Here is a 72,089-nt window from a genome sequence, read left to right as displayed (position 1 = left end):
TCACTGCTCTCTCTTTTTAATGATTTTGATAATAACATTACTACCATCGAGGACTGAAGAATCAGAAGCCAGATGCCCTCTTCAGGCAGTTTGAACCATCAGACCTAGTCACTCTCCCAGGACCCATACCCCAAAGGTCCCCACTGGTGGTGCCATCATCACCAGGAGATCATCGTCAAGAGAAAACAACAGCAAGAGGCAGACCCAGGTAATGGCCTATCTAGTTGCCTTTTTGTTCCTGACTCTGTTGTTTCAGATGTGTTACAGTGGGGACACAGCATATATCAAGGTATTGCTCGAATGATGGTGTTCATCAAGAGTCGGCTCTCGTGGCTGGCCGTGGATGGGAATGTCAAATCATATGTGGCAGCCTGTCACTTCTGTGCGCAGAATGAGGAATCCAGATCACGTACATGGTGGCTGCGGTGCCCACTACCATCCCTTCCCAATCCTAGACTCATATCTTTTGGGCTCAAACAGAGTGATCCCTGAGGAACACAGAGAAAGAAAGGCATGATTGGCCTTGTGATTTCATTGAGCTGACAAAAGTGGTGAAGAATGTTGAGTAGGATACAAAGAGTGGTGGGGGAAAAGTTGAGGATCAAGAGAAGTGTATTGGTGTTTTACAGTTCTGAGAGGACATTGTTCATCACAGACATGTGGGAAATGGCAGAAATATGTGTGAGTGCTCCATCAACTATGGTAAAGGGGAAGCAACACTTTCAGATGAAGGAAAACATTTCAGAAGCTCTGGAGCAGAAGGCCTTATCATGAGAACAGATGTGGCAGAGAAGGAGAAATTGAGAAAAGGGAATGGCATCCTAATTAGTGGCAGGAGCAGGTCTATATTCGAGGAAATGGCTCTGGAAGAAGGTGAATTTATAAAAGATTTCAGTGACAGTGTGTCACCTGAGATGGTGTCAGAGAGATCAAAAAAGAAAGAGTCAGATGGTACAGGAGAATCTGAGGGCTGGGGTAGTAGTTTTGGCAAAGCTTGTGAAATTAAGTTCTGGTCAAGTGCTGGAAGCAGCTCTTTTGCGATATGAATGTAGCAGAGAAAATGTAAAGGGGGTGTATCCCAGAACAGGCTGGATAAAAGACTATTCTGCATAGCCAACAAAATGACTGTCATGATTAGGGCCTTTGCAAATCAAAAGAAAAGTTGTTGAGGGCAAGAGCAAGTTGAGCCAAGTGAATGAGCATGTTAATGAAGGGGAACTGTTTAGGTCCTTTAGAAAGAAATGGAGGACATTAAGATTTCCCATTAGGAATGGAGGTTTATAGGGATTGGAAATCGAATCAGCATTATCTTGCCATGAAAAAGTGCAAAGGATTGCATCCATATGCAAGACTAGCATAACTGGAATCAAGTCGAATGGATTTTTTTTTCAGTTGACAGAGGACAAGATCCTGTATTCTCCAGCTAAAATACTGGAGATGATATGTTTTGCGTTGTGAAATAATTTGTTTCAAATGGCAGTTACAAGGAGATAGAGCTTAAGATTGGCTAGAAAATAATGGACCATATTCAGCTCATCACCAAATAATGTGGCAACAGTTGTCTGTGATTGGCTGCTTGAAAGGTAGAGAAAACAAAATAGCTGCTGAGTGTCAATGGCCTAGAAATTCTAGTGCATTGTACGGTGTAGATTAGACTGGCCCAGCTGCAGTGTATCAATGACTATTTTGATCATAAGTTTCCCTGCAGAAAATCTAAGATAGCAAGCACTCCTGGAATCAAAATATGTTTGAAGCTCAGTGCTGCAAATGGAAATTGATGTCAGATCAATTCTTAATTATAGAATTGAGATTTATAAGGAGGTAATGGGAGGTAAGTAGCAAAGGCACTTATATGAAGTTAATTCACAGACCAAAGCAGCAAAGCAAACTCAAGTGTTAAATAATCTACTTCTGTTTTGACATTTACGGATATACACTGATCCAACAATGTGCTCAAGCTGAAGCATATGTTTCACTGATTTCTGTTATTAGAGGATTAGGACTATTTACTGAGAGGAAAAAAAAATTGCTCTTTATCAACTTCATCTTCCAAAGAAAAATTGTAGAGTGAGAGGTATCTTTTGGTTTCCATTACACATCTCATCTCAGATTCCTGGCCTCTTTCAGTGTCATATTTCTAGCTAAGTGGCTTATCTCTACAAAACAGAATATTTAATGATGAAAACTAAGCTGCCAGTATGTGTAAGAACAATGAAATTCATCTGTATCCATTCTGCCAGGTTGCACAAATGTTCAATGGGGAACAACATTTTAAGAGCCAACTCCTTTCAGCGTTAATTTCAGCCTTAACAAACTACTTTAAAAAAGTAAGAGAGGCACAACAGTTGAGATTCTTATGAAAGGATTATAAAACTGTCTTTGACAGTTCAAAGTAAATATATTATCAAGTACATATAGGTCACCCTATTCAACCATGAGATTCATTTTCTTGCAGGCATGTTCAATAAATCCATTATAGAATAGTAACCAGAATAGAATCAATGAAAGAGCGCACCAACTTGGACATTCAACCAGTGTGCAAAAGACAGCAAACGGTGCAAATAGAAAAAAAAGTAATAATGAATAAATGAGCAATAAATATTGAGAACATGAGATGAAGATTCCTTAAAAATGAGACAATAGGTTTCGGGAACATATCAATGATGGGGCAAGTGAAGATGAGTTGAGTTATCCTCTTTGGTTCAAGAGCCTATTGGGTGAGGGGTAATAATTGTTCCTGAACCTGGTTGTATGAATCCTTAGGCTCCTGTATCATGTTCCTGATGGGGGCAGCAAGTAGAGAGCATGTCCTGGGTGGTAGGGGTCCCTGATGATGGATATAATGCTTCATGTAGGTGTGCTCAGTGGTGGGGAGGGCTTTACCTGCAATGGACTGGACTGTATCTACTACCTTTTGTAGGACTTTTCTTTCAAGGGCACTGGTGCTTCTGTACTGTGCTGTGAGGCAGCAGTCAATAAACTCTCCACTACAAAGTTTTAAATGTTATGCCAAAACTTCACAAACTCTTAAGAAAGTAGAGGCACTGCCACGCTTTCTTCATAATTGCACAATTGCACATATGTGCTGGGCCCAGGTCATGTCTTCAGAAATAATAACTTCGAGGAATTTAAAGTTGCTAACCGTCAGTACCTCTGAATAGGACTAGATCATGAACTTCTAGTTTCCTCCTCCTGAAGTCAATAATCAGCTCCTTGGTCCTGCCGACATTGAGTAAGAGGTTGTTGTTCTGGCACCACTCAACCAGATTTTCAATCTTCCTCCTAAATGCCGATTCATCAACACTTTTGATTCGGCCTATGACTTGAATATGGCAATGGAGCTGTGCTTAGCCACGCAGTCGTGCATAAAGCAAGTAGAGCAGGGGTCTAAGCACACGGCTTTGTGGTGCACCTGTGCTGATGGACATCATGGAGAAGATGTTTTTGCCAATCTGAACAGATTAGAGTCTGCTGTTAAAGAAATAGAAGATCCAGTTGCCCAAGGATATTTTCAGGCTTTTCAGATACTGAGATCAAAGGATCATCAGGAGATGTAAGGGTTTGTGATGATTTGTCTATGTTCTGATGCTCAAAGTGAGCATAGAAGCCATTATGCCTATCTGGAAGCAAAGTCCTGCCATCTCCCATGTCGTTTGATTTAACTTCATAGGAGATGACAGCATTCAAGCCCTGCCACAGCTGCTGAGTATCCCACATTGTTTCAGGTTTGGTCCAGAATCTCCACTTTACCCATGAGGTGGCTTTCTGGAGATCATGCATATATGTCTTGTAGCATTCTTGTTTCCATACTTGAATGCCCCTGATCTGTACCTCAGCTGATTTTAGATCTCATGGTTCATCCAGGGCTTCTTGTTGGGAAAGACCCTGTATGATTTGGTGAGGACACACTCAACTACAACTGTTGAAAACATGGCTACCAGTGATAGATTGGGGGACTTGAAAGGCCAGGGTTGGTGAAGGGGAAAATAGTCCTAAAGGGCTGCAGTGTTGGAAGTAATGATATTGTCAAGGAAAGGGAAGAACTGGAGGAAATTGCAGGGACATGGAACATGAAACCAGGAGGTATTTGAAATTGAGGAAACAACTTTGCTGAAGCAAAACTGATGTTGGATAACAATCACAAATATGATTGGAAATGGAACCAGGTATGAATTGGAAATCCAGCAGATTTCTGTTCAGCTTCAAGATTCCCAAAAGTTGGGCAGTGGGAGACTCAGCAGGATTTTGGTGGGACGTTCTTTATGGAGTTATTTTTTGGTTGTTCTGAATCTAATATGAACTGATTGTTTTCTTCACAGTTTAAATGTGGAGCAATAGCATAGAGCCCTCCAAGAGGACCACAACCTTGTCATAGCATTTGGAAGCTCGCATGCTGGAGAGCAATGTGGGCAGGATTCATTTGCTTCTTGCTAGGGTCACTCATGCCAAATGGGTCAAAGTGTAGAGGCCAGATTAAGAACCATACTACACTACAGCACAGTACAGGCCCTTCAGCCCTCCATGTTGTGCCCACCCATATAATCCTTTAAAAAAAAGTACAAAACCCACATTACCCCATAACCCTCCATTTTTCTTTCATCCATGTGCCTGTCCAAGAGGCTCTTAAATACCCTAATGTTTTAGCCTCCACCACCATCCCTGGCAAGTCATTCCAGGCACTCAACCCTCTGTGTAAAAAATCTTACCCCTGATGTCTCCCCTAAACTTCACTCCCTTAATTTTGTACATATGCCCTCTGGTGTTTGCTATTGGTGCCCTGGGTAACAGGTACTGACTATCCACCCTATCTATGCCTCTCATAATCTTGTAGACCTCTATCAAGTCCCCTCTCATTCTTCTATGCTCCAAAGAGAAAAGTGCCAGCTCTGCTAACCTTGCTTCATATGTCTTGTTCTCCAAACCAAGCAACATCCTGGTAAATCTCCTCTGTACCCTCTCCATAGCTTCCATATCCTTCCTATAATGAGGTGACCAGAATTGAACACAATAAGAGTGATGCACCAGTCCTCCAGGTCCAGGGGTTCAATTCAGGGCTAACAGCCCTGACTGGTCGAAAAGCAATTGTCACTGAAACAGCAATGAAGAAGGCTTCTACATGGTCAGAGATGGAGGACGTTCATTACTGTCTTAAATGCCAGTGGCATAACAGACACTATGTAAGTAATTACAGAGAGAAGGGGCCCAGTGACACATATTGTTAAGCAACTGCCTCAGAGCACCCAAGGCTTAATACTAACCTCCAGCGCTGCCTGCATGGAATTTTCACATTCTTCTTATCATTGTATGGTTTTCAACAGGTCATCCTAAAGAAGTGCATGCTGTTAGATTAACTGGCCACCATAATTGGCCCCAGGCTGTAGACGACTGGCAGGGTGGAAGGAGCTGATGGGAATGTGAAGAGAACAAAATTGGTTTAGTGTTAGATAGTTAGTTGGACCAAAGTGTCTGCTTTCATGTTATATAACTGTGAGTGATACAAAGTATCTACCCTTGAAGTTTCTGAATAACTATTGTTACATTCCACAACAATAGACTTACCTAAATCATTAGCAATTACTAAGCAAACTCCAGCAGGAAGGCTGTGATCAGTAGTGTTTCATAACAATCGGTGCTGGGACTTCTATTGTTTATGATATACCTCAGGGATTTGGATGAAAATGGGTGGATTAGTACATTTGCAGATGGTTCCAAGATTGGAGTTGGACATAGTAAAAAAACTATTAAGGGATAGAGTAGATATAGATCAGTAGATACTGTGGATATGGACACAGATATTAAAGTTAGCATTTTTCCTGGGAAAGTGTGATGTACTGAACTTTGGGAGGTTAAATGAAAGGAGAAATTACACAGTTAATGGAATGCTCCTTAATAGTACTAGAGAACAGAGGGATGTTGGGGTCCAAGTCCACAGCTCACTGAAAGTGCTGTACAAGTGGATAAGGTAGTAAAGAAGATGCATAGAATGGTCAGGGTGTTGAGTGTAAGAGTAAGGAAATCATGCTGCAGCTGTATAGAACTTTAGTCAAGCTGCTATTTGAGTGTTGTGTGCAGTGGTGGTTGTCCCATTTTAGGAACGATATGGAGAAGGTGAAGAAGAGGTTTACTAGATCAGAGAGTATGAACAATTAAGAAAGATTGGACAATCTTGGGTTGTTCTTCCTAGAGTGGCAGAGGCTGAGGGAGTCTAATTTGTTTTTTTTTAATTAGGAGAAGCATAGACAGGGTAGACGTTCAAAATCTTTTACCCAAGGTAGAAAATTCAAGCATCAGATGACAGGTTCATTAGGGTTAAATGAAGTAAGTTTAAAGGTGAAAGGAGAGGCAAACTTTTTGTGTAGCAAGTGGTAGATGCCTAGAATGGGTTACCAAAGGAGTAGTGGAAGCAGGCAGGATAGTGGAGTTTAAGACGCTTCTAGATAGACATATGAATATGAAGAGAATGGAAGGATATAGATGATAGACAGGAAAAGGACATTTAGTATAAACTGGCATCAAGATTGGCACAACATTTTGTGCCAAATAGCCGGTCTGGTGTTGCACTATGTTCTAACAATTAGAAACATGCTTACAAAATGAAATATTTGGAGCATATAATCATGGGCATGATCAAAGATGCAGATTTTAAAAGAAGCATCTTAGAAGAGGTAATAGATGTAAAGAGAATTAGAGATGATTTTGGAAGGGGTTCCTATGTTTGAGTATTGTTATTTAAATGCAGAAAGTGAAGGTTAAATAGTTAATTCTCAAATCTATGGTAGCATCGTTCTATTCTGCTATAAGGTGCCTGCCTATTTAGAGATTTCAATCAACCATCAATTTCGTTGCCAGAACTGGAAGGACACTTACTAATTAAAGTAACTTCAAACATAAAAATATTTTTAATTAAAATTAATTTGCATTTTTAAAGCTCTGTTAAGCATGACTGTAGAATTGATAGCATTTCTGAATCAAAATCAAAATTAGATTCATTATTACTGACATATAATGTGAAATTTGTTGTTTTGCTGCAGATGTACTGTATAAAGACATAAAATCACTATAAATTACAAAATAAATAAGTACTGTAAAAGAAGGAATAATAAATAATTCAGAAATCCGATGGCAAAGGGGAAGAAGCTTTCTCGGAATCCTTTGGTGTGGATCTTCAGGTTCCTGTACATTTTCTGTGTAATGAGCCGAGGGCATGTCCCAGATATAGAGGTGATGCAGTCATAATGCTCTCCACTGTACATCTATAGGAATTTGCAAGAGCCAAAGGTATGCCTTTTTCATGATTGCATCAATTTGTTGAATCTAGAGTAAGTCCTCTGAGATGTAGCCACCTGGAAACATAAAGATGCTTATGCTTTCAATGAAAATAGGCATGTGTTCTCCCATCATTCCCTTCCTCCACACATTCCAGTACCAACGTAGTGTGTCCACAACATTTGGCAGAACACAACAAAAAAAGAATATACCAAGCATAAAAACTACAACAGCAAATCAAGCCCCTTTCCTTCCTTCCACCCACATACACAGTCCTTTAACCTCAGGACTCCAGCCTCCAGTGGACTTGTGGATTCACAAACTCAAGGCACAATTTCCTCAGTGGACTTACAGAGATTCGCAGACCTGGGCTCTGGCCATTGGGCCTCGATTGGACTTCTGATCAACCGTCAGGCTTCAGTCAGCCCTCTGATCAGCCTTCAGCCATCAATCCAGAACTCCAGTCGACCTCTGGGCTTTAATCCAGACCTCTGTTGGAAAAGAGAGAGAGAGAGAGAGAGATACTGCTTCTACCTCTTCCAATGATTCTGAGTGAGGCACAGAGAGATCTGTATCTACTGACAATTATCTTTATTGTTCAAACTAACAAATACGTGAATTCATACACTAAATACCTTGTGCGCACACCTGCTAAGTATCCCTGACTTTCCTGGATAGTCAAAGAATAGCAAAGGTATTACCCAGGCAGAGGAATTTACACTGGCTAGGCGCTCCTTGTTCCTTGTGGTCCCAACTCACTCTCCACGTGCTTCACGCAGGGTTCTTCTCGCTTGTGTCTGCGATGGTTATTCTTCGAAGTTACTGCCACCGGCGCACACAAAGCATCCACTTTTATATCCATTGCTTATCAATTCAAATGTCGAGTTCCCATGTCACTGGCCGTAGGTTATGTGTCTGGCCTTTAACACCTGGTCATTGGCTCTGGTCCAAAACAGCAACCATCTATTGTCCTCTTCCCATCAAGGGACAGTTGCTGACTCATGGCTCTTTGATCTCAGTCAGCAATGAGCTCGAATCACCTCAGGCATTCACAAGTCTGCATGTTATAGCCAACCAAAGAACACCTCACAAACAACTCCTTATTTGGAAATGACCTCCAGTCCAGCAGATTACTTGGTCTTTGTGTCTTCTTTAAAACACTAATCAAGTCCAGCATGTCAAGCTCACAAAATGGAGAATCGAGTGTCTTCACAAAATGGCAGCCTCCATCCTGCAAGCACACGGCAAGAACAAAGACTGTTTCCACTGTCCTTGATTCATTTGAATTCACTGATTTGAAAATTGTCATTCTTTCTGGCCAACACCTCCATTCAACCTTTATGCTTCATCTTTGGTATCGAATCAGGAATCACAGATGATGAGGAATGAGGACCCTGGATGATAGCCCAAACGCCAGGTCTTGAATGTGGGATTCGACAATGAGGAGACCCTGATAACTAGGCCTCGAACTCCAGTCAGCCCACGCTGCTGGGCTTCAAACGTGAAGTGGACTCTTAGACTTAGACTCTGTCCTGTCCTCCAATTCCCCCACATCCCTGTCCCCAAACCTATCTCCCCTCTCTGAACCCAAAACCATCCTTCAAGCATAGCATAAATAAAAACTAAAAAACTAACTAAATCTGAGCTATGACCTTGAAAGAGAATGCAGCTCGGCACCATTTTGAAGGTACAGTATGTACAAATATTTGATATCTGCAAATGGTCTGGAAGTCACAGATTCAGATACAGACCCAGACACACAAACAAATGAGAACATGCACATCAGGACTTGCATATCTCATTACTGTAATAACAATAATCTGAAAATGATTGCTGCCTATTATAAATTGTAAATAATTGTCCAGTACATATACCAATCATCAGTCTTTTATTATGGCAATATTTTGATGCTTGGTTAATGTATCACTGAGCTCATAACGAAGTGCATGGAGTAGATCTCCCTGTACAACTTGCTCCCACTCAATTGTTATTACATTGCTTCAGGTATGGAAATTCTGCTGCATATCTCAACATTCATGTGTACATTTTCAATTTTAAAAAGTTGATTACAGAAGCATCGTGATTATTAGTATATATTTAAGAATTGAGTGTGACAGGTGCAAAGAGATTTTCAAGTTTCTGGGCGTCATCATCTCTGAGGATCTTTCCTGGACCCAAAATATTGATGCAGTTACAAAGAAGGAACAACATCGGCTATATTTCGTTAGGAGTTTGAGGAGATTTGTTATGTCACCAAAGACACTCACAAATTTCTACTGATGTACCGTGGAGAACATTGTAATAGGCTGCATCACCATTTGGTATTGGTGGGGGGGTTGGGCTACTTCACGAGGTGGAAATAAGCTGCAGAGACTTGTAAACTTAGTCAGCTGCATCATGGGAACTAGCCTCTGTAGCATCCAGGACATCTTCAAGGAGAAATGCCTCAAAAACATGGTATCTATCATCAAGGACCCCCATCACCCAGCACATGCCCTGGTCTCATTGCTACCATGAGGAAAGAGATACAGGAGCCTATAGGCACACACTCAACAATTCAGGTATAGCTTCTTCCCCTCTGCCATCTGATATTTGAATGGACATTGAACCCATGAACCTCACTATATTTTTATTTTTATTTTTGCACTACTTAGATAATAACTATTTAATCTATGCTTACTGAAATTCAGTTTTTTGTCCATTATTATGTATTGCATTGTATTGCTGCTGCAAAGACAACAAATTTCATATCATATGCCGGTGGTATTAAACCTGATTCTGAATTTCGTAACCACTTCCGCTGCTGATTGTGGAACTTGCAGTTGTAATTTCCATTTTCAATCTGCTCACCATTTCCTATAAATATACATAACAGAGCTGTATCACCGAGATGCCCTGTATTAAAAACAATCAAACCACAATCAGCAGCAGTCCACAGTTTATTTTTCCGGCTTTCCATGTGTCTAGAATTGGAAAAGATAAATAACAATAGAGTGAGAAATAATATTTTTTTATACAGGAACAGATTAAGAGATAGTACAATTAAATTTAAGATAAATTAATAGTTTATGATCATATATGTATGGAGTATTAAGCAAAATGAGAAGTTATAAGTTATACTGGGCATGTTAGATTATAATGTTATAGAAGAAAAGGAGACCTGTCTAAAATTCGGGGCAGGGTTGGATATCAGGTGCTCAGGAAAGGCAGACAATGAGAGAAAGGAAATGGGATGTCAGTAATGGTTGAGGAGAATATTTTAATGCAGAAAAATGCAGGGCATCTTAGAACAGAACGGAACAGAAAGGAATAGAATCTGTTTAGTTTGAGTAAAAATATATTAAAAACATCTTCACAATACTTGTATTTTTTTGGCTGCCAACTTCTGAGAAAGCAGGAAATTGCAAAATTTGCACAAAAGCTAAAGAAAAGAAAGATCAGGGGATATTTCAAATGTCCGAACACAGAATGAAAGAGACATAATACAAGTGCCTAAAAGAAGGATTTTTTGAAGTGTACTCTGGAAATTTCCTTCACAATATATTTGTAGTCCCATGAGAATGAAGGTACTGCTGCCTTAGTTGTCAATGATGAGACAAGCCATGTCTCAATGGAAAAACATATAGGGAACTACAATCATAATATCATTTGGTTAGAAATGCTATAGTTTTTTTTTTGTTTTTCACACTATTTTCGGTAAACTCCAGAGACTGTTGTGTATGAAAGTCCTAGAGGTCATTTGAATGTGCCATTGCCAAATTCTTTGAAATTGGACTACACGGAATACCTTGAAATAATGTTGTCTTTTTCAGAGCAAAATGGCTATGAATGTTCGTTTGTTATAAAAAAATCAACTTGGAATTGCTTTTTAATCACATTTCACATCTGATAGAGAAAGAGTGTACATCTTTGGAAAGTCAAAGAAGACAAAAACAACAAAACAGAATATAGAATTGTCAGAACTTTTCAATTTTCCTATATCAAATGTGGTGCTATTGCTTTGAAATTTAATTCTAGCCAAATTTAACAGAACCACCAGGAGTATCTCACTTATTTAGAGTATTTATTTAGAGATAGAGTGTGGAACAGGCCCTTCCAGCCCAAGGAGCTGCCACCCAGCAAACCATCTATTTAATCCTAGCCTAATCGCAGGACAATTTACAATGACCAATTAATCTACTAACTTTGGACTATGGGAAGAAACCAGAACATCCAGAGGAAACCCACATGCTCACAAGAAGAACGTACAAACTTCTTACAGAGGACACTGGAATTGAATTCAGAACTCCAACGGCCCAAGCTGTAATAGTGCCTCAGTAACCTCTATGCTTCTGTGGTACCCCTCATATGTCATCCATTCACATTCTAACCCACTGAGTAATGTCTTTAGCAACTGAAGACCTACAGTAAATCTTCCAATTTGTTTACAACGTGATGGGTAAGGTAAGTCTAACAACTAAGGGAGTTGCAATATGGGAGACACTTCTTCAAGGAACGATGCATGTTGGAGGTCCAGAGGATGTGCGCTGATGACGGTTCTGGAGAAAGAAGCTGTTGTGTTCACTGTGTGGGCATCTTTCCTTCTTACAGCTACTCTTTTTAAATTCCAATTTCAGAGCTGTTACGCAAGCTTTTCAGATTTCAGTCCTCTGTTTCTGCTGGTGAGCCTTCCACTGCCTTAGATTTTTGTATTTACATTGTCTACTGTATCATTACTTCAGCACTGCACATGACTGAGAGTATTTATTACAACTCCGTGAAGTAATTCATCAACTTTTCATTTGCTTGATTGTTTTCTCCCTCACATTTCTTCCCTAAATAGATTAACTTGCCTTTATGATCCCATTCGGTCAATATACACAGCTGGAACACAAACTTATCTATGGTGTAAACTGACAATGATCAACCTTCAATAAGTTCCAAGTACATTCAATATTTTTTAAATTATGTTGGGCTACTTGAAAAGGAACAAGTATTTACCTGTATTTTCAAATTAAATTTTAACTTCAAGTTCCTTGGGAAAATATAAAACTATTTAACCAAAGATATGTAAATCATTTCTCTCCTCTTAGGACGTCTACCCTGGAACACTGAGTTAAACAAATATCACATGAAGAATGAATGTGGGGATGGGAATCAGATACAGCAGTCTGCTGATGAGACTTGTTCACTTCTTTAAAGGATATCTTTCCTCAGCTATTAAACATGTCATAAAACAAGCCAACCAGGCTGGAAGCTTAAACTTTCCATTTGTCACTCCAGGGCTCAATAACAAGACAAGAGCATGGTTTCTTGCCTAAATTATGTTCACAGCTGTCTAGTTTCCACTTAAATTACTCAATTCAGAGCAGTCATCGATTTTTCTTCCTTTTACCCCTAGCATAATATTTCAAGAGTTCCCCAGGCTTTGTTTCTGTCACTTTAATTCTCATTAAAAAAAAACTCCCTTCACTCATCAAAACTCACAGTATGTTCAACTGATGCTTTATTCTGAACACTTCAAAATCCTAATGCACATCATGTTTATGTGCTGCATGAATGGAATATTAACGAATACTGATTACTGAGCTCATTCATGCTCTTAACAAGTCAATTACAAAATCCATGATCTCCCTCCTGGATACACACACATAACCAGATGTGCAGTGGTGTCAGAATCGTTTCCGTATGGTTCATTCTTCATTATAAAATTCACGTGTAGACATCTCTTATGTTAAAGATGAACTCTGGACCTGACAATCCACCTCATTGTGGGCTTTACACCTTATTATCTACCTGCACTGCACTTCTTCTGTAACGAAAACACTACATTCTGCATTCTGTTATTGCTTTTGCCTTTGTAGTACCTCAAGGTACTTATGATTTGAAATTATCTGTATGGATGGCATGCAAAGATTTTCACTGTACCTCAGTACATGTGACAATAATAAACTAAATAACAATTACCAGTCTGGGTCCTGAAAATAATACGGGCTACTCGAGTCAAAGCACTGTTTCACCACACAAGAGATTTGCTTTATTATAACTTGGGGGAGAGGGCATGTTCTAACTCAGGAGATCACAGCTTATGGAATCTGGTACTGGGAACAGGCTTGAGAAAAGTGCTCTTAAAATAAAATGATGATGAAGTAATTGTACTCAGGAGTGAGGAACAGGATTTACAGAACATGATTACTATTGGCAGAATCTCAGGTGGTGACAAGAGTGCGTGCAGAAACACAATATACCAGCAACAACCTCGCACTCAAGGTCCGTAAGATCAAGGAAGTGATTGTGGACTTCAGGAAGGTAAGACAAAGGAACACATACCAATCCTCACTGAGGGATCAGAAATGGAGCGTGTGAACAATTTCAAGTTCCTGGGTGTCAATATCTCAGAGGACCTAACCTGGACTCAACATATTGATACAACTATAAAGAAGGCAAGACAGTGGGTATATTTCACTAGGAGTATGAAGAGATTTGGTTTGTCACCAAAAATACTTGTAAATTTCTATAGATGTACCATGCAGAGTATTCTAACTGGCTGCATCACCATCTGGTGGGGTTGGGGGGTGGGGGGAGGAGAGTGGAAGCTACCGCACAGGATTGAAGTAAGCTGCAGAGAGTTGTAAAATTAGCCAGCTCCATCATGGACACTAGCCTCCGTAGAATCCAGGTCATCATCAAGGAATGGTGACTTAGAAAGACAAAGTCCATCATTAAGGACCTCCACCACCCAGAGCAAGCCCTTTTCTCATTGCTACCATCAGGAAGGAGATACAGAAGCCTGAAGGAACACATTCTATAATTCAGGAACAGCTCCTTCCCCTCTGCCATCTGATTTCTGAATGAACATTGAACCTATGAACACTACCTCAGTACTTTTTTAATTTCCTAATTTTTGCACTACTTAATTAATTTAAATTATTATATGTATTTTTACTCTAGTTCATAGTTTTCTTCTTCTATTATCAGCTATTGCTTTGTACTGTTGCTGCAAAGTTTAAAAAAATTCATGACATATACCGATGATACTAAACCTGATTCTGTCTCTGATGACTGGTGCTTTCATTTGCTCAAGTAAACCACATGCAGGCAACCATATATTTAATAAGCCCTTCCTGGATTTTTTTTGGGGTCTGTATTCCTTCACATTGCATCATTTGTAGTTTTTAAATGTCATCTTTCCTATGGTTACAGGGAAACTGCAATAGTTCCTATTGTGTTTACCAACCCAACACTTTCTAGATGAGGGAATTATGTCAGTAAATATCCCACCAAGTATACAAATTGACAGAATTCTATTACATGATGTGCGACATGATGGTTAGCCGCAGTCACTTCCAACTAAACTGCTGGATCCAGTAGGGTTGTTACTGCAGTTGGAATTCCGGACATTTGAGGCAGAAACAGGCATCTAATTCCCACCTTACCAGCTAGGGAACTGAAATTCAATTCATAGAACTGACGTTAAAAACTAGTCTCAATATCACTAACCCTGAAGTTACTAGATTATTATTAAAAACTCATCTGGTTCAGCAACACCTTTTGGGGAAGGAAATCTACCATCCTTAGAGACTGGCCAATGTTCACCTTTTGATTCCTAGTTTCACAGTTCAGGGATGAGTTAGGATGGACAATAAATGGAATTAAGTCCAATCAATTCTGCATCCTATGAATGGAAAATGTTTTTAAAATACATCTTTGTACAATATTCTTGAACCAAATAGTTGCCAGAAATAGCTGTGTCATCCTTGTCACATTCAGATCTGATTAAAAGCTTTCCACTTCATTTGCGGCAAGTCTTAGCTGAACAGCTTAACTGTTATGTTAAAGATCACATGCTTATTCTAGACAGTGATTTCACTCCATTTGTTTTTGCACATCATTGCATAATTATGTCTGGTAAGCATTTTAGCACATGACCAGAAAGTTTTTAGTAAAAAGATTTATGCTTAGCACTTTGAATTAGATTTTTGTGCATAGCTCCTTGGTATGAAGAATGAAATAAGGCGTGAATTTTTGGGACTGGAGGATCATAAACCAAAGACAAATTTATTCAAAGTTGAGTTTGTCCTGAGCATAAATGCATGAACGCATATGTGCAATGAAAGACTACTCAAGCAGTATCACAGAAAAAAAATAGCATTGGAAAAACAGTATTTACAAGAAAAACAAGTCAAACATACACTTTGTGGCCACTTGGTTAGGTACACCTGTTATACCTGCTTGTTAATGCAAATATCTAATCAGCTAATCATGTGGTATGAATTCAAAGCATAAAAGCAAGCAGACATGGTCAAGCGGTTCATTTGTTGTTCAGATCAAACATCAGAATAGGGAAAAACTGTGATCTAAGTGACTTTGACCGTAGAATGATTGCTGGTGCCAGACAAGTTGATTTGAGTATCTCAGAACCTGCTGATCTCTTTGGACTTTCATGCACAACAGTCTCTAGAGTTTACAGAGAATGGCGTGGAAAACAAAATCAATCCAGTGAGCAGCAGTTCTGTGGGCAAAAACACTTTGTTAATGAGAGAAGTCAGCTGAGAATAGTCAGACTGGATCAAGCTGACAGGAAGGCGACAGTAACTCATATAACCACACGTTACATCAGTGGTTTGCAGAAGAGCATCTCTGAATGCACAACACTTCAAGAAACAAAAATACACTGAGTGTATTTTTTATTGGGTCCCTCTATACCTAACAAAGTGGCAACTCAATGTAAATTATATACGGTGTTTACAGGAAATTAGAGCAAAAAAGCAGTACATTTTAGTACAAAGTGATCAAAATGTTCATAATGTTGCTGAACTGCAAGGTTTAAAGCTTTATCAGTTTGTTGAAGAACAAAATGGTTGAAGGGAAATAGATGCTCTTGAACCGGGTTATGTGGGATTTTAAGCTTAGGTACCTCCTGCCTGGTGGTAAATATGAAAAGACGGCATGGCTGAGGTGGTGGGAATCCTTAATGATGGATATTGCCTCCTTTATATACTACCAACGCAGGGAGAAATGTACCCTTTTTGTTTTGGGTAAAGTCCATTACTCTGCAGCTTCTTACATACTTGTGCAGGGGTCAGCAACCTTTACCACTGAAAGAGCCACTTGGACCCGTTTCCCACAGAAAAGAAAACACTGGGAGCCGCAAAACCCGTTTGACATTTAAAATGAAATAACACTGCATACAACGTTTTGTTTTGCCTTTATGCTATGTATAAACAAACTATAACGTGTTGCATTTATGAAATTGATGAACTCCTGCAGAGAAAACGAAATTACATTTCTGCATGCAACAAAAACATTTTGACCTCCGAAATAAAGACGTTGGGTTGAAGGTTACTTTTAAGTAAAATACTCAACGTCTATTTGAGTCCTTCTTGTATTTATGAAAAACACCAAACTTAAATTTGCCGCCAGCAGCAAACCAAAAATAACGTCAGCCAGCTGTCAACCTGAAAAATAAAAGGACTATTTCACTGAACAATGAAAACATGAATATACGTAAAATAATAGGCAATTAAAATATTTATCATACTTGTTCAGGTTGACTCACACCTGACAATGCAGTCATATTCAGTAGGGATGGATCGATGCTTAGGGGAGTGACCGGGAAGGATAATGTGTTTTTTTCCTCTCTGAACTCACAGAAGCGTTTCCCAAACGATGTTTGCATTGCGATGATTGCAGAATGTAAATACTCTGAATTTATCATGTCGTGACCTTGTTTGAACTCTCTCAAATTGGGGAAGTGAGACAATGTGCCTTTCTGTAAATCTCTGGCAAGCAACGTCAACTTGCGCTCGAATGCCAAAACATCCTCCAACATGTGCAGGGCTGGACGTCCTTACCCCGTTGAAGAGCTGTGTTCAGCGTGTTCAGGTGCGCTGTCATGTCTACCATGAAGTGTAGCTTTTCCAGCCACTCTGGCTGTTCCAGCTCAGGAAAGGTGAGCCCTTTGCTGCCCAGGAAAGTTTTCACTTCTTCCAGACACGCGTCAAAGCGTTTCAGCACCTCCCCTCTGGACAGCCAGCGATAAAAACACGTTGTAGCGGTGTGCTACACGCAGTCAGTAAACTGCAGTCAAAGATAGCTTTATTCAAACTAAACAGCCTTGCTTTTAAGCCTCCCTCAACCCGCCCCCCATGGGCGCGGATGCTGCAAAAGACACGTACTCACAAACCCCCGTAGGCTATCTCCCTTAGCCTGAACGCTGGCTAATTGTGAGCCGGTTCGGATGTGTCAGGAAATGGGTCGCCACAACGTCTTATTTAGATTGTACAAGATCACCATAATCTTCAAATTTAGATTTTCATTTCAAAAACTAACAAACTAACATAAAATACATTTTAATTAAATACTGACCATGTAGCGGTGTGCGACACGCAGCGCTAAAATTACGACACGGAGTCGGTAACTGCAGTGGAAGGAAAAAACTTTATTCGAAATCTTCAGCCTCACTTTTAAGCCTCCCTCAACCTGCCCCCCATGGCGCAGAGGCGCCAAAGCTCTGTGCTCGCAAACCCCCGTAGGCTATCTAATTGTGAGCCGGTTCGGATGTGCCAGGAAAAGGGTCGCCACAACCAATTATTTCCCAAAGCAACAGGGAGCCGCAGCACAGACGTAAAAGAGCCACACGTGGCTCCGGAGCCGCGGGTTGCCGACCCCCGTACTTGTGCTTTCAAATTGCCTTTCCAGACCTTGCAACCAGTCAGGATGCATACTTCATCAACCAGTAATGAAGTAGGACCTAATTATTCTTCTGGGAAAAAGTTGTGTCGTCCTTTTTGACTAATTTCTCCTTCCTAATTGTCCAATGCAATGCTGAGGTTTAAGGATAAAAATCCATTACTCTTTCCTATCATTATATCATTTCAGTGGAGGACTTATTTTCCTTCATGTCATTTTAAAAAGATTATTGCAGAAAAATTCATCTGTAAGTTTATAAAATGAACATACTAAGCTGTATGAATTACATTGTAGAGGGACTGAAGTCCCCAAAAGCAAAAAGCTGCCACTTTAAAACATATTCCCTTATTAGATAGTAGGGGGGTATTTCTACCCAATGTGTCTGTGCCAGCTCACAGAGCAGTCCACTTTCCCTTTAACCTTTTCTCCTTTCATTCACATCTTCTCTTCCAGTTTTTTTTTAATCTCACGTACACACTTGAGGGAAGTTAAATGGGACAATCAACCAGCAGATTTTTGGGATGCAGGAGGAAACAGGAATACCCATGGGGAAACCTATGTGGCTGGAGAAACAATATGAAAATTTCATGCGGATGGAACTGAATCCAGGTTGTTGTAGTTGTAGATAACAATTCTACTTGCTTTATCACTATGCCACCATAGAATATGGTTAATTTTTACTCAACAGGACATAATTACTGATGACCATTGACTCTTCAATAGCATATAAGGATCCAGAATGTGACAGTGACAACCTTGATCAAAGAAAGTACCTCGCTGTCCTTCCCAGTAAGTTTGTTGATAACATTATTGAGATAACCTCACTCTTCTAAAGCACTCTTATAAAGTTAACCTCAAAGTTGACTTGAGAGATTTCAGTTTTCAGTAGCTGAGGGAATAAGAAGTTTCAACTCTATTGAGGAAAGGATTGAAAAGGAGAAGTCAGCCAGGGTACTTATTCCTATTCCTGTACATTAGAAGATATGATTCTGTGGATAACCAGTGACAGCAAGGTCAGTCCACATCTTACAACTAAAATCACCAGACAATAGTTAGTGAAAGATCATCTGAGTTTGGTTGTAGTTCAGTATTAGTAACATTCCTTAGTATTTCAGTGTTTCTGTACATGTAACCAAATCCTATGAAAATTAGACTAAAATCCCTTCTCACAGGGATGTGGGATAATCAATCTGGTCATTTCAGATCTTCAGATGGATCATTATCTCAGAATGTACATTTACACCTGTTTTCAAATGATTTAGGGAATCATATGTCAGACAAATCTCAAAAATGAAGGATGTTTTATTGCTTCTTTATGGAAGCACTTATGTACTATTTTGAAGAATCTTTTCTGACTACAGGTGCGTTTGGCAGGAGTGTGATGTCAAATTTCTCAAACATGACCTAGCTTGAACTCACCCATTTCCTATTTTAGCCAAGATGGGAATGGTGGAATGGAGATGAAGATGATTTTTAAAAATATATTTTTTATTAATTTTTTAAGAGAATTACATACAATGAATAGAATAATAAAGTAATGAAAATTAATATTACCCCTCCCCCCTCCCCTTAACCCTTCCCTCTTAACATCCCTGTCTAAAAAAATGAAAAAAGAAAAAAAAAGAAAGAAAGAAGAAAGAAAGAAGAATTGCCTGGATATCGGAGGATCCCCACATGCACCATGTTCAAAATAACTTTAGTATATATCTTTATTCTTTCCCCAAATAACTAATAATTTTATCTTCAAAGGACCTATGTAGTTAATCCTATCTTTTGTAGATAGGGGTGCCAAATTTTCAAAAATATATCATATTCATTTCTTAAATTATAAGTAATTTTTTCAAGTGGAATGCAGCTATATAATTCATTATTCCAATGGTCCATAGTTAAGTATGAATCTAATTTTCAAGTAACTGCAATAGCTTTTTTGGCTACTGCCAATGCAATTTTTATAATTTTTTTCTGATATTTATTCAATTTAGGTTTCGGTATTATCCCTTCAATATCGCCTAATAAAAATAATGTTGGGATATATGAAAGTTGGATTCCAATAATTTGTTCCAGTAAAAGTCTTAGATTTATCCAAAAAGGTTGAATTTTAAAACAAGACAAAGTAGAGTGTAAAAAAGTACCGATTTCTTGATTACATCGGAAACATTGGTCAGATAAATTTGCGTTTAATCTATTTATTTTTTGTGGTGTAATATATAATTGATGTAAGAAATTGTATTGTACTAATGTAAGTCAGATATTTATTGTATTTGTCATACTATCAAGACATATTCTTGACCAATTTTTTCCATCAATTTTAATATTCAAATCAGTTTCCCATTTTTGTCTTGACTTATGAATTTCTGGTTTAATTGTCTGATTTTGAATCAAATTATACATACAAGATGTAATTTTTTTAATTTTTCCTTTTTGAATTAAAGTTTCTATTTCATTAGGTTTTGGCATTAACATTGTTTGACGCAGGTTATCTCTTAAATAGGCCTTTAATTAAAAATAACAGAAAAGATTGTTATTTGATATTTTATATTTATTCTTTAATTGATCAGACGACATCAATATACCTCCTTCAAAACAGTCACCTATATATCTGATCCCTTTTTGAAACCAGTTATATAAAAGTTGATTATCCATTGTAAAAGGAATAAGTCTATTTTGAATTAGGGTTCTCTTTGTTAATAGAGATTTCTTTATCTCATCATCCACATTGACCTTATTCCATAAATCGATCAAATGTTTTAATATAAGAGATTCTTTCTTTTCCCGTATCCATTTGGATTCCCATTTATATATATAAAATCTTCTGGTATATTTTCTCCTATCTTATCTAACTCTATTCTAATCCATGCCGGTCTTTCTTCATCAAAAAAAGATGCAATAAATCTAAGTTGATTTGCTTTATAATAATTCTTAAAATTTGGGAGTTGTAACCCTCCTAGGTCAAATTTACGTGTCAATTTTTCCAACGATATTCTTGACATCTTACCTTTCCAAAGAAACTTCCTCACACATTTATTCAACTCTTGAAAAAACTTCTGGGGCAGTTGTATTGGTAATGTTTGGAATAAATATTGTAATCTGGGAAATATATTCATTTTTACAGCATTAACTCTACCTACTAATGTTATTGGTAAGATCATCCATTTATCTAGATCTTCTTGTATTTTGTTCAATAATGGCAAATAATTTAATTTGTATAAATTCTTTATATCATTATCGACTCTTATACCTAAACATTTTATACCATTTGTCGGCCATCTAAATCAACATTGACTATAATCTCCTTTAGTAAGGGGTAAAATTTCACTTTTATCCCAGTTTACTTTATATCGATTTTCGCATATTCTTCCAATCTGAAAGATAATTTATGCAACAAATGTAATGGGTTTGTTAAGTAAATCAGAACATCATCAACAAATAAATTGATCTTATATTCCTCCTGGTTAACTCTGAAGCCCACAATGTCTGGATCCGTTCTAATTAATTCAGCTAATGATTCTATCGCAAATACAAATAGGGTAGGTGATAATGGACAACCTTCTCTGGTTGACCTTGTTAACTGGAATGATGTTGAAATTTGACCATTTGTCACTACTTTAGCTTTGGGACTAGTATTTAAGGTTTTAGTCCATTTTATAAAAGATTTTCCTAACCCATAATTTTCCAATACCTTAAATAAAAAGTCCCATTCCAATCTATCAAATGCTTTTTCTGCATCCAAAGCAACTGCCGCACTCATTTCCTCCTTCTTTTGTGCCAAATGAATTATGCTAATTAACCGAGTTACATTATCTGCCGATTGTCTATTTTTAATAAAGTCTGTTTGATCCATATGCATTACTTTTGGTAAATAGATAATCTATTAGATAAAATTTTTGCTATTATTTTATAATCCGTATTCAACAAAGAAATAGGCCTATATGATGTTGGTTTTAAAGGATCTCTATCTTTTTTTGGCAATACTATTAGGATCGCTGTTGAAAAAGATTGTGGAAGTTTATGTGTTCTCCCATTTGATATATTATCTCCATAAAGGGAAGGATTAATAAAATTTTAAATTTTTTTATAAAATTCAGGCAGAAGACCATCTTCTCCAGGAGATTTATTACTCTGAAGTGATCCTAAAGCTTCTTCAACCTCTTTTGATGTAAAGGGCATATCTCATCCTTTCTGTTCTTCCGAATTCAATTTTGGAAGAGTTATTTGTGATAAAAAATTTTCTATTTCAGAAACCTCATTTTGTGATTCTGATTGACATAATTCAGAGTAAAATTTTTTCAAAGTTTCATTAATTTCTAAAGGTTTATAAGTAATTTTATTTGCACTTGTTCTAATTGCATTTATTGTTTTGGAAGCCTGCTCTGTTTTCAACTTCCAAGCAAGAATCTTGTATGATCTTTCACCTAATTCGTAATATCTCTGTTTAGTTCCCATAATTACTTTTTCTGTTCAATATGTCTGGAGTGTATTATATTGTAGCTTCTTATTATCAAGTTGTCTTCGTTTTTTTCTGTCATATATCTTTGGGATTCTTTTTCTAATTTTGTAATCTCTTCTTCTAATTGATCTATTTCTACCATATATTCCTTCTTAATTTTAGAAATATAACTTATTATCTGACCCCTCAAATATGCTTTCATCGCTTCCCATAATATAAATTTATCATCAACTGAATATGAGTTTCTATCCAAAAAAATTTGATCTGTTTTTTCATAAAATCACAAAAATCTTGATGTTTTAATAAAATTGAATTAAATCTCCATCTGTATATTAATTCCTCCTTATCCATCATTATCATTTTCATTATCAAGGAGGAATGATCTGACACTATTCTTGTTTTATATTCTACACTTTTCAGTCTATCCTGAATATTCATTGATAATAAGAAAAAATCTATCCTTGAATAAGTTTTATGTCCATTTGAATAAAATGAATAATCTCTTTCTCTTGGTTTAATTCTTCTCCATATATCAATCAAATTTAAGTCTTTCATCAATGATAAAGTTAGCTTTATTACTTTTGATTTTGTAATAGCTTTAGTTGACCTATCTAGAACTGGGTCTAAAAAAATGTTAAAATCGCCACCTATTAATATTTTATCATGTGCGTCGGCCAAATTCAAAAAAACTTCTTGTATGAATTTTGCATCATTTTCATTTGGTGCATAAATGTTCGGAAGAGTCCATAATTCCAAAAAGATTTGACAATGTATAATCACGTATCTCCCCACAGAATCAATTAGTACATTTTGTATTTTAATTGGTAAGGTTTTATTAACCAAAATTGCAACTCCGCTCGACTTTGAATTAAATGAAGCTGCAATAACACTTCCCACCCAATCTCTCTTTAACTTCTGATGTTCTATCTCTGTTAAATGTGTTTCCTGCAAAAAAGCTATATCTCCTTTCATTTTCTTAATATATGTTAAAACTCTTTTTCTTTTCACAGATCCATTAAGCCCATTAACATTAAAACTTTAAAAACTGAGTAAATTAGTCACTCATAATACCTTGGGGAATCTTCAGATGGATCATTATCCCAGAATGTACATTTACACCTGTTTTCAAATGATTCAGGGAATCATATGTCAGCCAGATCTCAAAAATGAAGGATGTTTTATTGCTTCTTTATGGAAGCACTTATGTACTATTTTGAAGAATCTTTTCTGACAACAGGTGCGTTTGGCAGGAGTGTGATGTCAAATTTCTCAAACATGACCTAGCTTGAACTCAGCCATTTCCTATTTTAGCCAAGACGGGAATGGTGGAATGGAGATGAAGATGATTAACTTACATCTATAAAGCAAGCTACAGTCCTCACATTTTATCTTCATTTTTGCTCATCAGTCCTAACAGCAGTTAATGGGATGCAGAGGCTCCTGACTGCAAGAGGTATACTGTCTTCCGAACAGGAGTACTCCTAAATAAGCCAAGCTGTGAAATGTTAATCACAATAAACTAATCCACACTTCATCCAAAGTGCGATTTCTAATTTCAAATCTGAGAATGATAAACTCCTGATAAATAAATAGCTAAAGGATGTAGAAAAGGAGTGAGTAGATATTATAGACCATACCAAGTAATCACAATTCTCTGCAATCAGAACCACACTTAACCTACAATTCACCTTCAACACTACTCACAGCCCTCTTTCCAATCTTCCCCTTCCATGCCATACTCATGTATTTCATTCTTGCTGTAGTCCCTGATCTTACCTCCTCCCTGACTCTAAGCATCCCTTATGTCCAAACAACTCAATTCCCCTCCCCAATTCCAGCCTCAGTTTTCCCTGACATACGCTGTAGCCTTCTCTGCATACAGGCAGGAACTTGCCCTTCTCTGCAATTCCCTCCTAATTACACCCTACTGCCTTAAGCTTTTCTCTTCATTGCCATCCTTCTCCACCCTATTGCCACTCCTGCCTCTGAACTCCAGTTCCCAACTATTCTGACACTTCCTTCCTCACTGTTTTACATGCCCTACAACTCTCAGAACCTGTCTGGGTGCAATGGGGAAAATAGACAACTGCAGATAACACTTACTGCTATTAATTTCAACTGCATCTGAGAACAAACTTTTCTTTTGATTTCCAAAAAGAATATTCATAACTCTACTAATTCCCCTTAATCCCATATAACAGATGTCCTTATTGTGACCCCATAAATATCCAAAGCAATAAATCTATGTAATGTATATACTTCAGCATCAATGTGTTCCTATCTAATGACGTATTGTACACAATACTCTCACTGTCAAATATTTGCCTGCAAATTTACCCACAAATATTAGTATATCACATCAGGTTGAATTTCACAAACCAGATTGTCTTTTGACAACATCAGCCACCCAGAACTTGAATGCAGAGGTCACAGTGAGCTTTACAATTTTCTGGAAGTAACAATGCACAAAAATATCCAGTTATATGAGTAGTGGGTTGTGTCTTTTAACTCTACATCTTATAGTACACATATCAGAAATGCAGGTGCATTGTGCATAAACTTCCTCTCACGTACAGAAAACTGAGCAAATGCACAGATTTCTAACACATCCCCTTAACAAGTGAGGTTCCTTATTTGAAGCAATGGGGCAATATGTTTAATTTTGTTGTCCTTTTATGATTTAATGCAATCAAGTAAGATATATGCAGATATAGGAACACAAAATGTTGGAAACAGTCAACGACTCATTTAAGGAGAGAAGATCATTCTTAAAGCTGTAGAGTAAATGATGGGATTTCATGAGCTAAATTTGTGAGCCCTGAAGTGAGCCCCTTGATTCCCTACAATTCTGGCATAACTTCACACAATTAGCTCTTGGCTGAGATTGCATTCTTGTATCATGTTCCTAAATCATCCTCCAAGTCATCTGTAATAAAGATAATATAGTGTACATGGTTATTGTCCACATTAGGACTTAAATTAAATAATCAAAACTTATTCTCTGCAATTTTCTCTAATGCTCATGTTTTAGGTAAAATTACATTTGTAATTACAATCGAAAATTTCAGATTCAAGCGAGTTATGTTTGGACGAATATAATTCCAAAAGATGTCATTGCATCTGGATATTATAAGGCTTGGCAATAAACCATTAAACACACACACATAGTGTTATTTTGTTTGGGCCCTAGGCTACTCTTAAACCAGCCATCCTGTCAGTATCTCATTTCCTTTACAATAATACACAAGTCATCTGAGTACAGAACACATGCAGGAGGGAGTTTCAATTTCTTTCAGATGTTTGCATGTGTATTTTCTGGCATTTCCTTCTTTCCTTTCCTTTCAACTCCAAAATGATTCCAAATTCATAACCATTTAGTTGAATAACCATGACTTAAACATCAGATCTACCAGACCTCTTCACACTGGGCAAATATCCAGATAACAAACAATAGACTGCTTAACTAAAGAAAGATTCCTTTATTCAGCATGATTCGCTCACAACTCAACAGTTAAATCATAAAATCTTAAGACATTGGAGCAGAATTAGGCCATTTAGCTCATCAAAGTTCTTCCACCATTTCATCATGGTATTCTTATTTTATTATTGTTTTATAGAATAAGATGCTGCCATTACCTTAGAAGGACTGAATGTAGAAACTTTTTCTGTTCTAAAATACAAGTTTACAGATGCAATTATGAACATTCCTTTTTGCTCCTCTGAAGTCAGATAACTAATTATGCTAACTTATTATAATATTTATTATCATTTCTAAGCAGTTCCATTTGGCTAATGGAAACCTGACTGGTAATAACAAAGCTGGTTATTTTGAATGGATAGTGACAGTGCTCTTTCATAACATTTTTAAATACTGTAATTAAACTCAGCCACAGATGAAGATTATATTCTAATTTGTTTCACAGTCTATGGTACTAAGTAGGGATTTATCTTAGTTAAACATAGGAGATAAAATGCAATTGCAGATTAAATATATATAGTCCACATAAACAAGTTACTATTTAGTATATTAACCTGCATTTTAGTGTTGATGAGTAAAGTGTTTTACAATTCATATATTTAGTAAGATTAAAGAACTATGGATACAGTACTAACAAAAATAGTTTTGGAACACTATAACTTTTTTAAAAAATCAATTCTTGTAATAGGTTTCAAAAAAAAAAGATGTAATGCTGAATTTATATAGAATCTTGGCCAGACCACACTTTGACATGATTCTAGAATCCATATCAGAAAAAATCTTATGTGAAGATACTTCACAGGTTGCAAAAAAAATACAAGGATGTAAGAATCTAACATTAAGGATCCATCATTAGTGATTGAATACATCCAATCCCTTCTGCATTAAAAAAGGAAGCTGAATTGATAGGGGTCTGCATTATGAAAAGCTTTTACAGAGGTAGAGGAGATATTTCTCAGTGAAAGGAAGACCAAGCCACAGGGCACAAGTACAAACTGGTTACTAATATGACAGTAAAGCAAGCTGCAGGAATTACTTTGAGTGTGGTATGAAGCAGCAATCAGAGATGAGCAGAAATGTATATACGTGAGAGGGAAAGGTGATAATGATATGCCTGTATCAGGAGAAACATAAAACACACAACATCGAACAGTACAGCACAGGAACAGACCTCTCCGGCCCACAATGCTTTGCCAAACCAATTAAGTTAGTAATTAAATGGCTAACTAAATTATTCTCTTCTACCTACCTAACATACATACCCTTCCATTTTCCCCACATTCACGTGTCTATCTCGACGTCTCTTAAAAGTTCCCAATGTTTCTGCCTGTATCACCACCCTAGACAGAGCATTCTGACACCCACCATTCGTAGTGTAAAAAAAGCTTGCATCTCCTTTGAAATTACCCCTTCTCAACTTATATGCATGCCTTCTGGTATTAGATATTTCAACCTTTGGAGAAGATATTGTTTGTATACTCTTTCTATGCCTCTTATCATCTTATAATGTGATAAATATTCACTTTTATCTCATGTTTGTTAAGCTTGCTTTCTAATCACAAGCAGCTGCCACTTGTAAGATCAAAAACAGATGTAAATACGAGGGCTGATTGATAAATTCATGACCTGAAGTACAAAGTAGAAGGAGTCAATTTTAGAAAACCTAGCACATTTATTTTTCAACATAGTCCCCTCCTACAATTACACACTTAGTCCAGTGTTCATTGAGCATACGGATCTTGGACCTCCAGAAAGTGTCCACAGGATGTGTGATTGATGTTCGTGGCCTGTGGTAGAAGGAGATGAGTTATACAGCTCTCATTAAATGCACATGCAGGTCAACTCTTTGAGTGATTATGCAGAAAGTTTGAAGTTAATAACTCATTTCCTTCTAGCTTAAGCCACAAACTTATCAATCACCCCTGATGAGTTATTAACTTCAAACTTTCTGCATAATCACTCAAAGAGTTGAACTGCATGAACCTGTAATGAGAGCTGTATAACTCATCTCCTTTTACTTTAGGCCACAGATTTATTGATCGCCCCTGCTGTGGACACTTTCTGGAGGTCCAAGATCCGTATGCTCCATGACCACTGGGCTAATTGTGTAAACATAGGAGGGGACTATGTTGAAAAATAAAATGAGCTAGGTTTTCTAAAATTGACTCCTTCTACATTAGGCCATGAACTTATCAATCACCCCTCGTAAACTTTCAGATACCAGTTTGCTTAAGTTCAGGTAATAAATGGAAGCCAGTCTTCTGTTCTTAAAGCATAAATGGAACGCATCTTGATTAATATACATAGTTAATCTCTGCATCTTCTTATAGTGAGACCGCAACAGTCACAGCACTTCAAAACGTTTCCTCAGTGTCACATTTACTACAGAAGTTGTTTCATCTGTCTCAGATACCCCTAAAAATTAATGACTCAGAGAATAGAGGGATCTGAGAGCAATGATATCACTAAATTGCCCTCACCTCTGTCATTTGTGAACTAAAACACTGGAACCCTTGATTCTTGCCTCTGGCAAAATGATTGTCCCTTTCCATGTAAGCATTTACTCTGACTGCATTGCAGATGAAATGAACGTAGATACATGGGAAGGCAAGGAATTACTTGCAGAAGTGATTAATAACACCCAAGCAAAACTGAAAGATTCCAGCCCCGATATTGAAGGTAATTTAATAGAAAAATCCTTTGACATGGATCTGTCTACACTTGAAGAAAAGTACAGACACTGTTATGTCATTGAATAGTCCCACTCATGGAAACATGACAATGAAACCATTAGATTAAAACGTTGTGAAAAATCCATTTTTAATGAAGACTTCTCCATTAGACAGATATCCTTTTGCACTTTCCCTTTCCCTACAAGTAATGAACATACTTACTATGAAGATATTAGACATTTTCATTTCTCCAATTATGGCCACTATTCCACTCCATTATTAAATGTTAAGGTAACAGGATAATTTTGAGATTTCTGCGTTATGTTGTAAAAGGCTGCAGTCAAGCCTTTGCCTGGAAAGATGGACTGAAGCAGAAGCTACGATGAAGTGAAAAAGTTTACCTACCTGGTCAACTAAAATTGGTAACTCCAATAAGATTTTTAGAAACTTTAGTTCCATAGAGTATTGTATCTATCCAGATTTCGTATTTGCCCTTAATCAAACAGTTGTGAATGAAAATTTGTCCTGATTTATTGGTGTCCTTAGGAATTCAATTATGTTACAGATAGACTTCGACTGCAAGTTGGAAAATGGGGGAATAAGCCTATAACAATTTTTATTGTTGGATACCAATTAATAATGCTAAATATTGTGGTAACACTGATAACACTACTCCTAAACAGAGTATGTCACATATATAGGCAAGCCTTCAGTTATTGTTGTGTATTCAGTCACACAGTATTATCATTAACAGGCAGTGAGAGAAAAAACAATGATTCAGCTCTAAACAAGTTTCATGATATTTAACAAAAAGTGTTACAGTAAATCAGCCTGTATATGATTGCCGTGACAGTGCTCATTCTAATAGTAGCACTGATGTGATCCCTTGGTTCACTTGGGTGGTGAACTTCCTGATGCTAAAAGTCATTCAGACATACTGTTATTCAGAGGTTCATTTTCTTGTTAAAGCTTATAAAGGAAGTGACTTTTGATGTAATTTGTTGATTTATTCTATGCTGTGTATCACAAGATAGAAACGCAAGTCCCTTTTAAGGAATGATTTATGATGGATGCAAAAGAAAGGATGTTCTAAAAGGACTTGATATTCGATAACAATGGCTAGAAGAAACTCCATCAAATTAAAATATTATTTCTTTATGCATTCATCATTATCATCATTATGTGCCATGTTATATGATGTGGATGATCATGGTCTTCCATCTGCCTTTAATCTGAATTCTAATAAGCTCTTCAAAACTTTTACCAGTCCACCCCTTGATGTAACTCATGAATGTCATGCGCTGTTGACTGCTACTTTTTTCCATCAGTTTTTCCCATCACTGTTCGAGCTTCTCTTTCCTCGGTACATATCCCAGAAAGTCCAGCTGCCATTTCCTGATTGATCATATTGGCTCTCTTCTTATTCTGGCTTTTCGCAACACTTCATTTGTTACTCCGTTCTTCCATGATATTTTCATCATTCCCCTCAAAAAGAAAACACATTTCTGCATCTTTGAGTCTTCCCTCATTTTGCTTTGATATTTTTTATTGAGATACATTACCAGCTGATCTGATGAACTAATGGTAAGAGATACAGTGTTTTGAACTTGCATCAAGGAAGTGGCAAGAACTATTTGTAGGGAAGGAGATTTTAAAGGTGGACTAATATGGACTTATAATATAAACATTGATACATCATTGTCATTTTATGGAAAATAATAATTGTGATATTCCTTTGAGGTTTGGGAAATGTATGCAGCTGAGATTTAGGAAGTAAATACTCTAAAGAGAAAAATCTCACAGGAAACCCCTACATTGAGAAATAATTGATGAGTGCTTTTGAGCATCAGATTGACGAGTGTGAAGAAAGCCCTTTCTAGCACTGATGACCTACTGAAATATATAGAGTAGTGATAGTCTGTTCCCAAGAGGAATCTTGGCATGGAGTTTTGATCTTGAAGCTGATTTTGGTAGGAAGGAGTTGGGTTAGAAATCATCACATAGCAAGAAGGGAGTGTGATAAATATTTGTTTCTATCTCATGTTTGTTCAGCTTCCTTTCTAAACTCAAGCAGCTGTCACTGATCAAAAACAGATGTAAGTACATTTCTAACTATCAGTTTGTTTAACTTCTTGTCGTAAATGGAAGTTGGTCTCAATTCTTAAAATGTAAATGAAAAGCAGCTGGAAGTTAAAAAACTATCTTTATGAACAATTTTGTAAATAGGCTCTGTATGTTGAAGACACACACTCTGTAAAGAGTCACCACACCTGCTTTTTTTTGCTATAGAGCAGAGAATAAGACAATAGGCTGTTTAATTTGGGCTGTTTCAAAGAGACTAGCTGACTCTTAAGTTACTTAGTTCAAGGAAGCTCATAGAACAGATCAATAATATTATTTAGCATATCAATAACTGTTGTGTTTACAGTTGGAAGAGTTTAATATACACAGGAGTTTGTTTTACAGCATTTATGGTAGCTAGCTAAGATCTATGTTTCCAAAAATGCTTTTAAAACGTTTATGTTAAAGTTATATCTGAGGAAATATCACATATCTGTGAAGTCACCCAAGTGATTTAAAGGATATAAGTGTAGAGAGCAGTTCAGGCTTATTAGAAATGGAGTAAGGAACAACGCAAAACATTGAAGAATTAAAATCCATTTCTCCAGCTTCTCTTTCTGCGACAGGCAATTTGTTTTTCTGCATCTTTGGTATGCGTTTTTAGTTTACAAGAATTGTACCTGTGTTTTGGAATTCGCAATCCTTTACAGTATGTTTAAGAAATGCTTTGTGCTTTGGAAATGGTTTTATGTTTTATAAATAGTTTGTAATTGAGAAATGTTTAGGAGAAATCCTCTGTAGGTTTTAAAAGTGTTTTAAGTGTGTTGTGTGGATTTAAACATGTATCTATATAAATAAATGGAATGTGTTTTAAACTCCTTTGTTCACCTCAGTATGGAGAAGGGACCCACCACTTGAATTATGGGTATTGGAAGCCAAATGTACCTTGGAGAATAAACAGGAAAGTAAACAATGTTTTGAAGATTAGGTAGTTTCATTATAAAACCTTTTGGTGAGAGTACTCATGGCTATTTATATTCGATAGGGCTTAAAGTCTTCACCTGAGCTTAGAGCTTTGCGGCTAGCAAACCCAATCCCATCACGGTAAACCTTTATCAGATCTCCCCTCAGCTTCCACCATTCCAGAGAAAACAACCCAAATTTGTCCAACTTATTGTTATAGCACATGCCCTCTAATCCAGGCAACATCTTGGTAAACCTCTTCTGCACCCTCTCCAAAGCTCAACATCCTTCACGTCATGGGGTGACCAGAAATGTATGCAATACTCGGGATGCTCATCAACACTGTTAAGGATCTTACCCTTAAAAAAGTACTGCCTCTTTGCACTTGACCTGCAAAGATGAAACACTTTGTATTTGGCTATGTTATATTCCATCAGCCATTTCTCCTCCAATATCTGCAACTGATCAATATTCCATTGTATCTTTGATATTCTTCTGTCCAATCCACAATACCACCAATCACTGAATCATCTGAAACTTGCTAACCCACTGATCTATATTTTCATCCAGGTCATTTATATCATCACATACAAGAGAGGTTCCAATACAGATCACAGCGGAATACCACTAATCACAGACTTCCAATGAGAATAAATCCCTTCAACTATCACCATCTGTCTTCTATGCAAGCAAGTTCTGAATCCAAATGGCCAATTTACCATGGATCCCAAACATCTTAATCTTTTGGATGAGTCTCCCTTAAGGGGTCTTGTCAAATACCTTACTAAAATCCATGTAGACAACATCAACAGCTCTACCTACATCAATCATTCGTGTCACCTCATCAAAAAACTCAATCAAGGTAGTTAGACACAACTTTCCCTGTACAAAGCCATACTAATCATGCCATAGTTTTCCAAATGCTAAGAACTCCCATCTCTAAGAATTATCTCCAGTAACTTACTTACCAATATCATGAGACACCAATTTATAGTTTTCAGGATTATCCATAGTTCCCTTCTTAAATAATGGAACAACATTAGTTACTTGCCAGTCCTCTGGAACCTCACCTGTAGGTCAAGAGGACGCAAATATACTAGTCAAGGCCCTAGCGATCTCTTTTCTTGCCTATCTCAATAATCTAGGGCGGGGGTCGGCAACCCGCGGCTCTGGAGCCGCAGGCGAATCTTTCATCTCTGTGCTGCGGCTCCCTGTGGCTTTGGAAAATAAATGGTCAGTATTTAATTAAAATGTATTTTATGTTAGTTTGTTAGTTTTTGAAATGTAATTCTAAATTTGAAGATTATGGTGATCTTGTACAATCTAAATAAAACATTTGGCGACCCATTTCCTGGCACATCCGAACCGGCTCACAATTAGCCAGCATTCAGGCTAAGTGAGATAGCCTAAGGGGTTTGTGACTACGTGTCTTTTGGAGCATCCGTGCCCATGGGGGGGGGGGGTGGGTTGAGGGAGGCTTAAAAGCAAGGCTGTTTAGTTCAAATAAAGTTATCTTTGACTGCAGTTTACTGACTGCGTGTAGCACACCGCTACAACGTGTTTTTATCGCTGGCTGTCCAGAGGGGAGGGGCTGAAACGCTTTGTCGAGTGTCTGGAAGAAGTGAAAACTTTCCTGGGCAGCAAAGGGCTCACCTTTCCTGAGCTGGAACAGCCAGAGTGCCTGTAAAAGCTACACTTCATGGTAGACATGACAGAGCACCTGAACACGCTGAACACAGCTCTTCAGGGGAAAGGATTCACAGCCCTGCACATGTTGGAGGATGTTTTGACATTCGAGCGCAAGTTGACAGTGCTTGCCAGAGATTTACAGAAAGGCACATTGTCTCACTTCCCCAATTTGAGAGAGTTCAACCAAGCTCACGACATGATAAATTCGGAGTATTTACAGTCTGCAGTCATCGCAATGCAAACATCTTTTGGGAAACGCTTCTGTGAGTTCAGAGAGGGAAAAAAACACATTATCCTTCCCGGTCACTCCCCTAAGCATCGATCCATCCCTACTGAATACGACTGCATTGACAGGTGTAAGTCAACCTGATCTTGAGATGGAACTGGCCGACATAGCCGACAAAGACATATGGGTGTCCAGGTTTAGACGCTTGACAGCAGACCTTGAAGATGTTGCCCGTCAGAAGGCCATTCTTGCTCAGAATCACAAATGGAGTGATATTGAAAACCTCCACAAACCGGACAAACTTGTGCTCGAAACATGGAATGCTATCCCCAACATTTATGTAAACATTAAAATGTATGCACTTGGAGTCCTGTCGATCTTTGGATCCACATATTTATGTGATCAGGTGTTCTCCAGCATGAACTTTATTGAAAACAAACATCACGCACGCCTCACAGATGACAGCTTGCGATCCTGTGTAAAGATGAAGGTGACGTCATACAGCCCTGATGTGCAGACGCTGTGCGCTGAGGTCCAGGAGCAGAAATCCCATTAACCAAGTATGATAAATATTTTAATTGCCTATTATTTTAGGTATATTCATATTTTTTCATTGTTCAGTGAAATAGTCCTTTTATTTTTCAGGTTGACAGCTGGCTGACGTTATTTTTGGTTTGCTGCTGACGGAAAATTTAAGCTTGGCGTTTTTCATAAATACAAGAAGGACTCAAATAGACATTGAGTATTTTACTCAAAAGTAACCTTCAACCCAACGTCTTTTTTTCGGAGTTCAAAATGTTTTTCTTGCATGCAGAAATGTAATTTCGTTTTCTCTGCAGGAGTTCATCGAGATCATAAATGCAACACATTATAGTTTGTTTATACATTGCATAAAGGCAAAAAAAACGTTGTATGCAGTGTTATTTCATTTTAAATGTCAAACGGGTTTTATGGCTCCCAGTGTTTTCTTTTCTGTAGGAAACGGGTCCAAATGTCTCTTTCAGTGGTAAAGGTTGCTGACCCCTGATCTAGGGACTATCCCATCAGACCCCGGAGCTCTTATCCACCTTAAGATTTTCAAGGGATCCAATATTACCTCCTCCTTCACCTTAAAATGCCCTACCATATCAATATGTTCAGCACTGATCCCCCTATCCTCCATGTCCTTCCCCTTGGTAAGTACTGAGGTAAAGTACTTGTTAGGGACCTCACCCACATCCTTAGCATACAAGCAAATGTTCTCCCCTTTACCTTGTGTGGTCCTACCTGCTCCCTAATTATTCTTGTGCTGTTGTTTTGGCATTCTCTTTTATTCTACTTGTCAAGGATATTTCATGGCCCCTCTTGATTCACTTTCTGAATTATTTTCTGGCCTTTGTATAATACTCAGGGTTTTCTTCTTTCTCTTGACTAAATTCGTCACCCCTATCAACATCCAAAATTCTCTCACCTTGCCATCCTTGCCCTTCCTTCTGACTGGAGCGTACCTGTCCTGTACTCTGTGCAATTGGTATTTAAACACCCTCCACACCCTCCAGATGTAGACTTGCCCAAAAACAGCTCTTCCCAATTAGTTCTCTCTAGTTCCTGCCAAATAATCTCATAATTTGTTCTGCTCTGATTTAATACTCTCTCACAAGGTCCTTAAATGTAGCTATCTTAAAACTTCAGGAGTTGCGGCCACTGTCCTATAACTGTTCACCCAATGGAAGGTCAGTGACCTGGCCAGGCGTATTACCCAGTATCAGCTTCCATATAGTCCATTCTCTTCTTAGACTGTCGACATATTGATTTAAGAAACCCTCCTGGATGCGCCTAACAAATTCTGCCCCATTTATACCTCTTGCACTCAGAAGGTCCCTGTTTATATTAGGGAAGTTGAAGTCCCACATCACAATAATCCTATTATTTTCACACTTTCTTTAGTCTGCCCATATGTCTGTTCCTCAACTTCCTGCTGGCTATTGGGAGGATCTGTGGTACAATCCCATCAGAGTGATTTCACTCTTCCTATCTTTGACTTCTACCCATATAGAGTAGACTCAGTGGATGAGCACTGCATTATGTCTCCTCTGAGTGCAGCTATGATATTTTCCCTGATTTCCCTGACTCGATCGGTCGAATGGTCTACTTCTGCTCCTAAATCTTATGGTCTTATGGTAGTGCAACTCCCCCTCTCTATACTTTATAAAATTTTGAAACTCTGAGCTATTAAGCACCCATCCTGTCCCTCTCTCAATTAAGTCTTTGTAATGGCCACAATATCATAGTTCCCTGTACTGATCCATTCTCGAAGTTCTAAGATCACCTTTATCCATAATAGTCCTAGTTTTACAATGCATTCATTTCAAACTGCCTCATCATATCTATTACTTTACTCCTGCCTGCTTTTGCTGGCTCTGACATTTACCTTGATCTTCATCCCTCCATTTTTGACCTGGTGCTCTGTTTCCCATTCCCCTGCCAAACTAGTTTAAACCCTCCAAAACATCCCAGCCAGGATATTGGTTCCACTTTAGTTTAAGTGCAACTGTCCCTCTTGTACAAGTCACCTTTGCACCCTAAGAGGTTTCAATTATTCAAGAACCTGAATCCCTACATCCTGCACCTGCCTCTCATTCACTTGTACTGTCATCCTGTTCCTGCCCTCACTAGCACATGGCACTGGGAGCAACCCAGAGATTGCTGCCTTAGAGGTCCTGCTCTTCAGCCTTTTCCCGGACTCCCTATACTTACTGCACAGGACCTCTTCCCTCCTTCTACCTGTGCCATCGGTGCTAATACGCACCATGACCTCTTGCAGCTCAAGCTCCATCTTGAGAATATTCTGCAGGTGCTCTGAGACATTCTGGACCCTGGCACCTGGAAGCCCTGATGTCTCCTTCACAGCTACAGTATCTCCTGTCCATCCCCCTAACTATTGAATCTTCTATCACAATTACTCTACCTGTATATCCTCTTCCCTACTGAGCCTCAGAGCCCGTCACTGGCTGCTGCTGATGTGCCTATTAGGTCAACCCCACAGCAGAATCCAAAAGGGTATATCCTTTGCTGAACCACAGGAAATCCCTGATTACTTACTCCTCTTCCTTGTCCTGGTGGTCTCCCATCTACCGTCTGAAGCCTGCACTCTGTGTGTTACCACCTCAATAACTATTTCATCTGTGGGGTTTTCAGCCTCTTGGATGGTCCTGAGTACTTCCAGCTCAAGCTCCAGTTCCTTGACCTTGTCAATCAAGACCTGATGTTGGATGCACTTCCTGCAGGGATAGCGTGTGGTATTCTGCAATCCCGCATCTCACAGGAGGATCATTCCACTGTACTAACTACCATCCTGCCTCCACTTGGTATACCTTTGGCTCTAACTTCTCAACGTTAAGTTCTAGCTAGCCTCTGCCTGTCCTCGCTGAAGCTTGCAGAGCCTAAGCCTGGCCATTCTAGCACTTGCTCACTCTAACAATGTCCACTCCCACAATGGCCACTCTTCTTGTGCCTCCCTTCTTTTTATTGACCCTCACTTAAGTTACACATTACCCAAACAGTCACCCGCTCTGCAGACATGTCCTGACAAGCCCCACTCACTTTTTTAAAACTGGCACGTACGGTTCACAGGGAACTAACTTCAATTCACTCTTTGATCTCATGCTCTGCAGAAAAAGAGGGGGAGTATTTGTATTATAAACATTGGCATGCACCATTTGTAATTAATGGAGAGTTTTGTGCTGTATATTATGTGCAAAGTTCCCAGCTGCTATAATTAGCCTAAGCACCTTTGAGGATTTTCAATTATTATCCCATGTACTTCACCAATGTAGAAGAACTAATCCAGATCCTAATCACTTCACAATATTCACAATATTGAAAAAACAGGTGCATTGTTAAGAAATTTAAATAAATACACTAGTGCTGAAATATTTTCTTATACTCAAAGAGGAAGTAAATAGTCTGAGAATCAGACCGGGAATATTATATTGCCACTTGTGACTATTGCCCTCTAGCTCCCTGGGATCTCAGTGATATACCTGGTTCTTCATGATACATTTCTTTTTGTGAAAGCTTCACTAAAATTATTTTTTTCAAATGCCTCATTTTTACAAGGGCTGTTAGGAATAAGAGGCTGAAGGCTATTTACTGTAACTGTTGAGGGCATTACAATCAAAGAACTAAATAAAAATTTAGGTTGTAAAGTCAGACCACATTAACATTTTTCGGTGTATTCATGTAAGTCTATAACAATTGTCCTATTTCTGTCGCTATGTCAACTGACAGCAATTCAGGAAATAAACCTTTGTTCTGCCTGATCATTATGATTCTGTTTTTCTCTGCCATAATCAATGCTTTCTTTCTAAATGCTTTTGTTGAAGTGCCAAGCAGACATGACATCCTTAGGACAGTACTTAAAGAAGTTAGTAAATTTCACAACGCACAGGCAGCTGAATTAACATCTGGAAAGACAAGATAGATCACAGAGGCACCTGCAAGTCCTGTGGCTATTAGTTCAGCTGTCTCCCATTGTTTATTTCAATGACTCATCTAAACTTATGCATGTAAAGAAACCAGGAGCTCACTATAATGACAATGGATGGAACAAAACCTGGGCCCTCAGTGAACCAAATGGTTAAGAGACCACTTTGTGTAATATCCTGCCATATGAAAAACTCCAGTTTGAACTCTGCTTTCAATTAATCAGAGCATTGGGTGATTTACAATTATTACAATACTTCTGCACAAGGAAAAAGCAAAAAGGCTAATTTTGATTAGCTTCCCTAATGGAAACTGCAATTATATCAGTTTCAACCAAGCACAGAATTAAACTCAGCTCCAAAAACCTCTACTATCATGGCATCAGCAAAGGATAATTTGCATTTATGAACTGTCATTCATGAACACAGGATATTCCGAACTATTTTATAGATTCTGAAGTATAATCACAGATGCTTTGAAGGAAGAATTGAAGTTAATTTGTACACATTAAGAACTTTTTTATCTTGCTAAGATAAATCATTGCTCTCTACTTGGTAGCCATGGCACTGGCTTTCAGGAACAATGGCACAGATTAGAGGCCATGATACATCAGAAGGTCTTTCACTTTTTATTCTCATTGTTCAAATACTGTCTCTCATCTCTTTGAACAGACTAGAAATTCTTGGATTCCTCAAGCTATAATATTGAAATAAACAGTTTTTCCTTTAAAGCCACTCGTCGTACATTCCTATTCATTTCTCCATGCTATAGACCTAGCAATCTCTCTATTAGTCACTAGAGCATCTTTATTGACACAGCAGCTCTCAGGGTAAAGAAGCTTTCTTCCTTCCTGGTTCTTCACTCTCCTTTTAGGCAACCTTCTGTAGGAAGTGAAATAATGACATTTAAACTAGACCATATTATAGCCTAGATAACTCATAAGCAACATAATCATTTAATTTACAACAAAATTAACATCTATGAAAATAATTCATGATTTTTATGAAACATCTTATGAAGCAAGGCTATAAAGACAATAAAACAAAGGAGCAGGATTGGACCCTTTAGCCCATTCAAGTCTGCTACACCACTCAATCACGGATGATTTATTTTTCTTCTCAACCCCATTCTCCTACCTTCTACTTTGATGCCTTTAGTTAATAAGAACTTATTAACCTCTGTTTTAATGGCACGGTAGTGTGGTGATTGGTAGGACGCTATTACAGCACCAGCGACCAGCTTTCAATTCCTACCGCTGTCTGCAAGGAGACTGTATATTCTCCCCACGTGGGTTTCCTCCAGGTGCTCTGACTTCCACTCACATTCCAAAGACGTATCGGTTCATAGGTTAATTGGTCAGATAGGCAAAATTGGGCAGTGCTGGCTCATCGCGTCAAGAGGGCCTGTTACCATTCTATGTCTTTAAATAAATAAACATACCCCATGACTTTGCCTACACAGCCCTCTGTGGCAATAAACTCCACAGATGCACCACTCTAAAGAAATTGATACATATCTCATTTCTAAAGGAATACCCTTCTATTTTGAGGCTGTGCTCTTTGTTATATTAAATTGATTAATGAATATAACTTCTTTTTGTTACCTACAGTTGGGTGATTTTTGAATCAGGCAGCATGCAGATAATGAACACTGAACTGAATAGTATTGAGATATGCCTTTTGTATTTTATATTCTATGTTTCAGAGCTTTTTTGTTACTGTTTGTGTAAGTTTTATGTGTGTGTGTGGCGGTGGGGTTGATGTTTGATGCTTTTCTTTGAATAGGCTGTTTCCATGGTTTTTCTTTGTTTCATGACTGACTGTGGGGAAGACGAACTTCACAGTTGTATACTGCATAAATACTTTGATAATAAATTAACTTTGAACTTTGATCTGGACATTTACAAACCACAGAATAATTAATTGAAATGTATTTGACAGACCCATCTACGTTGAATATTTTACTCAGTTATCTGTAACCAAATTTAAAGACATTACAAATGGAATAACATCAGATAAATAATCTATGCATAGCACATTTAATAATAATTAAGCTTTAAATATGTTAACAGAAGTAACAAACTGAACAAAATCTAAATAAATATTTTTAAATTGTCAATGAATAAGAACTTTTTAATCAATGTCTCCTCCCCTTAATCTGCCTCCACTTGCCTTAAACAAGTGTCTGGATCCTGAGGCATGATTTCTTCACACAATGAGTGATGAGTTTACTGATTGAGCTCTAGTGTCCTAATGAAGGGTCTTGGACTGAAATATTGACTGCTTATTCGCCTCCATAGACGCTGCCAGGTTTGCTGAATTCCTCCAGCATTTTGTGTGTGCGTTGCTCAGGATAGGCTGGGATTTTGTTTCTCTGAAGTAAGGAGTGGTCTCATACAGATGTAAATGAAATCATGAGGGGTGTAAATGAAGTGGATAGTTATTTCCTCTTTCCCAGGGTAGGGGAGTCTAAAAGTAGAGGGCATGGGTTTATGCTGAAAGGAGAAAGGTTAAAGGCAACCTGAGTTGCAACCTTTTTCACACTGAGGGTGATGGATATATAGAGCAAACTGCTAGATTGTTTTCCCTCTATGCATGCTGTCTGAATGCTGAATATCTCTAGTGTTTTGTGCGAAAGAGAGGTAGTGATCAGATTGCATCAGGGATTGAAGATTCAGAGAGCCAAAACCATACTCAGAGAGTGACGCAGAGCATTTTCAGATTCGAGTGATTTTAAATAGGCTTCATAAAAAGTATTGAGCACTAGTCATTTCAATGGTTTGGCAACTTTCACTCAAAGTGAAAATGTTTCTTCATAACAATAGACAATAGACAATAATAACTCTTAATAAATTGATATATACAGTTTAATTTATCTAAAGTACAGAAATTATTATTTCATTCTTGATTTTTTAAAATATTTTAAAGTATTTTCATAACCTTCCTCTTAATTAAGGTTTTTTTTCGGTCCCTTGCTTTCAGCTCTTTTTTTTTGGTAGTAGGCATTATTATCTTTTGTTTTCAAATGTATTTACAGTTTTGAGGTTTGAATGTCCTGATTTATATTCTCTATATTGTGTTGTGATTGGTCTGGAGGTTTTTGTTGTGGAGTTTGGGGAGGATACTAACTTTATATGACTTCAATTTGGGTGCATTCTCAATTATCTTTTTTTGTACTATATTATTATTGCATGTTTATTTTTGCACTGTATTAATTTACTTCATTTTGGTTTGGGGTTTTTTCTTATCTGTAGTGTAGTGTTGTAGAAAATGCATAAAAAAATTTAAAAAATACATTTTTAAGTTACCTAAACAACTTTCAACTGTTTACAAATGGCTCTGATTATGGAGACCTTCAAAAAATGTGGGATTGGCCCTTGGCAAGCTGTCAGATGGCTGTCAGGGACGCTGAACAATCAGCCTAAGTTTATACTATGCATGACCTTTTTGCCACCAGTGTCCTGTTCCACCTCATGGAATAGCTGCATCAGTGAGGCTGGCAGGAGTTCAGCCATGGGCATCCCATGAGAAGTACGCATGAAGCTTGGTCCAGGAGCAGTGCAATTTGATCCAACATCTCAACCCACTGTCAATTTATGCTGATTTTTAATAATAAAAATTGCCAGATAATGCTGTTGTAAAGCAGCTTGAGTAGTGTACTATTGGCCAGAAAGAACAACAGTCTACAAATCAGTGAATTTGAATGAATGGAGGACAGGGAAAGCAGCCAGATGAATTGCCTTTGTTCTTGCCGCGTGCTTGCAGATGGAGCCTGCTATTTTGTGAAGACACTGCTCTCCATTTTGTGAGCTTGAAGTGCTTTGCTTGATCAATATTTTAAAGAAGACACAATGATGCTCCAGGTAACCTGCTGGACTGGAGATAATTTCCAAATTAGAAGTTATCTGTGAGATGTTCTTTGGTTGGATATAACATGCAAGTTTGCGAATGTTGGGGTTGGTGCTTGCCTGAGGTGATTTGAGCTGGTTGCCGATGAAAACAAAGTGCCATAAATTATCGACTGTCGCTTGCCAGGAAAAGGGCAATAAATAGATGTTATCTTGGAGCAGACCCGGTAATAAAGTGTTAAAGGTCAGACACATGACATGAGGCCAATGACACTAGAATGCAATATTTGAATTGATCAGGAATGGATATAAAAGTGTATGCATAGTGTGTGCTTGCAGCAGTAACTTCAAAGAATATTCATTACAGATACATGCGTGAGCGACCCTGCGTGCAAAACATGGCGAGTGAGTCAGGACTATGAGGAACGCTTGACCAGTGCAGACTCCTTTGTCCAGTTAATACCTTTGCTATTCTTTGACCCTTCAGAAGAGTCAGGGAAACTTAGCAGGTGTGTACACAAGGTATTTAATGTATGAATCTACATACTTGTTAGATTAAACAATAAATGTACTTGTTGGCAAATACAGATCTCTCCCTGCCTCACTGATCAATGTTACAAGGGGTGATCCTCATAACAGTACGATGTTAAAGGTACTGTATAGATGGACACTTTACTGTAAACCCGATAAACTATGAGGAGTAATAAAGTTGGTCTGGGATTCTTCAGATGAATCAAGATTCCAGAATGTGACCTTCAATGTGCTTGTACTTGCAGAGTCACTTTCACATCATTAGCATGTATGAATTTCTCATTACGAATTTATCATAGCTTCAGTTGTTGGGTAGGTTCGGAGCAAGTTCCAATAAACAACAGCTGAATGATGAGATTAGAAGCTTGGTGGTGTGTTGGAATACTGGAACACTTATGTGCGCACATTCTGTAGAGTTCTTTGAATCCATCATTTAGGGTGTGAGTCTGTAAGCAGAGGGAGAACTCTTTTCTCACCAGTGGAGATTACCAGTCTCATTGGAAGATGCCACTTTCAACTGGCCCTCGACTTCATTACCCTTGTTCAGTTTCACTCACCTTTATTGGGGGCCTGGACGTAGTCAAAGACTCAAGATGGATTTTGTTTTCACTTAATTTTTAGACAGCCAGGGCAAGTCACAGACGAGTACCACAGAAGTTTTATGCTGTGTATGGCTTAGCAGGAGGCAGAGCCAAACACTGGATTAGGGTTTACCCTTTGGCTAAGGACTAGGCTATTATGGGATTGGGCTCAGGAAGGAGGGATGCCTGCTCTGAGTTGGTAGGGTTAGGACTGGGGAGGGGAGGCTCCACAGTGTAAACCAAGCTGACACTATAATAAGAAGAAGACAAAAGCAAAAAAGTACTGGAAATACTCAGCAGGTCAGGCGACATTGTGGGAAGAGAGATGGGATTAACGCTTCAAGACATTCATCAGAACCGGAAAGGAGACAAAAGAAGCTTGTTAGACTGCAAGGAGGAGGCGGGAGGGTTTGTCTTTGATAGCGTTAACATTGGATAAGGTATCAATAAGGGTTATCTGTACAATGAGTGAATGAGTGCAGTTGGGGGGAAATCATGGCAAAAGGGCATAGACAAAAGAACTTGGGAGATGCTAAATGCAGAATAGGAGGACATGCCCACCAGGTCAGGCTGAACATGCTGTCCACTCCCTCCATGATAAGAAGAGGAAGTAGTATCAGTGATGGATGAAGTTCAGAAGTCTTCATGCTCACAGTAATTTTTGAAAATTTAGAGAAAAAATTGTTTCTCACAGTGTCAATTGGGACAAAAGAAGAGATGATTACAAGTGAGTTTTGTAACAAAGTGATACTCCACTTATGCCACGATAAACCACAGTTGTTCCTAACAATCTTAACGAGCCACATTAATATTTCTTAATCAAAGCTGTAGATGAATTCAGCATGCATCTTCTGCCACTGACAGAAAAGTGAAACAATTAGGTTAAACCATGTTAGCTTTCATAAATTGAGGGATAGAGTTTAAGAGACGCGAGGTAATGATGCAGCTCTATAAAACTCTAGTTTGGCCACACTTGGAGTACTGTATCCAGTTCTGGTCATCTCACTATAGGAAGGATGTGGAAGCATTGGAAAGGGTACAGAGAAGATTCACCAGGATGCTGCCTGGTTTAGAGAGTATGGATTATGATCAGAGATTAAAGGAGCTAGGGCTTTACTCTTTGGAGAGAAGGAGGATGAGGAGACATGATAGAGGTGTACAGAGTATTAAGAGGAATAGACAGAGTGGACAGCCAGCGCCTCTTCCCCAGGGCACCACTGCTCAGTACAAGGGGACATGGCTTTAAGGAAAGGGGAGGGAAGTTCAAGGGGGATTTTAGAGGAAGGTTTTTCACTCAGAGGGTGGTTGGTGTGTGGAATGCCCTGCCTGAGTCAGTGGTGGAGGCAGATACACTAGTGAAGTTTAAGAGACTACTAGACAGGTATATGGAGGAATTTAAGGTGGGGGGGTTGTATGGGAGGCAGGGTTTGAGGTTCGGCACAACATCGTGGGCCGAAGGGCCTGTAATGTGCTGTACTATTCTATGTTCTATGTGATGTATTAGATCCTCAACAATTTTTAAATTAGCTTATTGCCTTTCCAAACTCCTGTATTGTTCCCTAATAGTGAAGGCAGCATTTGGTAAGCAGACATACTGTATGTGTAAGCATCTTGCTTGGAGACCAGGTTGGACACATTGATATTGCCAGGGCTGAGTCATGGTGGTTTGTAAGTTGGAATTCCAGTCGTCCACAGAGCATAACCTGCAAGAATATCAGTGCTCATAAGATCGGATGAGTGGTGTACTAATTAAAGAGTTACTCAGCATTTTCGATGAGATTTTTCAGAGCTCTAAATAACAGACTGCATTACCTTCACAGGTCAGATTCACTTCCTCGGGTCAAACTCTGAGTTGTCATTGCAGTCTTAGGTGAGTATTATATTGGAATTCAACAACATGTAAGCAATAACTGCCCCACCTATTCAAACCCTCTGGAGATAAAATACTTTTCCATTACAGTTCAATAAAGTGCAATGATTCTAACACTTGGAATTGGAAATTTTATCAACGCTCGATTAGTTCCGTCTGTTACTCCCTGTGAGTACAATGCAATCGCCTTTTCCGATCTTGCGCCCTTGAAACTATCAATCAAGTTAACTGATATAACTTTTAGCGCTAGACAATGGCGGTTCAATTCTACTCAACTTCAGGACTTAAACTTTGTTAACTTTATTATAGAACACATTGCCTTTATCTTTTCAAATAACTATATGGAAGAAATTTCCAGTGGGATATTATGGGATACTTTAAAGTACACTTCCATGGCCAAATTATTTCATATTCTGCTGGATTGGAAAAAATGAATTAATAATGAAATATGTACATTTGTTGATAAGATTAAATAAATTGATTTTAAAAAATTCTGCTGCTCCTAATCTGGAGCTTATAAAAAGAGAGTTGAACTTCAGATGCAACACAGTTTGTTAATAACATCCCTGATTGAAAATCAATTACTTAAAACTAAGAATTGATTTTATATACATGGTGATAAATTGAGTAAATTATTGGCCAACCAATTGAAAATTGCTTCAGCTAAATGTCAGATTATTAAAGTTTGTAAACAGGATGGTATTTTGATGGTTGACCATGATGAAATTAATGAATCTTTTCAAGAATTCTATACCTCTTCATACCAATCAGAATTTCCTGATGATTCTACCATATGCATGATTTTTTAAGGTAATTGAATATTCCAAAATTACCACTTAATGGAGATGGAAATTTAGTCCATTTTTTATTTTAATGTTTTGTATATTGATGTTTTACTGCATAGTATACACTGTGGAAATATATTTGTCCCTGACTTCTGTTTTATATTAATGCAGCATTCATTTGTGATTATGTTCAAGGAACTCTGATTAAAAGTTCTTTCATGAAGAGAGAATGAATCATTGTGTGTAACAGATCCACTAATCTGCATAAAAATCAAGAATTCTAAATGTTGTTACTCTGTACTGAGATTGCTTTTAAATCCTGATCGACACAGGATAGCCAAGGGTAATTGCTTCACATCCAAATGACGCACAGATTTGACCTCAATAGCCACTTTAGACACAATTTGCAACCTGGTGCCAATGGGAGAGCCAAAAATTTTCCAATAGCAGGCATCTCTTAGAGTTTAATTCAATTCCTTCTTACGTTTAAGAAAATATTTTATAGTTAAGAGAAAGGGCAAATAGGAGACCTTTCCTCACCTGGTATCTCACAGTTGTTGAGATGAGACTACTGCCAACAGTGAGAAATTTTGATAAAGTTATGGTAGGTTTCGACTGAAATTTATTAAGTTTTGTTTCCCCAGTGTAACGGAGGCAAATTGAAAGCAATTAAACTTGGCTGCTCTGTTGCCTTAGCATGCTTAACAGGACCCATGTGTTTCCTAAAAGTTTCCTGTCAAATGCTTGTAAACAATACCGGGGACTTTGACGAACTGAATGTACTGATGTCTTTTGATTACCTCAAGGAAAGGCAAGTTATATTGTCTGTGAAAATTATTACAGCAAAAAGCTCTTTGGCAATGATCTGGTCCATCCATGTTGAAAATTGGAGGAAAAAATTAATTCCTGGGTCTGGCAATGAAAGTGACCTCGGAGGTCGGCCTTTCATTTAAAAAAAAATCAAATTATTCTTATAATGGGGAGTGTGGGGTAAGCAATCAGCAATGCCAGATTTGGACCTAATCAAAATTCTAACTGGAACTCCTAATTCCACTATCTCACGTGGGTTATGAGGACTAGAATCTAGACACCCTACTCAATATTTCCTCTGGATATTGGCACTGCAAAATGTCTGGGGTCTCTATATTTCTTTCACAGTAGGAAGCTTTAGGGTTGCTTTCACGGTCAAGTTAATTCTGTATGTCCTTGGGTCACTTTGTGTAGATATATGGGTTTTGTTAAACATATGTAACCCAAACAAAGTGAGGGTGGTATGGGAGAGGTGGTCAGAGTGGAAAGGCTGCATTTGTGAGATGATTAGTTCTCCAGTGAGCATCAATAGAGAGATGCAATTGATTAGAATCATTAACAGTGACTCTCTCTCTGAATTTTAGTTTTAATTTTTCTTTGTAGTTCAGAAAGAAACTGAAAGCTGGATGCCCCTGAAAAGATCCATAATCAGAAGGAATTATAAAAACTGACAACATAGGGAGTGTTTGTGGTGAATACTTCACTCATGCCTATTCACAGCCTTGTGAGATGCTTGTTACATTCATGCTTGCTGCTGCTTGAATAGATTTCTTTTTGCAGTCAGTTCTGTCCATGATGTCGATTGACTTTGTGCACCATCAGGAGATATGAATCAAAAAAATCTTTGGGCTGAGCTGGCCTCCTTTTAAGGAGAGATATCTTGCAACTGCAACAAACATTTTTTAAAACCGATCCTGTGTTTTGATATATTGAGCAATGACCAATCATGTAAGTGCATATATCATGTGTGTGAGTACATGCACGCATGCATAACCAGATTCTCAAATAATGGATTGGAGGCGTTGACAAATCCAGTGCAAATGAGGTACAATAGGGAGGGTTTAGGAAGTCTTCTGGCGTCATGCACAGGAGAGAGAGAAGAAGTAGCTAAGTGCATTGCATGGTGAACTTTGACATGTGCAGGAAGAAGGTTAAGGAGTTATAAGGTGAGTGCCTTCATTTTTAAATATAGTCTACCAGCTATCCTACAACCTAAACCTCAAATCAAGTCAAGTTTATTGTCATTTAACTATGTACATGTATACTGTCAAACAAGACAACATATCTCCAGAACAAGATGTGAAGCACAGTAGTACACATAACACACATATATCACACAATAACTTAGGAAATTAAGAATTATATCTACAAATGAATTATGCATAGATAAACAAAGTAAAGTACATAAATTAAATATTGTAGGGTGCATTATAAATTATCCAGTGACACTTGGAATGCAATGCAGCAGGGAGTTCAGAAGCCTGATGGCCTGAGGGAAGAAGTTGTTTCTCATCGTGACTGTTCTTGTCTTTATGCATCGGAGTCTCCTGCCTGATGGTAGAATGTTGAAGAGGATGGGTGGGATCCTTCAAAATACCAAGGATCCTGCATACACAGTATTCCTCATAAATATCCCTGATGGATGGTAGGGAGATCCCTGAGATCCTCTTGGCCATTCTCACACACCTTTGTAGGGATTTCTGGTCTGATGCCTGCCTGCTCCCATCCCAAATGAAGATGCAGTTTGTGAGGTTACTCTCAGTGGCGCTCCCAAAAATTCAGTTATGATGTTAGGTTGGAGGGTGAGGTCAAGAGTCTCACTTGCCTCAACCACCTCAGGAAGTGGAGGGACAGCTGCGTCTTCTCATTTAGGGAGGTGATATTGAAGGGCCAGGTGAGGGCATCCATGATGAGAACTCTCAGGAACTTGGTGCACTCAACTCTCTCTATAGAAGAGCCATGTATGCACAGAGGGAGGCAGTTTATCCGCACCTTCCCAAAGTCCACAATGATGTCCTTGGTCCTCGTCAGATCCTTGTTCTCATGCCAGTTGACCAGCTGTTTATGTTGTAACTACATGCTAGTATTCATGTATTTATGAACATATTTTCCATATTCATACTTAAACCTCCCACTTTATTTTTTATTCATTTCTTTTTTTTCTTTATAACTGTTGAATGTTGTTGTTTTGCTGTACGTTGCATCCTGACCAACACACCACAGCAGATACCTAATACATGTAAATGTATATGGCGAATAAAGCTGAGATGGCATTAAGCTGGGTATTGCCATGCAATTCCCTCTTTTAGCATTTTGGTCATCATGAATGAGTTGGAACACATAGCCTGTTTCTGTGCTGTATAACTCTATGGACCTATGATAGGACCTGTACTTTCACTCTTCCACCCAGCCAGCCCTTTTGCTGATCCCCATTGATAACCAGTCTATATTATAAAAACCAGGCTAAGATAATGCAGTCTGAAGCCAGGCCTGCTACCCTGGAAATCGTTCCACATTGCTTTTCAAGGTCATCTGAAATATCTTCCGCTGAACGTTATCAGTCTTTCCTCATCCCTCTATATCATGGTTATGGCCACGCATTTAGCTCTATATGTGGAATCTCCCTGTGACCATATTAATTTACTCCAAGTACTCCGATTTGCTTTCATTTTCCAAAAATATTGGCCACCATAAATTACCCCTTGTGAGGAAGTGATTGGTAGAATTTGAAGTGAATTGGAACATTGGCAAAATAAAATAGGACCAGTGTTGAATTGAAATAATGGAAACCTGATATACTATGTTGCATCGTGCTGGAGTAGGAATCTCAATGTGTTTGCCATCAGTTAAACTTCCTGTTGGTTGAGCTTCTTTTGCAGAATGACGTGCTTTGAAACTATGCTGCACATAATCAAGAAATCTAGCAACATCATCATCAATATCGACAGTCCAGCAGCTTAATCGATAATACTGAATTTTGAGAAATAAGCAGAGGATCTGCAAAGGGCAAATTACAGTTAAGTGAAGAAATAAAGGGAAGATAAAAGGCAATAATTTGGAGAGAGTGCAGAGAAACAAAATGCATTTGTTGCATCTATTGGTTTAATTCATTACATGGAAAAATACTTTGTTATCCCCTACTCTAAGCTAATAAGACGCCCATTGCTTAGGATCAACCATAGACATTGTGTCCAAGTTATCTGTGTCGAAGACAATATGTAAGTCAGTACACAAGCCAGGGTGATACAGTATGGAGAGAAAGCCATTGCCCATGCAGCAGGCTCCCTCCCCACACAGTTGATGAATCCAAAGGAACAGCAGAGACCGATATGGTTGGGCACCAGCAGCTTTGCAGGAGTTGCCAGTCAGCATTGAACTCATCGTAGGAACTCCGGGGGTTTACTCCTAAAGCCTTCCCCGTGAGTAGGTGTAGCTGCAAGGCAGTAGAGATTTAAGATGAGAGTCTTTTTTTCTCCTAGATGAGCTGTCAACCATGGCTGAAAAACCCCTTCTGAGCAAAGCAACTGATTTTAAGATGCAAGTAACCTGCCTTTGCCCCTTCTCCTATCAATAGAAAAGGTTCCACTGGACTTAGTAACTAAGCCATATGTGAAGGCCAGGAGAAAGACTTGGTTGCCGGAGGCTATTTGAGATGCACGCCATTGGGAGCATTTAATCGGTAATCAGTACTGGGAACCCTACTGCCAACACCCCCTCCCCCCTGAGTTATGACAGCTTTAGAAACCTGTCAGATTACTGGTTAAATATCTGACTGGACTAAAGGAATCAATGTCAAATTCCAGCAAAATTTTAAAACATACACAAGATTACTTTGCTTTTTGGACTAAACGAATTAATGAGCAAATTTTTGCAAATATCGTAAGGATTAGGCAGCCATCTGGCCCTTTGAGACTTATCATTCATTAAGGTCATGGTTAATTTTTTCTCCACATTTGCTTCTTTTTTTACCACTATTCATATTTCCCTTGATCCCCTTAATATCCAGCAATTCAGTGGCATCTTTGGAGGCAAATGGTATAGTATAAGTCAACATTTTGATTTAAGACCCTGTATCAGGACTTAAGGGGAAGCAGTTCTGTGTGTTAAGTTAAGAAATATCAAATGCTGAGATTTTGCTTTTGTCCATTGTTGTTCTATTTAACTAAAATAAATAAGCATAAGATAAAATTAACCATGTGTGTGTCAGTAGCTACTTTATTATGTACGCCTGTACACCAGCTCATTAATGCAAATACCTAAATATCTTAAACATCTTATAAACGAAAGAGGATGGAGGAGAATGGCCAGATTGTTTGAAGCTACAAGAAATTGACAATGACTCAAATTAGTAATATGTTACAACAGTGCTGTGCAGAAGAGTGTCTCTGAATGTACAACAGGTCGAATCTTGAAGTAGATAGGCTATAATAGCAAAAGGCCACAAACATACACTGAGTGGCCACGTTATTAGGTATGGAGGTGCATGAGAACAGGACATATCTGCTGCATGTAACATAGGTTCATCCCAGAAAATTGTGCTGGAAGAGAAAGATTGCCTTTAATTACTCAAGTGGATAAGCAGAATCTGAGGAGAGACTGTCAGGATGCAACTGAAGTGAAATATATCCGATATTTTATGCAATGAAGATACAGTCGGCCCTCCTTATATTGGTTCCGGGACCCCTCGCAGATACTAAAAGACGTGGATGCTCAAGTCCCTTATTCAACCTAGCTCAATGAGTTGGTCCTTGGGACCCAGCGGAACCCCGGACCTTATTTAACTTGTCTCAGTGAGGTGGACATTAGGACCCAGCAGCAGAGCTCTGAACCCGCAGTGTTTCTGTTCACGGAAATAATTACGGTCACGATTGAAAATAAAGTGGAAATAATAAAGCGATTCGAAAGAGGTGAAATGCCATCGGTCATTGGAAAAGCGTTAGGCTATAGTTGGTCAACGATCGGAACAATTTTAAAGGATAAAGTAAGAAAGGCTCTGCCCCGATGAAAGCTACAATGATTACTAAGCAACACAGTGGTTTAATTATTGAAATACATATGTTTCTTAAGTGCTTTATATGCATAGAAAGGTAAAATTATATACTATTTTGTAAGACAAACGTTTGACTAACTGACACTAAATAATACTGGATTTAGCTGTTCCAACTTACTTAGTAAGAGAACTTCTGACTTTTTTCGATCCCGATCCATGATAACCTACGCACATCCTCCCATATACTTTAAATCATCTCTACATTACTTATAATACCTAATACAATGTAAATATTATGTAAATAGGTGTTATACTGCATTGTTTATGAAATACTGACAAGAAAAAAAGTCTGTAAATGCTCGAACAACGAGTACTGGAAGAGCACTTCCGGGTTTTCTTGATTCGCGGTTTGTAGAATTTGTGCATGCAGAACTCGCGGATAAGGAGGGCCGACTGTATAATACCCAAGTAGATCAGCAGATCATTGCCCAGACATGAAGCTGTCTGTTGATATCTTGATATCTGTAAGAATTGCACTTGGTTAACATTTACAGGAAGATAAATAGTAAAACTAGTAATGAGACAGTAGATCATTGTTTCTCCGTCACATTGCTAATATCCCAGATTCAAGTGTGAGCTCAGATTTCATTTCAGTAATTGAAGCAAAAGCTACGGAAGCTGGACATTTGAAACAAAAACGGAAAATTTTAGAGTCACTCAGCAGGTCCAACACCACCAGTATAGAGGAAACAGATCTAACCTTTCAAGTCAAGGACACTTTCACATTGCCATTCACTTTCTACATCACATACAATTACAACACATGTAGATGTTCTCATGGTTCTGCTGACTTGCTGGAACACAGTAAGCAAATAGTTTTAGGATCCTCCTACATTTAGACATTCTCTACTGGGTAAAGCAGCAAAAATCAGATTCTGCAACTTTTCTTCTAAAAATCGAGGAAGTTTTCAGTCATCATCAGTCTAAATTATGTTGAATTAATCTATCCAATTTCTACAGTCAATGGATTAACCCTGAAGGAATGCATGAAAGAAATGAAAACTCAAATGAAAAAAGACCATCTAAGACTAATTTATCGAATATTGCAAATTAGTCATGCTTCACAAGATACAGAGTGGATTCCACCAATATGCCAATTGAAATACTTTTATTCTCCTTTATTTACATGTAATTCTCACTTACAGAAAAAAAGATTCCCAATAACGAGAGAAACATTTATATATACATATAAATATATTTATATATTTAATACATTTATATATATCAGTTTAAGTTAATTTATCTCCATATCCCTAAACTGATCAGCTTAACATATTCCAATTTTCAACATTCTTCAAATACACTCCGATTAAGTTTTGCCTTTTTCTATATAAACATGTATGCTAGGCAGGGGTTAGGCACAGAATCCAAACATGCATCACAACATTGAACTTTGTCTGATCACTTCCGTTTAGGAACCTAAATACACAGTTTAATGTATTAAGAGATTGTGTATTCAGTGGTGACTTTATTAGGGGAAAGAATGATATCAAATCAGTAGAAAGATGTAACATAGGATTGGAAGATGTTGAATCATTGTGGGTTGAGTTAAGAAACTGCAAGGGTAGAAGGACCCTGACGTCAATTATATACAGGTCTCCCAGCAGTAGCTGGGATGTGGACCACAAATTACAATGGGAAATAGAAAAGGCATGCCAAAATTGCAGTGTTATGATAGTCATGGGGATTTCAACTTGCAAGTCGATTGGGAAAATTAGGTTGGTAATGGATCTCAAGAGAGTGAGTTTGTTGAATACCTATGAAATGGCTTTTTTAGAGCAGTTTGTCATTGAGCCTACTAGGGGATTTGCAATACTGATTGAGTGTTATGTAATGAACTGGAAGTGATTAGGGAGCTTAAGGTAAAAGAGCCCTTAGGAGGCAGTGATGACAATATGATTGGGTTCAACTTGAAATGTAAAAGGTAGAAAGTAAAGTCTGATGTAACAGTATTTCAGTGGAGTAAAGAAAATTACAGCGGAGAGAGCAGCTGGCTAAATAAATTGAAAGGAACTGCTGGCAGGGATGACAGCAGAGCAGCAATGGTGTGTGTTTCTGGAAAAAATAAGGAAGGTGCACAATAGATTATTCCAAAAATGAAGAAATGCTCAAATGAAAAAAATAATACAACCATGGCTAACAAGGGAAGTCAAAGCTAATGTAAAAGCAAAAGAAAGGGCAAACAACAAAGCAAAAAATGAGTGGGAACATAGAGGATTGGTAAGCTTTTACAAACCTACAGAGAGTAACCAAAGGAATCATAAGGAGGGAAAGATGAAATACGAAAGCAAGCTAACAAATAATATCAAAGTGGAAAGTAAAAATGTTTCCAAGTATATAGACAATAAAAGAGATGAGAGTGGATATAGGACCACAAGAAAATGAAGCTGGAAAAATAATAATGTGGGACAAGAAGATGGCAGATGAACTAAATTTTGCATCAGTGTGCCAGGTGTTGAAGGGTGTGAGAGAAGGGAAGTGGGTGCAGTTACTATTACAAGGGAGAAGGTGCTCAAAAAGCTGAAAGACTAAGAGGACATAAGTCTCCTGGACCAGATCAATTGCATCCGAGGGTTCCGAAAGGGTAACGGTAGAAATTGTGGAGGCATTAGTAATGATCTTTCAAAAATCATTGGACTCTGACATGGTGCCAGAGGACTGGAAAGTTGCAAATGTCACTCCACAATTTAAGAAAGGAGGAAGGCAGCAGAAAAGAAATTATAGACCAGTTAACCTGACCTCAGTGGTTGGGAAGATATCGGAGTCAATTGTTAAGAATGCGGTTATAGAATACTTGGATAAGGTAGGGAAAAGTCAGCATGGTTCCTTTGAGGGAAAATCTTACCTCAAAAAACTTCTGGAATTCTTTGAGGAGATTTAAACGAGGCACAACTGCGCAGGCGCATGGACGTCATTGAGTTAGACTGGCTGGAAGAATTTAAAAAGAAGATAGCTTTATAGAGCAGGCATTGGAGTAGAGGGAGTTAGAGTAAGAGGTCCTTGGCTTAACAAGGCTTTGGGGATAACAGGTCGAGGCGAGGTAAATTACTTATGAAGAATAGGAATAGAAAGTATGTCTGTGAGGCTGGTGTTCCATACTGGGTGTCAGATGTGGGAAGTCTGGGAGACTTCCAGCCTCCCGGACGACCATGTCTGCACCAAGTGCATTGAACTGCAGCTCCTTAGGGACCAGATTGCGGAACTGGAGATGCAGCTCGATGATCGTTGTCTGGTCATGGAAAGAGAGGAAGTGATAGATAGGAGCTATAGGTAAGATGTCACACCAGGACCTTGGGAGACAGATAAGTGGGTAACAGTCAGGAGAGGGAAGGGCAAGAGTCAGATACTAGAGAATACCCCAATGGCTGTCACCCTTAACAATAAGTATTCCCGTTTGATTACTAATGGGAGGGATGTCCAACCTGGGGGATGCAACAGTGGCTGTGCCTCTGGCACAGAGTCTGGCCCTGTGGTTCAGAAAGGTAGGGAAAGGAAGTGACAGGGGACTCTATAGTTAGGGGGTCAGACAGACAATTCTGTGGACGCAGGAAAGAAACATGGATGGTAGTTTGCCTCTTAGGTGCCAGGGTTCGGGATGTTTCAGATCGCATCCATGATATCCTGAAGAGTGAAGGTGAACAGCCTGGGATTGTGGTACATATTGGTACCAATGACATAGGTAGGAAAAAGGAGGAGGTCCTGAAAACAGACTACACGGAGTTAGGAAGGAAGTTGAGAAGCAGGACCTCAAAGGTAGTAACCTCGGGATTACTGCCTGTGCCACGTGACAGTGAGTATAGGAATAGAGTGTGGTGGAGGATAAATGTGTGGCTGAGAGAATGGAGCAGGGGGCGGGGATTCAGATTTCTGAATCATTGGGACCTCTTTTGAGGCAGACGTGACCTGTACAAAAAAGGATGGATTACACTTGAATCCGAGGGGGACCAATATCCTGGCAGGGAGGTTTGCTAAGGCTACTGGGGAGAGTTTAAACTAGAATTGCTGGGGGAGGGAACCAAAATAAAGAGATGGAGGAAGGGGCAGTTTGGTCACAAACAGAGAAAGCTTGCAGGCAGTGTGAGAGGAAGGATAGGCAGGTGATAGAGAAGGTGAATTTATTAGGTACCCTATACAAGGCTTATTGAGAAAGTAAGGAGGTATGGGATCCAAGGGGATCTTGCTTTGTGGATCCAAAATTGGCTTGCCCACAGAAGGCTAAGTAGATGGGTCATACCTTGCATGTAGGTCGGTGACCAATAGTGTGCCTCAGGGATCTGTTCTGGAACCCCTTCTCTTAGTGATTTTTTTAAAATGCCTGGATGAGGAAGTGGAGAGATGGGTTAGTAAATTTGCTGATGACACAAAGGTTGGGGGTGTTGTGGATAGTGAGGAGGGCTATCAGAGGTTGCAATGGGACATTGATAGAATGCAAAACTGGGCTGAGAAGTGGCAGATGGAGTTCAACCCAGATAAGTGTGAGGTGGTTCATTTTGGTAGGTCAAATATGATGACAGAATATAGTATTAGTGGTAAGACTCTTGGTAGTGTGGACGATCAGAGGGATCTTGGGGACCGAGTCCAAGGACTCTCAAAGCTGCTGCACAGGTTGACTGTGGCATATGTGGCACATGGTGTATTGGCCTTCATCAACCCTGGGATTGAGTTCAAGAGCTGAGAGGTAATGTTACAACTATATAGGATCCTGGTCAGACCTCACTTGGAGTTCTGTGCTCAGTTCTGATCACCTCACTACAGGAAGGATGTGAAAACTATAGAAAGGGTACAGAGAATATTTACAAAAATGTTGCCTGGATTGGGGAGCATGCCTTACAAGAATAGGTTGACTAAACTTGGCCTTTTCTCCTTGGAGCAAGGAAGCATGAGAGGTGACCTGATAGAGGTGTATAAGATGATGAGAATCATTGATCGTATGGGTAGTCAAGGGCTTTTTCCCAGGGCTGAAATGGCTAACACGAGAGGGTACAGTTTTAAGGTGCTTGGAAGTAGGTACAGAAAGGATGTCAGGGATAAGTTTTTTATGCAGCGAGTGGTGAGTGCGTGGAATGGGCTGCCAATGACTGTGGTAGAGGCAGATATAATAGGGACTTATAAGAGACTCCTGGATAAGTACGAGGAGCTTAGAGGGCTATGGGTAACCGAGGTAATTTCTAAAGTATGTACATGTTCCGCACAGCATTGTGGGCCAAAAGGCCTGTATTGTACTCTAGGTTTTCTATGTTTCTAGATTTCATGTAGAATAGATAAAGGGGATGCAGTGGATATTGCATATTTGGACTTTCAGAATGCCTTCGACATGGTGACACATATGAGGGTGTTTACCAAAGATAAGAGCCTATTCTATTACAGGAATGATTAGAGAACTAGCTGATTAGTAGGGGGCAGCAAGTGGGAATAAAAAGATCCTTTTCTAGTTGGCTGCCAGTGACGAGTGGTTTTCTGCAGGGGTCAGTGTTGAGACCACTTATTTTTATGTTGTATATCAATGATTTAGTTAATGAAATAACTGGCTTTGTTGCCAAGTTTGCAGATGATATGAAGATTGGTGGAGGAGCAGGTAGTGTTTAGCAAACAGTCAGCTACATAAGGACTTAGGTAGATTAGGAGAATGGGCAAGAAGTTGCAAATTAAATACAGTGTTGGAAAATACATGGTTATGTATTTTGGTAGTACAAATAAATGTGCAGACTATTTTCTAAATGGGGAGAAAATCCAAAAACCTAAGATGCAAATGGACTTGGGAGTCCTTGTGCTGGACACCGTAAAGGTTAACTTGCAGTTTGAGTTGGTGGTGAGGAAGGCAAATGCAATGTTAGCATTCATTTCAACAGGTCTGGAAAGCAAGAGCAGGGGCATGATGGTGAGGCTTTATAAGGCACTGGCGAGGCTTTAGCTTGAGTATTGTGAACAGTTTTGGGCTCCTCATCTCAGAAAAAATGTGCTGGCATTGGAGAGAAATGTTTGATAGCTCTGGATCTGTACTCGCTGTAATTTAGAAGGATGAGGAGGGTTCTCATTTAAACCTTTCTTTTGAATGTTGAAAGGCCTTGACAGAGTAGATGTGGAAATGATCCACTTAAACCTGATCCACATAAATCATTTCATAATATTTTCAGATTTCATTAGTTTCCTATGTTCCGTTTTCTCGTGTGACTCTTCAGTCGGTGGTACCGGCTAAGAATCAGCCCGTCCACTGGGCCGCAAAACCTCAGAACCCTCAAAGCATGCTTATCTTCTAGGCCATGTCCTTGGTATATCAAAAAGCAGTTGGCTGTGAGCCCCTGGGAGCAGCTACCACCATCATAAAGAACTGAAGTCTGGTTAGCATCTTCAACAGAACCTCATCCGTTCTGAAAAGAAAAAGAGAAACAAGGGTAGAAATTAAGCTTTTTTCAAAGATGAACAAATCAGAGTTGCAATTTAGTGTATTTGTGACTCTGTCTCTGTCTACCTCATAGGGGATAGTATAAACTGTTAAATAGCCACCTCCTACTCCCAAGATACCATTATGGTTCAATATTCTGCCAACACTCATAATGACCATTATTCACAAGCTTCCAAAGTCACAAACAAAATCTTGTATGTAAATAAACATAATTTGCACATGACTGAACACAGTATCAGCAGCAAGAGATTGGTCATAGAATTAGCTGAGGCAGAAGTTGACTCTTCGTGTGAACTTTTGTTCCCTGACTCTAGAAAGAGCAAGGGATTTGAGGAAGAAGAATAAATGTGAAATCTGACAAGGCAGGAACCTGTTTTCAGATGTAGCACACAGGGGGCCTGGATCATGGAAAGATGTTACCATGTGGGGTCAAATGGACAGAAAAATGCTGGCCTTCATTTGTTGAGCGAATAAACAGCGATGGCAAGCTAAAATGAAGAAAAACACAGCTATGTTCAAATAGGAAGCAAATGATACAGTATATCAAACCTTCAAGGAGGGAGAAATGGTAAGCTGAAATGCAGAGAAGAAAACCAACTAAAAAAGCTGAAAATGTTATGAATTGATTTGTGTTGATCTGATTTATGTGTTTGCTTACTTGTGAGCAAGTTTGGGAAGACGGAAATAATCAACTACTCTTAATTATTCCGATCGTTTTATTTTCTATTTCCCTTTATCCTATAAGGAGATATTTGAATTCAATCTGTCTGATGGACATCCTGTATGCTTCAAATAGTACACAGCTGTAATACCCCTTTCCTTTCAGTTCCCTTTGCATTCCATGATGATGACTCATTTCATTTCCGTAATGCACCTGCTTACTAGTGAAGCTATCCTCCCTACATTCTCGGACATTCTCCAATGACACCATTCTTGTTGGCAGAATCTCAAATGGCAACAAGGAGGCATCTAGGAGTAAGATAGTTCAACTGGTTGAGTGCTGGAGATCGCAATCTCCATCAGCACAGGTGCACAACAGGGCTGTCTGCTTAGCCCCCTGCTCTACTCACTTTACACTTATGACTGTGTGGCTAAGGACAGCTCCAATGCCATATTCAAGTCTGCTGATGACACCACTGTCATCGGCTGAACAAGAAGTGGTGATGAATCAGCATATAGGAAGGAGATTGAAACGCTGGCTGAGTAGTGCCACAACAACAACCTTTTACTCAATGTCAGCAAGATCAAGGAGCTGATTATAGTCTTCAGGAGAAGGAAACCAGAGGTCCATGAGCCAGTCTTCATCAGAGGATCAGAGGTGGAGAGGGTCAGCAACTTTAAATTCCCAGGTGCTATTACTTCAGAAGACCTGTCCTGGGCCTGGCACATGTGCAATTACAAAGAAAGCATGAGAACGCCTCTACTTCCTTAGGAGTTAGCAAAGATTTAGTATGACATCTAAAACTTTGACAAACCTCTATAGATGTGTAGTGGAGAGTATATTGGCTGGCTGCATTACAGACTGGTATGGAAACACCAACGCCCTTGAAGAGAAAATCATACAAAAATTAGTAGATATGGCCCAATCCATCACAGGTAAAGCCCTCCCAACCATTGAGCACATTTATATGAAATGCTGTCACAGGAAAGTTGTATCCATCATTAGGGACCCCCACCACCCAGTACATGCTCTCTTCTCACTGCTGCCATCAGGAAAAAGATTCAGGAGCCTCAGGATTCACACCACCAGGTTCAGGAACAGTTACTGCCGCTTAACCATCAGGCACTTGAACCAAAGGGGATAACTTCACTGAACTTCAGTTGTCTTATCCTTGAAATATTCTCACAACTTTCAAGATTCACTTTCAAGTACTCTTCATCTCATGTTCTCCATATTTATTGCTTATTTATTTATTATTATTATTTCTTCTTTTTATATTTGCACAATTTGTTGTCTTCTGCACTCTTTTGAACACCCTTGTTGTGCAGTCTTTTATTGATTCTGTTATGGTTATTATTCTACAGATTTGTTGAGTATGCCCTCAAGAAAATGAATCTCGGGGTTTTATATGGTGACATATATATGTACTTTGATAATAAAATTTACTTTGAACTTTGGTGTCACAAGAACATTGCACTCAGTTGCAGCAGGACCAAGGATGATGTGGAGGTGGAAAATCCATGGACAGGGCCAGGATGTCCAGCAAGATATTGGGTCAGCAGACCAGTGTGGGTAAGTGCTGGTGGCCTCGCTAGGGTTAGCAATTTGTCACCAGTTTCTGGAAGCTGATTTCCATGTAGAGAAAGGCAGGGACTCAAGGTCTGATGACCCCTTGGGTTCGCAAATCGGTGAGACCAGAGATTGAGGCCAAATTTTTGGGGTCCCATCATTGGAGAATCCATAGTTCAAGGTCTAGTGTTCAGTGATCATCGGATCCCTGGGGTTGATGCCAAAGACTGAGGACTGATGGTCGAATCAAAAGTCCAAAACACAAGGCACATTGGCTAGATCCCCAAGTCTGTGAGTATCTGTGAGTTTGCTGAGGAAATCAAAGTCCAATGTCTGCCAACCTGAGTCCGAGACTGTGTCTGCTGAAGGCAGGGGTTAGGGAACGATAAATGTTTGTCAGCAGGAGGGAGGAACGGGGCTTGTTTCGCTGGTGTTGTGTAGTTGCTTGTTGTGTTCAGCATTGTTATCATGTCATGTTAGCATCAGACACTATGGCAACACTTGTGGGCTGCCACCCGCATACCATCGGGTGTGTTGATTGTTAATGCAAACTACTCATTTTACTGTATGTTTCAATGTACATGTGATAGGTAAACTTTAATCTTCAATCTTGACTTTGCTTTGATACTGGCTAGCAACTGTGTTGGTCTGACCTTCCCTATCTAAGGTGCCTATATAAGGTATTCACCCCCCCCACCTGGAAGTTTTCATGTTTTATTGTTTTACATCATTGAATCATAGTGGATTTAATTTGGCTTTAAGCTCAGTCATATTGCACAGGGATCTGAAGTGAACAGCCATTTTCAAGTCCAGCTACAAATGGATTGAGGTCTGGATTTGACTTGGCCACCCAAGGACATTAACTTTTGTTATTTTTAAGCCATTCCTGTGTAGCTTTGGCTTTATGTTTTGATCATTGTCTTGCTGGAAAACAAGTCCTCTCCCAAGTCTCAGTTCTCTTGCAGACTGCATCAGGCTTTCCTCTAGGATTTCCCTGTAGTTTGCTATATTCATTTTACTCTCTATTTTGACAAGCCTTTCAGGGGCTGCTGTAGTGACACATCCCCACAACAGCCACTGCCATGCTTCACGGCAGGAATGGTGTGTCATTGATGATATAGCCAACATAGCATTTAGTCTGATGGCCAAGAAGCTCAATTTTGGTTTCATCAGACCATAAAACATTCTTCCAGCAAACTTTGGCATCTGTCACATGACTCCTGGAAAACTCTAGCCAAGATTTCATGTAAGTTTTTTCAACAGTGCCTTTCTCTTTGCCACACTCCCAAAAAGCTTTGACTGGTAAAACAGCTGGGCAACAGTGGTTGTATACACAGTCTCTCCCATCTCTGCCACTGAAGCTTGTAACTCCTCCAGAGTTGTCATAGGTTTCTTGCTGGCCTCCTTCACTAGTCCCTTTCTTGCACAGTCACTCAATTTTTGAGGAGGCCTGCTCTAGGCAAGTTTACAGCTGTGCCATATTTTTTTCCATTTCTTGATATTGACTTAACTGCAAGTCAAGGGATATTCAGTGACTTGGAAATTTGCTTGTATCCAACTTCTGACTTATGCTTTTCAACAACATATTTGCAGAGTTGCTTAGAGTGTTCTTTTGACTTCATGGTGTAGTTTTTGCCAGGATACTGACTCACCAGCAGCTGGACCTTCCAGATATAGGTGTATTTTTCCTACAATCCATTGGAACACCCTAACTGCACACAGATCTCCAAAAACAGATCTCCATTTAACTAATTATGTGACTTCTAAAACCAATTAGCTGCACAAGTGATGATTTGGTGTGTCATATTAAAAGAGGTGAATACTTATGCAATCAGTTATTTTGTGTTTTATATTTTAATTAATCTAGATCACTTTGTAGAGATCTATTTACATTGACACGAAAGGGTCTTTTTCTGCTGATCAGTGTCAAAAAAAAACAAATTAAATCCATTGTGATTCAATGTTGTAAAATAATAAATATGAAAACTTCGAGGGGAATGGTGAATACTTTTGATAAGCACTGTACTTTTCATCCATTTCTATTGGCTACTATACTGACAATATATAAATGAGGATCTGAGACATACTGTAATACTCAAGACTGGATATCTAAGCCAGCAAGTATGGGTGCATTCACCCAACTGCTGCAAAATCACTAGCAATTAACATTAATCCATTAAAGTTGGACCTAATTCAGTTTGACCAGGTTAGATGAATCAAAAATCTATTGATCTAACTTTCAAATGAAATCTGTAACTGTGCTCACTAGGATAGAAAGTTCTAAATATGCACTGCCTCAACTTGGGGAAATTTCTCCCTCAACTCAGAACTAAATGGCCTCTTCATGTTCTGAGACTGTAGTGCTAAACTTTTCTGCCAGGGAGAAGGAACATCCCTTCTTCATACCGTCTGTAAAGCCCTATAAAATTTCAACTTTTTTTTCCTGAACTCCAGGGAGTGAAGATGCAGTCCATTCGATCTCTTCTTATGTAGCCAGTCTAGTGAACCTTCACTGCAGCCACTCTTTGTCAAGTTATGTCCTTTTTTATAGGAAAGGAGATCCAAACTGAGCACAATACACCAAGTATAGTCTCAATAAAGCCTTATATCAGAATCAGATTTACTACCACTGATTTATTTGACATGAAATTTGGCATTTTGTGGCAAATGCACAATGACGTAAACTATCTACGTAAATGCTCTCATGATAAAGGGCATCATTTATCATTTACTTTCCAAATTGCTTCCCACACCTTCCTCTTGGCATTCACTGATATCTGTACAATAATACCTTTGTTCCTTTGAATAGCAACATGACGTAATCTTTTACCGTTTAAAAACTATTCTGCTTTTCTGTTTGGTGCATCAAAGTGCATAACTTCACACCGTAATACATCACTCATATCCTTTCTTAACCAATCACCTTGTCTATATCCCTCCTCCTCCTACTCACAACCCCACCAGCTTGTAGCATTGCCAAACACACAATAAAAACACAGTGGCAGTGAAATTCTGACAAAGTTTTGACAAAGGGCCTTTGACCTGAATGCTTGATTCCCTTTCTCTTTCCACACATACGTCCTGACCTGTGGAATGTATCCAGCATTTATTGTATATCTTGGGAAGAAAATTACATTTGGTCTACTCAGCCGAGGCATTCAGAGAGATAGTGAATAGTTTGTCCAAGCACTGACCATTGTGGTACCCTACTCACCAAAGATATGTCTATTTTCACTCTTAGATTTCCATGTAATAATAAATCTTAAATTCAAGTCAGTATATTAAATCCAACTCCATATGCTCCAAATTTGTTAACCAACTTCCTATGTGAGACCTGATCTCAAACTCCAAGAGCTCCACGTCCACATGTTTTCCTCTTCAGGAGACTTCCTCAAAGAGCTCCAGTACATTGGTCAAAGAGATGGCTACAGATAACAACTGACAAAGCAACATTTAAGCTACGGTTAGCTGAAAATGGGTGGGGAGCCTACCTTAATGCTCCCAATCCATATGTTGATTTAAATTTATGTTAATTTAGATTTACGTAAGTTAATCTTTATAACATATTATGAAGCTATTGCAAAAAGCTTATTTTCCAGGCATTTATACTCTGGGTATACTTGCCGATGGCAATAAACTTGATTTGTGCTTGAACTTGACTCTGCTTTCAAAGTATACTCATAGGTGTCACCCACCCATTCCTACTTTCCATCCTTTACTTCCTAATCACAGCCTCTCATCCCACTCCACACCCCACCCTGATTGTAAACTCAGCTACAGTCACAATCTTAGCAGTATCCCTTTCTGTTTGCCCTGGGGGTAATGATGGCGTTTATACACCAGGTGCCAAGTCAGCTAATAAATGATTTGCTACTTAATTCATGGGATGAGTCATTAAAATTAGCAACGAATATTGAGTCCAGTGTGACTAACACTGCATCAGAATACACCCTTTCAATTTATTTATCATCTATTTTAAATAAATACTTCTAATATGACAAATTTAATGCTTTTATACATTTTAATTATAGAAGTTTCAATGATATTCCTGTGACTATCAGGCAGTGCGTTATAGAGGAATAGACGCATCATAGAACAAGCTCTAGCAAGTTAGACTTAATTTCCTAATATGACAGCTTCCAGTGACATTCTGATTGATCGTTTACTCTTTTCATAGTAATGCGATGAATTAGCATCATTGAAAGGTAATGAATAGCTGGCACACCAGAGCCCTGACTCTGATCATGCTTCTAGGCATCTATCTGACCACTGAGTCACAGATGCCTCTTCTTTTGCAGATGGCACGAAGTTTTATTACTGAAAGGAATATTAGATTGTAATTAGGCTCAGGACAGATTCCAGTATAAGCAGAGTTATTCACTTGCAATAAATGAATTGTGCTACATGCATTGATCTGTTGCCAATCCAGATTAATTTAAGGCAATCCCTGTAACATGTGTCATGTCAGTGTAGACATTGCCTCTGACTTCAGAGATAAAGCCCAGTTCAAAAGCAAGTTTCATGTAGAACTTAGACCCAGAAGCTGGGTTGTATTAATTTTTATTGTTTCAGAAGATGACAGTATTTACCAGACATTAAAGCCAATAATTAATCAAACTGTTCAGGAACTCTGACATATGTTTGTATGATTGTTGGGATACAAAGTAAATTGTCACTGAAAAACCAATCTATCTTGTTCTGAGTCTTCCCCAATTAATTAAAATTAAAATTTAACTCATTCCAGTGCCGTAAAATGTTTTGTCAATTTGAGATGGGATAGATAATGTTTTGTTTAAATGCTGTAGGTTGAAATATGAAATAAAACCCTATGAAACAAGCAGTTCAGAAATCAATTGTCGGACAGCATCACTTCAATGGCCGTCATCATCATCTGGACCCCTCCAATTACCACAGTGCCTCTGGGTTAAAGAGGAAAAAGGTTGTGAAGGTCCATGCAGTTGATTGCTCTCTGAACCTTTGCTGAGGTTATGAGTCTATATGTAGATATCAAGTGGTGATAGAATCAAAAATCTCCCATGATGGCTGATGGAATAGTCCCCGAAAACATACTTATAAATCCTGGTAGATTGCATAAGGTATCAGGCAGCTCCTGGGGAATGTTCTATCAGTACATCACCATCAAGGGGGTTCAAAGTCCTCCTTAATTTGTGAATCAAAACTTAATGACTGATAGTAAATCCACAAGTAGGGATGCATATTGTTCCGTTCCTTCCAGTCTCCATTTTGTTTACCAGTCACCGAACAATGACATCGATCATAAAATATAATGCAGTTAACTGATTTCCTAAACTCTGTGCATTTTCTTTTGAATCCTTTCCATATTTGCCATTTAGTTAATAAAGCAGCCAACCACTACGAAATTAATTTGAACAAACCAATGCCATCATGATTAAGAACAGTTAACTGAGTAAATGATTCTGTCCTGGCGAAGGTTCTCAGCCCAAAACGTCGACAGTGCTTCTCCCTATAGATGCTGCCTGGCCTGCTGTGTTCCACCAGCATCTTGTTTGTGTTGTTTAAATGCTTCTGTTCTTTTATTTTCTGGGCCTTTTTTTTAGAGATCTAGCAAGGTAACAGGCCCTTCCAACCTAACGAGCCCATGCTGCCCAGTTACACCCATGTGCCAATTAACCTGTGTGCCTTTGAAATGTGGGAGGAAACTGAAGTACCTGGAAGAAAACCATGCCATCATGGAGAGGACATACAAAGAGTCTTTAATCTAACTGCTACGCTACCATGCTATTAACCCGGCCCCAAAAATTTCAAATCAGGGGGTGAAACTAAAATGTTCTTTTATTTTCCTGAACATTAATAATGTTGAAATATGGTCTTAATGAACTATCATTTAAAGATTACATTGAATGTCTTCAATGGAACTGTCAAAAACATTAACTCTCTGAACATGCTTTGAACCATATAACAACGAAGGGAGATGTGAGAGATTTATACATTGGATGTACAGTACTGCAGCATCAAAGCCATGGTAACTCTTTATGCATTTCTTATAAACAATTTAACAGAGATTGAACTACAACTTGCATTGATGTGGTGAGTTACTGAAATCCTTTGTAGTAAAGGGCCAACCCAGTAGAGGCTTGACCTGATTTTGTGAGTTCTGCTCTGTGGCTCAGAATTTTAAAGCACTTGTCATCAGGGGAGTGATAGTGAAATAATTAATGTTGTTCTGTTAGAAACATATACAGGAGGCCATAAAATGCAATTTTTCAGAGCAATATATTTGATACTGCATTTTAATACACTCAATAATGCTTAGTCAGATTAAAACATTTTACAGAACCATAGAGCAAAGAAAGAGATTATTTAAGCTCAGTGTACCTGCAGTTTATTTAAAGTCCAGTCTGATTTCTTCTCCTTTCCTTTTCTTTTACTACAGCTCTGCATTTTTTTCTTTTCCACTTATATCCAATTTCCTTTAGCTATTAAGTGGTTTTCACCATGCTTTGAGGATAGTACCACGTCTATACTGTATAATCATATACAAGAAGTTAAAAATAAACTAGAAATGTTGCTCTGAAGAATTATGCTTCAATGCACAGTGAACCTCATAAAGTATAAAACATATTGCAACATCTTAGAGCAAAGAAAGAAGCCAATAAGATACAAGTTGTAATAGATTCACCAGAATTGTACAATTGTAATAGATTCACTAGAATGAGAAGCTATATTTAGAAAGCAACATTGGAATAATACCCTTCAAATCAATGAACTACATTTATCAAAAGTTTCTTTGAAGTTCTGAACCATTTGAAAAAGGGAATGTGGAAAGATGGAATTTTCTCTGGAGGCATAGGAGACTGCAGATGCTGGATTCTGGAGCAACACACAAAGTGCTGGAGGAACTCAGCAGGCCAGGCAGCATCTTTGGAGGGAAATTATTATACACTGTCAGTGCCAACAATCAGAAGGAAATTTTGAGGCAATGATTTCAATAGATTTAAGAGTTAGAAAAAGCAGAGTCATGCAGTAAAACCTAAAAGATTGAGGAGAGAGCTTGCCAGAGTTGTTTATTTATGTCTTATATGTTTCATGATGCACGGAATGCCCTCTTGTACAGAATAGTAGAGCTCCCTGTTGCTAATTGAAGCAGTGGAGGAGACAAGGTGGCAAGATGGTAGCAGCACAGTGGGATTTGCATTGCTCTGATCAAGAAGGTATGGCCCAAATAACGTTCAAAAGGGATATTTGGGATTGGATCTGTAAATTTATGATGAGCCAGAATGATGTGCCGGTATAATTCACTCATCACAATTTCCATTCAAACTGCAAGCACATTGCAATTTTGAAACAGTTCAGCTAGTGATAAGTCAATAGGAAAATGATCAAAACATATACGGGTCACTGACTTAGGAGACATAGGGTCAGACCATGGATTTTCAACAACACTGTCAATATCAAAAAACATTCGACCTTGTCAGAAGCTTTCATCCAATATTTAAGTACATAATAGCAATAACAAGCATGTAAAAGTTATTTCAAAGTAGAGCAACTTCCTAAAAAACTTTTGATGTAATCATAAAGGTAAATGCCAATCCAAAAATAACATTAGGAAACATGCAAAAGGAGCTCAGTTTTAAGCAAGATCTTAAAGAAGTAAGGACAGTGGACAAGTGTAAGCTTTGAGCTGGGAATTCCAGAGCATGGGACCAATGTATCTAAATGTAAATATTAATGGTGGTGTACAGAAAGGGTGGGTGCTCAAGGAACAACATTTGAGTATAAGGTTTTACCGAAATAAAGAGTTTTAAAGTGATCCAAAGAGCTGAAATCATGAATCACTTAAACACAACTAGGAATTTAAAATCTGAGCCTGTGGAAGGCAGGGATCTAAGCAGACCAGTAAGCACAGGAGGGATGGGTAAGAATTGAATGAGTTCAACAAACATTTTGATGCTTGGTTTAGATATCATTTGGAAATTTTTACAATGACAGCCTTGTAGTGACAAATGAATGGAGAGGGGTTACAATGGATGAGCTGAGGAAATTACGTGTATGATACAATATATGACTTTGAAATTTTTCTTTCAGGCACTCACAGTAAAAAGTACAATAAAATTTGCAAAAAAATCTATCCATAAACAGACAAGTCTAACAAAATCCAATGTGCAAAAGAATACAATCTGTGCAAATTTTTTTTTAAATACTGAGTCCTCGAAAGTTGGTCTGCAGTGTGTAGAATCAGTTTAGAGTGTGGTGATTGAACTTATACACACCATATCGGGAGCCTGGTGGTTGTAGGATAATAAGTTTTCCTGAATCTAATGGAGTTGGACCTTAGGCTCCTGTACCACCTGCCTGATGTTAGTAGAAAGCAGAGGACATAGCCTGGATGATGAGCATCTTTGATGATAGATGTTGCTTTCTTGTGGCATCACTCCATGTAAATCTAATCAATGGGGGGGGGGGGGGAGTTGAATTTGCCTGTGATGGACCGGGTAAGATCCACACTTTTCCATTCCTGGGTATTGGCATTTCCATACTAGGCCATGATGCAACCAGTTAAGATTCTGTCCACTGTACATTCTATAGAAATTTGTCAAAGTTTTTGGTGACATGCCAAATCTACGCAAAGTAAAGGTGCAGTTGTGTCTTCATTGTGATGACACTTACATGTGAGTCTCAGGACAGGCAAGAGTAGTCATTGGACCACAGGAAAATGACACTGGAGAGGTAGTAATAGGGGGGAGGGGCAAAGAAATTGCGAATTAACTGAATATGTATTTTGCATCATTCTTCACTGTGGATGACATCAGCAGCATGCCGGAAATTTGAAAGTGCCTGGTGGCAGAAGTGAAAGTAGTCATTTTTACAATAAGAAGGTACTTGGGAAACTGAAAAGGTCTGATGGTAGAAAAGTCACCTGTACCAGATGGACTACACCCAACTGTTCTGAAAGAGGTAGATGAGGAGATTAATGATGCATTAACAGTGATGTTTCAAGAATCACTAGATCCTAGAATGATTCCAGAGGACAGGAAAATCACAAATAGCACTCCACCCTTTAAGAAAAGAAGGAAGCAAAAGACAGGAATTTGAATTTTGAAAGGCCTAGACCGGGGGTCGGCAACCCGCGGCTCCGGAGCCACATGTGGCTCTTTTACGTCTGTGCTGCGGCTCCCTGTTGCTTTGGGAAATAATTGGTTGTGGCGACCCTTTTCCTGGCACATCCGAACCGACTCACAATAAGATAGCCTACGGGGGTTTGCGAGCACAGAGCTTTGGAGCCTCTGCGCCATGGGGGGCAGGTTGAGGGAGGCTTAAAAGTGAGGCTGAAGATTTCGAATAAAGTTTTTTCCTTCGACTGCAGTTACCGACTCCGTGTCGTAATTTTAGCGCTGCGTGTAGCACACCGCTACATGGTCAGTATTTAATTAAAATGTATTTTATGTTAGTTTGTTAGTTTTTGAAATGTAAATCTAAATTTGAAGATTATGGTGATCTTGTACAATCTAAATAAGACGTTGTGGCGGGCAACCCATTTCCTGACACATCCGAACCGGCTCACAATTAGCCAGCGTTCAGGCTAAGGGAGATAGCCTACGGGGGTTTGTGAGTACGTGTCTTTTGCAGCATCCGCGCCCATGGGGGGCGGGTTGTGGGAGGCTTAAAAGCAAGGCTGTTTAGTTCGAATAAAGCTATCTTTGACTGCAGTTTACTGACTGCGTGTAGCAACCGCTACAACGTGTTTTTATCGCTGGCTGTCCAGAGGGGAGGTGCTGAAACGCTTTGTCGCGCGTCTGGAAGAAGTGAAAACTTCCCTGGGCAGCAAAGGGCTCAGCTTTCCTGAGCTGGAACAGCCAGAGTGGCTGGAAAAGCTACACTTCATGGTAGACATGACAGCGCACCTGAACACGCTGAACACAGCTCTTCAACGGGGTAAGGACGTACAGCCCTGCACATGTTGGAGGATGTTTTGGCATTCGAGCGCAAGTTGACGTTGCTTGCCAGAGATTTACAGAAAGGCACATTGTCTCACTTCCCCAATTTGAGAGAGTTCAAACAATGTCACGACATGATAAATTCGGAGTATTTACATTCTGCAATCATCGCAATGCAAACATCGTTTGGGAAACGCTTCTGTGAGTTCAGAGAGGAAAAAAACACATTATCCTTCCCGGTCACTCCCCTAAGCATCGATCCATCCCTACTGAATACGACTGCATTGTCAGGTGTGAGTCAACCTGAACAAGTATGATAAATATTTTAATTGCGTATTATTTTACGTATATTCATATGTTTTCATTGTTCAGTGAAATAGTCCTTTTATTTTTCAGGTTGACAGCTGGCTGACGTTATTTTTGGTTTGCTGCTGGCGGCAAATTTAAGTTTGGCGTTTTTCATAAATACAAGAAGGACTCAAATAGACGTTGAGTATTTTACTTAAAAGTAACCTTCAACCCAACGTCTTTTTTTCGGAGTTCAAAATGTTTTTGTTGCATGCAGAAATGTAATTTCGTTTTCTCTGCAGGAGTTCATCAATTTCATAAATGCAACACGTTATAGTTTGTTTATACATAGCATAAAGGCAAAACAAAACGTTGTATGCAGTGTTATTTCATTTTAAATGTCAAACGGGTTTTGCGGCTCCCAGTGTTTTCTTTTCTGTGGGAAACGGGTCCAAGTGGCTCTTTCAGTGGTAAAGGTTGCTGACCCCTGGCCTAGACAGAGTAGATGTGGAAAGGATGTTTCCTGTGGTGGGGGATTCTAGGATAGAAACACACAGCCTCAGGATAGAGAGGTGTCCATTTCAAACAGATGTGGAGAAATTTCTTCAGCCAGAGTGTGGGGAATTTGTGGAATTTGTTACTACAAGCAAGTGGAAGCCAGGCATTGTGTGTATTTAAGGCAGGGCTTAATAGGTTCTTGATTGGACGTGGCATCAAAGGTAATGGGGAGAAGGCAGGGATGTGGGGCTGAGGAGGGGAAAAAGGATCAGCCATGATTGAATGGTGGAGCAGACTCGATGGGACAAATAGCCTATTTCTGCTTCTGTGTCTTAAGGTCTTATGGTCTAAGTCATCATAGTTCTTTTAAGGGGAAATCATGCCTGACAAACTGTTGGAATTCTTTGAGGGAATAACAAACAAATGAGAGTCAGTGGATATTGTTTTCTTGGATTTTCAGAAAGCCTTTGACTAGATGCTGCACATGAGGCTGCTTAACAAGATAGGGGTCCATGGTATTACAGGAATGATACTAGTATGGATAGAAGATTGGCTGACTGGCAGAAGCAAAGACTGGGAATATGTGGGGCCTTTCTCACTGGTTAGCAGTTGCTGGTGGTGCTCTGTTGGAGGTCGGTGTTGGGACCACTTCTTTTCATGTTATATGTCAGTGATTTGGATGATGAAATTGATGGCTTTGTGGATGGTATGAAGATAGGAGGAGGGGCTGGTGGTATTGAGGAAGCAAGGAATCTGAAGAAGGACTTAGATTAGGAAAATGGGCAAAGAAGTGTCAGATGGAATATATAGTACGAAAGTGTATGGTCCTGCACTTTGGTACAAGGAATAAAGGGAAAGACTATATTTAAATGATAAGAAAATTCAAGAATCAGAAATGCAAAGACTCCTGGGGGACCTTGTGCATGTTTCCCTAAAGGTTAACTTACAGGTTGTGTCAGTGGTAAGGAAGGCAAATGCAATGGTTAGCATTCATTCATAGAGGATTAAAACATAAAAGCAAGGATACAATTTCTTACTTAAGCATCCGTTAGTCTCGGAAGACCATGACTTTGTGCCTTGGAAGGTTTCCAGGGCGCAGGCCTGGGCAGGATTGTATGAGAGACTGGCAGTTGCCCATGCTGCAAGTCTCTCCTCTCCACGCCACCGATGTTGTCCAAGGGAAGGGCCCTAGTACCCATACTTGGCACCGGTGTCATCGCAGAGCAATGTGTTGTTAAGTGCTTTGCTCAAGGACACAACACGCTGCCTCAGCTGAGGTTCGAACTAGTGACCTTCAGATCACTAGACCGATGCCTTATCCACTAGACCACGCGCCAACTCT

The 72,089-nt window shown here is 38.9% G+C and overlaps 1 long non-coding RNA gene across 1 annotated transcript; it reads left to right on the top strand.

The window, feature by feature from the left end:
* Positions 1-13,499: 13,499 nt before the first annotated feature.
* LOC132395033 (uncharacterized) lies at positions 13,500-44,954 on the top strand. The gene is made up of 3 exons (XR_009512499.1): positions 13,500-13,554; positions 44,717-44,766; positions 44,857-44,954. It is a non-coding gene; the product is annotated as an uncharacterized LOC132395033 (long non-coding RNA).
* Positions 44,955-72,089: the final 27,135 nt, after the last annotated feature.

The sequence above is a fragment of the Hypanus sabinus genome, chromosome 6 (genome assembly GCF_030144855.1).
Source record: "Hypanus sabinus isolate sHypSab1 chromosome 6, sHypSab1.hap1, whole genome shotgun sequence".
NCBI classification, from domain to species: Eukaryota; Metazoa; Chordata; class Chondrichthyes; order Myliobatiformes; family Dasyatidae; genus Hypanus; species Hypanus sabinus.
Note: the sequence above shows the minus strand (reverse complement) of the source record. Positions and strands in the feature narration are given on the sequence as shown.